Genomic DNA, 60,948 nt, shown 5'->3' with positions numbered 1-60,948 from the left:
TAATGAAGGCCAATTGAAAAGTTGCTTAAAATTAGCCATTCTCTAGCATACAAAAGTGAACTTAAAGGTAACCACCCCTTTAATGTCAATAAAATGGGGCTGAGAATATATATCAGCACATGCAGGGCCGCCATCAGGGGGGGACTAGGGGGACAATTTTTTGGGTCTTAGGGGGGCCCGGCCGCTGTACTCGCTGTGTAGCCTGGCCCCCACTGCTGTCAGGAATCTGTAGAATCGTGTGGGGAGGGCGGAGTTTCTGCTACATGTCTTTCCCCTCCCCAGCTTCTAAACTATTGGTAGTTTCCCGTAGAGCCGCATGGTGATTGGATAAGCCTATCCAATCCCTGTGTAGATCTGCCGGGACTTATAGAAGCTCTGCCCACCCTACCTGATTCTGCAGCTCACTGAGAGCAGTTGGGGGGGGAAAATTTGTATGGAAAACAAACTAAGGTAAGTTCCACTGAGCACCAATGTTTTTGTTTTTTTGTAGTTTATTGAAATGATTTTTTTTATTACATTCTATGGGGCCCCTGACCACCAATGTTGTTGTAAAAATTTTATGGGGGCTCTGTCATCACTGTTTTTTAATTTATGGCAGGGCCCTGACCACTAATGATTTTTTTTAACTTATAGGGGGGGCTGACCACTAATGAATTTTTTTTAACTTATAGGGGGGGCCCTGACCACTAATGATTTTTTTTAAAACTTGTATGGATGGCCCTGCTGCCAAAGGTCTTTTTTTTTTTAATTATAGGGGAGGGCTGACCACCAATGATTTTTTTTAACTTGCAGGGGGGCACTGACCACAAATGTTTTTTTGGGGGGTGGGGCTTGAGGGCAGGGTCTGGGGTGGGCGGGGACCAGGGGGCCCAGAAAATTTTGCCTTACGGGCCCCGTGATTTCTGATGGCAGCCCTGAGTACAGGTATAGGACCTGTTATCTAGAAAGCTCAGGACTTGGGATTTTCTGGATAAGGGGTCTTTCCATAATTTGAATCTTGATAGGTTAAGTCTATTAAACAATCATTTATAAATGAATTAAACCCAATAGGCTGGTTTTCCTTCCAATAAGGATTAATTATATCTTAGTTGGGCTCAAGTTCAATGTAATTTTTTTTATAACAGAGGAATATTTTAACATTTTGTATTGTTCGATTAAAACTGAGTCATTTTTTAAAATTACAATCATTTGATTAAAATGGAGTCTATGGGAGATGTTCTTCCCGTAATTCATAGCTTTCTGGATAAAGGGTTTCCAGATAACGGGTCCCATACCAGTATAAAAAATCCATAGAGAAAAATACAGCACGGATGCAAATAAAATACATACATTTGCAACAAAAATTGGTTTCTTTTAATGAGCCCAATAGCAATAGAATGATCCTGTTACTGTTGCAGTAAGGTATGAATTTATACTCAGTCCCAATCAGTATTCAAGTCTCACTGCCCCTGTCAGCCTCTGGCTGTATTTATTGCACACAGGCTAAGGGCAAACATTCATTTATTTTGATTGAAAAAGCAGAGGAGCGCAGGAAAGAGATTAAACCACCATATTCCTATAATGAACACCAGAAAGGCCCTCTGTGCTTTAGGGCCATTCATAAAATGTAATTTATAAGCCTTCATGCTATGATTTAATACCCGAATACTGTAAACCAGTCATTATATTCTGCACCATGAGAAGCAGAGACAATTGTGCCACAAGGACAGTTGCCCATCCAGATTATATTGTGTTTATGTGTTGTATTTAGGAATCTGACTGGCTTTGTTTTTCTCTTTATTTCTGACGTCTGTGGGTTTTTTTCCCAGGCTTTGAGAATGTGCTCACTAAGTTTTCACAATACACCCTGTGAAAACATGAATATGATCTGCCTCTTTGTTACAGGGCAGGGCAAGAGATGACAAAAGAGAGAGGGGCTTTGCAAAGAGGATGACCGGGAGACCTCTAGGAGCCTGTGCAATAAAATTGTCAATGTTTGATTTGTGCATTTCCCCAGTGTAGTCTCATGTGTTTGCAAACAATGGCCTACTAGTCATTGAAAGTGGGTGTGAATATCATGCAACAGTAACAATGGAACTGGTTGCAGAGACCACCAGAAGGTGCATAACATTTGGGTCAAGCTAACTGTAAGGTCATAATGACCAATAAAAACATCATGCAATAATGTTTCTATCTGTGCCTATGTTAAACTGGCCATAGACGTGCAGATTTTATTCTTTGTACCACGACAAGATCATTTGTTTCAACATAACTATCTACAACTAGTCATTCCGATTAAATAAAGTAGGAATTATGTTTTGGCCATTAACTGATATCGTAAGATAGGCAATACATGCAGAGATATTATCGCTAGTAGACAGAAATCTTCCAAATATGTCTGATCAACTAAACGATTGTTCATCATGGTACGAAAAATGTTGGGAGGTTATTCTGAGGATAATTTTGACTCCACACATGGTCCAAAAATCTTACGAACCTTTGATTCGTTCAACTATATAGTTGCGTCTATGGCCAGCTTCATTTCTCACCTTGTTATGTATGGAGTGGAAGTCTAAACCATACTCTTGGGTTCAGTTATCCTCGGTCACTTTTTATCAGAGATCTAGACAAGTTAATACTAATAGCAGACAAGTTAATACTAATAGAATGCAGTACCTTATGCCCAGCATGGTCCAAACAAGATAACTGAATGTTGTGCAACTTTTACTCTAACCACATCTCTCTGTTCCTAGATGTCTTCTCAACATAAAATGAATTACTTCCAATCATTGATATAAAGGTAAGATTAGAATGAAACCGACAGCTGAATTTGTGGCTGCTATTCTGCGCATGAAGTCTAGTGACTCAGCCTTGTGAAACACACTTTCCATGCCTGCAGAATAAGTTTAATAACACTTTTTTTTGGTTCAAGAGAATAAAAACTGAAGAACATAATTTTTCTCTTTGCACATTCCACTTTCCCTGCTTTGTTTTCTACAGTCACTTCCAGTTACTTACAAGAAATCACAGTGAATGCACGTAATTGTTTCCCCAAGGCAATATCTTTTTATTTGCCCATTATCATTCTTAAAATGGAGATGTTATAAAATAATATTGTATTGTATCCTAAATGCATGAGCGATACCTATAACGCAAATAAGATGAGACACAATTGCTTTTTGTTTAAAGTTTCGGCGTGCCCGGAAATGTTGCTGTTGAATGTGTATAGTACTAGGGAATAGCTACACTGGTACAGGTATGGGATCTGTTATTCAGAAACCCGTTATCCAGAAAGTTTTGAATTACGGTAAGACCATCTCCCATGAACTCCATTTTATTCGAATAATCCAGATTTTTTATAAACTAATAACTCATCCTCGGCTACCAAAACATAACAAGTACCTCGTACTTGATGTAAACTAAGATATAATGAATCATTATTGGAAGCAAAACCAGTCTATTGGGTGTATTTAATGTTTTAATAATGTTCTACTAGACATGAGATATGGAGATCCAAATTATGAAAGAATTCTTTAGGGTAGGTGGCAGAAAATTTAATGCAGGTATGAATTCCGTTATCCGGAAAGCCATTATCCAGAAAGCTCTGAATTAAGTAATGGCCGTCTACCATAGACTCCATTTTATCCAAATAATCCAAATTTTTAAAAATGATACCCTTTTTCTCTGTAATAATAAAACAGTTCATTGTACTTGATCCAAACTTAGATATATTTAATTCTTATTGGAAGCAAAACCAGTCTACTGGGTTTATTTAATGTTTACATGATTTTCTAGTAGACTAATGGTATGAAGATCCAAATTACAGAAAGATCCATTATCCAGACATTCTGGATAACAGGTCCCATACCTGTACTGGGAAAATGGGAACCGATTATAAAAGTAAATGTATTGGGATATACATTCAAATGTAAAAAGAGAACTTGGGGAGCAATACAAGCATGGAAAAAGTCCATATGACCTCTCAAACGATGAGAACAGAATGAAGTAAAGAAGAACTGTGACACAGAATATATAATGCTCGATCCACAAGGATCACAGGATTATCTGTCGAAACAGCCCCCTGATAAAGCCATATATTGTCAGGCTGTATAGTCATAATTGCCCAGATCTAGACATAAATGGCCATCTTAAAACTGTGAGCTGAATGGAGGCAACCTTTAAAGAAGATTTATGAACATAACTAAATGAAAATAAATGTATTCACAATTTCCATTAGCGAACAGAGAAAATGCAAAACAAAGGTATACAGGCCATTTAAAATGAGCATTCACCTTTAGCTCAGCATTCTTCTCCCGTCAGCTACATGAACAAGCAAACTTCCTCTCGTGTCTGCTGATTACATGTCTGGTTACTATAGCAGTTAGAGGGATGAGAGAGAAGTGATTCCCTGAGGATGACAGATGTGTCCCACAAATTTCCCCAATAGGATCCTTAGCAGAGGAATCTGACATTTTTCTTGCAGCTCAAACACACTAATGTCACACTGCTGGTGACAAACAACAGCTGCAGGAATATAACCCGATACAGACTTTCTCATATAACATTTAAGATTTCCAGCTATCTTCAAAATATTAAAGTGCTGAAGTCTGGTCAACTGGACCCTTTCGTCTTCACTTTCTAAATACTGTGGGTTATTTGTGTATTGCAGAAACTAATTTCTGAGCAAAAGTCCCTTTGTCACCACTACATGTTCACCATAGACATAGACATTATGCTGCTTCAAATATTTGGGCTTTTGCTCAAGCCAATGGAACAAAGGAAAGGCACTCATACTATGCATGATCCCTTGTATAGTATCTGACCAATCAGCCGCAGACCACCTGTAGTGTAGAGAACACACGGGGTGTTTTTTTCCCCGGATCTGGTCCTAAGACCTGTCATGGGTCCCAGCATGGATCTGGGGGGAGGGGAAGATGTGTGGCTCCTTCCCCCACCCTCAACCCAGCCCAGACTTGGGTGCAAAAGTTTATCGGACTTCACCGGAGGTCCCTTCTTTCTTCATACCTTTGGAAGCCTTTTGGCTGGAGGTTGGGGGATAAAGGGACCCCTAGCTTTGGGGGGTCTGAAAACACTTGGACGGGGGGGGGTCAGGGATAGGATTGCTACCTTTTCTGGTAAAAAAATACCGGCCACGTGGCAGCCCTAGTTAGGGATAAAGGGGCTCTTTTGGTGGGCTTTTGGCCAGGTGATGTGGAGGATTTTGTGACCGTCTTTTTTAAGATTCACCCTTACTGCACTTTGTGTGATTTTTGGTACTTTGGGTGAAATTGAAGAATTTTTACTTGGGCTTCAATTAAAAAGAAAACATGGGATGTTTTATTGCCCATGAGAAATAATCAGTGTGGCCCACACAAATGTCTGTAAATAACCTTTGTATTACAGTGAATCTGAATCACCAGTAGTAAAACTAAAATGCCTTCTCATGCTTATTTGCGTGGAAATGCTTTCTTCCAACTGTTACAAACCTCCCAGTGTAACCTAGGGAAATAGAATCATTAATGTGCAGCATTTCTGAGTTTCATTCACAGCAAGGTCTGACACAGACTAAAGGAAATGTCACCGGTAATTCAATGGATTACCGGAGTCATATGTCTTTTTTTATTTTGTTTATCGCAAAGAACAGAACAGGCAGTCCAGCTTCTAGCCAGATATTCTCAGCTCTTACACATCCCTTGTGTGGATTTAAACATGTTGCGTCTTTCTGAGTTCCCAGGAGACTGTGTTGGACGCTGTACGTGCCTATAGTCAGGGTCTGTTTTTGATAATCTGAGTTTCTAGATTAGTTAGCAGAAGTGCAATGCTGTATTATCCTTTGGTTTATCTAATACATTTCATACACTAATGCCTCCCTAATGTTCTGAAATGGAAGCTAACTCCCTTGGAAATGTTGTCAAACTGCTCTGCTTAAATCACCCCAAATATCTGAGCTCCTGCTGAGAACGAAAGTAAACAACAACCTGCCGGTGATTTTGATTCTAGCTGGTGGGAAGGCACTTGGAATGCTTCGTTCTCCGAAGTTGTCCGCAGTTTCCTCGTGAGGCAACTTCGGAGCGACTTCGAAAAACAAATCACTCCAACTGCCATCCTGCCAGTGATTTCGATTCTAGCCAGCTGGAAGGTACTCAGAATGCTTTATTCTCCGAAGTCACCCGAAGTTTCCTCATGTGGCATCTTCCGGCGACTTCAGAAAACGAATTGCTCTGGCGATTTAGAATCTAGCTGGCGGGATGGCTTTTTGGGGAGATTGGTCGCCTGAAGAAGAGGAGATTAGTCGACAGGCGACTAAATCTCCACGAACATCAGTTTGTGCCCTTACCCTTAATGGTAGCAAGATCTGAGGTAAAGACTCTGTAGCCCACCATTATTTATATAAAGTAGGGCTTCAATTGGATTTCAACTCCCATGAGTTGGCATCCAAAGTGAAGGGCTACAGGATGGCCAGCACTGAGAGTCCTTCCCAAATATAGTTTCCACTACTTACCAGTGCCACCTAACCCTACTATAGCTCTGGAGCTACTGGCACAACCTAACCATATTCTACCTGCTATCATAAATTGCTATCCAAATGCTAATATTCGCGTTGCTAATCTACCCACAACTTCTCCCTATTATTCATCATATCCATCAGTCACAGTTGCTTCTCAAAGGCTATTATCCCCACTGTTACTATAGGCACCATCTCTCCCTACTATACCTGCTATCCCACAGTCACACTCCCTTCCCAGAGACTATTATCCCACTGTTACTATAGGCACCATCTCTCCCTACTATACCTGTTATCCCACAGTCACACTCCCTTCCCAGAGACTATTATCCACTGTTACTATAGACACCATCTCTCCCTACTATACCTGTTATCCCACAGTCACACTCCCTTCCCATAGACTATTATCCCACTGTTACTATAGGCACCATCTCTCCCTACTATACCTGCTATCCTACAGTCATACTCCCTTCCCAGAGACTATTATGCCACTGTTACTATAGACACCATCTCTCCCTTCTATACATGCTATCCCACAGTCACAGTCCCTTCCCAGAGACTATTATCCACTGTTACTATAGACACCATCTCTCCCTACTATACCTGTTATCCCACAGTCACACTCCCTTCCCAGAGACTATTATCCCACTGTTACTATAGGCACCATCTCTCCCTACTATACCTGCTATCCCACAATCACAGTCCCTTTCCAAAGACTATTATCCCACTGCTACTATAGGCACCATCTCTCCCTACTATACCTGCTATCCCACAGCCACACTCCCTTCCCAGAGACTATTATCCCACTGCTACTATAGGCACCATCTCTCCCTATTATACCTGCTATCCCACTGCTACTATAGGCACCATCTCTCCCTACTAAACCTGCTATCCCACAATCACACTCCCTTCCCAGAGACTATTATCCCACTGTTACTATAGGCACCATCTCTCCCTACTATACCTGCTATCCCACAGTCCCAGTCCCTTCCCAGAGACTATTATCCCACTGCTACTATAGGCACCATCTCTCCCGATTATACCTGCTATCCCACTGCTACTATAGGCACCATCTCTCCCTACTATACCTGCTATCCCACAACCACACTCCCTTCCCAGAGACTATTATCCCACTGTTACTATAGACACCATCTCTACCTTCTATACCTGCTATCCCACAGTCACACTCCCTTCCCAGAGACTATTATCCACTGTTACTATAGGCACCATCTCTCCCTACTATACCTGCTATCCCACAGTCCCTTCCCAGAGACTATTATCCCACTGCTACTATAGGCACCATCTCTCCCTACTATACCTGCTATCCCACAGTCACACTCCCTTCCCAGAGACTATTATCCACTGTTACTATAGGCACCATCTCTCCCTACTATACCTGCTATCCCACAGTCCCTTCCCAGAGACTATTATCCCACTGCTACTATAGGCACCATCTCTCCCTATTATACCTGCTATCCCACTGCTACTATAGGCACCATCTCTCCCTACTAAACCTGCTATCCCACAATCACACTCCCTTCCCAGAGACTATTATCCCACTGTTACTATAGGCACCATCTCTCCCTACTATACCTGCTATCCCACAGTCCCAGTCCCTTCCCAGAGACTATTATCCCACTGCTACTATAGGCACCATCTCTCCCGATTATACCTGTTATCCCACTGCTACTATAGGCACCATCTCTCCCTACTATACCTGCTATCCCACAACCACACTCCCTTCCCAGAGACTATTATCCCACTGTTACTATAGACACCATCTCTACCTTCTATACCTGCTATCCCACAGTCACACTCCCTTCCCAGAGACTATTATCCACTGTTACTATAGGCACCATCTCTCCCTACTATACCTGCTATCCCACAGTCCCTTCCCAGAGACTATTATCCCACTGCTACTATAGGCACCATCTCTCCCTACTATACCTGCTATCCCACAGCCACACTCCCTTCCCAGAGACTATTATCCCACTGCTACTATAGGCACCATCTCTCCCTATTATACCTGCTATCCCACAGTCACACTCCCTTCCCAGAGACTATTATCCACTGTTACTATAGGCACCATCTCTCCCTACTATACCTGCTATCCCACAGTCCCTTCCCAGAGACTATTATCCCACTGCTACTATAGGCACCATCTCTCCCTATTATACCTGCTATCCCACAGTCACACTCCCTTCCCAGAGACTATTATCCCACTGTTACTATAGGCACCATCTCTCCCTACTATACCTGCTATCCCACAGTCACACTCCCTTCCCAGAGACTATTATCCCACTGTTACTATAGACACCATCTCTCCCTACTATACCTGCTATCCCACAGTCACAGTCCCTTCCCAGAGACTATTATCCCACTGTTACTATAGACACCATCTCTCCCTACTATACCTGCTATCCCACAGTCACACTCCCTTCCCAGAGACTATTATGCCCACTGTTACTATAGGCACCATCTCTCCCTACTATACCTGCTATCCCACAGTCACACTCCCTTCCCAGAGACTATTATCCCACTGTTACTATAGACACCATGTCTCCCTACTATACCTGCAATCCCACACTCCCTTCCCAGAGATTATTATCCCACTGTTACTATAGACACCATGTCTCCCTACTATACCTGCTATCCCACAGTCACACTCCCTTCCCAGAGACTATTATCCCACTGCTATTATAGGCACAATCTCTCCCTACTATACCCATTATCCCAAGGTGTAAAGCAGTATTTGTTTACCCCTTTTGGCAGTCTGGTCTGAATCATAAAACAGTATAACAGGAGCCCTTGGATCTTTGATCAGCCAACTTTCAACATTGTTTTCAGGAGTGAGAGCCAGGAGTGCACTGAATGCTTACAGTCAGACAGATACTGCTGCAGTAGCAATTATAATAGTATATGAACAAATATCTTTAAAACCACTGAAAATATTTAATGATTATATTGGAAAGTTGCATAGGATTAAATTGTTTCACTCTTCCTTGCATAAAGGAAGTATAACACATAGCTGTCAAAATTAAATGATGTGTTTTATAATTTCAGACGAGATGGTAGTCAGCTGGGTACTGACTGGAAAAGGACTGGATTGTTGTCGAAAGCTACAAGGGATTTGAGGTTAAAACACATGATTAAAGAGGTGTGTACAAAGAATACACAGAGAAAATGAAATTGAGTGCATGTTAGATCACTGATAGCCAGTAATGGGATGGATATAGACCTAGGGGGTGATTTACCAATGTTCAAATACCAATTTTTTTCTACTAATTTATTTTTTTGAACTAAAACTTGGAAATTCAAAGTATAAACGTGAACAAAATACGTATAATATACGTATACTTTGTATGCAAAACTTCAAAAGTTTATTTAGAAGTCAATGGGAGCAGTCTATGGCAAGCCTAAAGCATTTTTTCAATGCAAGTTATTCAAATTTTTCAACCGTAAAAATTTGAGGTATTCGCATTTTTTAAAAAAAAGTTAATTGAAATAGAAAAACCTCTAACATTACACAAATTCAAATTTTGATAACTAAGCACACAAGTTTCATTGGTACTTGCTTATTTCTGTCTGATATCATGCCAAGGGCAAGGTTTACATGTGGCGTTTTTACATTGCATTTTAAAAAATGTACAGCCGAGTGTAAATGCGCACAAAATGAAGCCCTATTGAAAATAATGGAATGCGCACTATAGCAATTCCCACGGGGCCCTTGCGAGCCAACATCCGCCACAAGACGCCAGTATTTGCGTTTTTTTGCAGAAATGCAAATACGCCAAGGAAATGCCATATTTTTGGGATCTATGGGATCTGCAGGTTTGTGAAATACGCTGCGTATTTTCAACATGGTGGCCAAACTCTTACGAGATGGATTTCACGTATACGTATTTATGGCATTGTATGCTGGTGACGTAATTACGTTACATATTGACAAGCAGTATGGCTACATTCTGCATGTAAATTGTTTTCCACTTGGCTTTTTTACAAATGGAATTTGGAGTGGAATTGTGGGGAACAAGAAAAAACAGAAATACATGTTGGGAAAAGAAAACTACAGGCTGTTAAAGGGATACTGTAATGGGAAAATGTTTTTTCCCCAAAATAAATCAGTTAATAGTGCTGCTCCAGCAAAATTCTGCACTGAAATCCATTTCTCAAAAGAGCAAACAGATTTTTTTATATTCAATTTTGAAATCTGAGATGGGGCTAGACATATTGTCAATTTCCCAGCTGCCACAAGTCATGTGACTTGTGCTCTGATAAACTTCAATCACTCTTTACTGCTGTACTGCAAGTTGGAGTGATATCACCCCTCCCTTCCCCCCCCCCCCAGCAGCCAAACAACAGAACAATGGGAAGGTAACCAGATAACAGCTCCCTAACACAAGATAACAGCTGCCTGGTAGATCTAAGACCAGCACTCAATAGTAAAAACCCATGTCCCACTGAGACACATTCAGTTATATTGAGAAGGAAAAACAGCAGCCTGCCATAAAGCATTTCTCTCCTAAAGTGCAGGCACAAGTCACATGACCTGGGGCACCTGGGAAATTGACAAAATGTCTAGCCCCATGTCAGATTTCAAAATTGGATATAAAAAAATCTGTTTGCTCTTTTGAGAAATGAATTTCAGTGCAGAAGTCTGCTGGAGTAGCACTATTAAACTGATGCGTTTTTTTAAAAAAAAAACATGTTTTCCGATGACAGGATCCCTTTAATTGGCATATTTATGCTCAGCCGCGCATTTTTAAGTAAAAACGCCACGTGACCTTGCCCTAACACCTTAGAGGGGCAATGTTCTCAAGTGAAAAGAATTAAAATCTCGGTGCACAAAAAATGAGTCATTGTTACTGCATTGCACTGCACTGTATGTCCACAAAAATCAAGGAGTTAGGTTAAAGGCAGAGCAGGCTGGATTCCTATTGAAAAATCCTTCTGTGTCTGTAATCTACGGGCCGGTGAAACTCTGGAGACTGGGAGAACTGATATAAACTAACCTTGCTGGAAAGTTCATAAACCCTTAAAAATTCTGCCATTGCTTTTCTACAATTCTAAAAAAAAAAAAAAAAAAAAAGCAGAGTGCTATAATTAACTGTAGAAATGTTGCTGTGTAACCATGTGAGAGATAAATGTTAAACACATTCCCTCTATAAATATGCATGTTTGGGTCCAGCTCACTAGGCAGCTTCTTGAGAGAGCTATGTGAGCGTAACCTTTACTTTAGAATCTCTCAGCATGAAGCAACTCATGGAGCCTCTTTGTTTTACTTTGCTTTTCTTCTGCTCCTTCATTTATAAACTCATCTCTTAAAACTGCACCGAGGGGATTGACTAGAAAAGCTATCAAGACATAATTAGATCATTTTTTAGTATATTAAGATTCATCCCTTCTATAAGTCTGAAATCACTCAGTTGAATATTACTACGATTCCTCTTCTAATTACTGTCTGTAGCACTTCCCATTACCCTCCCAGTTGCCATGTGTTATGGCTCCTGCCATATATATATATAATCATTTTGCCTTCTATCATTAATAGTTCTCTACCGTTTCTACTTTTATAATTGATTCCCACGTTCCCATTATTATATCTGCTGCCAGCTGCACCCTAAACAGTTACAACTTTTAAATAAAATCCCACTTTAAAATATGAAAAAAGGCCAGCTTTTCTTATCATTTTTACAACTTTTTGGGATACACTGATATCACTTAAGATATCACTGACATAAGATTGAGGAGTATGTAACTTCATCTTATCAGTTCGCCAGGTCTAAGCTGGCGAAGGAAACTCTGGCGAAAGGGGTAACGTTATGGAAAATTCTCACTTTAGTCAGCGCCGATTCTAGGGCTGCTGCCGCCTGAGGCAGCAGCCCAGATGCCGCCCCCCTCCTCACCCGCTCCGCGCTTAAAAATTTGCGTCGGAGCGGGTTTCAGGGGGCATTATCGCTAGTGCATTGAACGCAATAGCGCTCTTTGCACTAGCGGAGCCGAATTTCCGGGTTAAAACCCGGAAGTTCGGCTCTTAAAGTTACAAGAGGCGGCTTTTTGCCGCCCCTTGTAACTGGCTGCTCGCTGCCGCCTGAGGCAAGGGTTTCACCTTACCTCATGGCAGAAGCGGCCCTGACTTTAGTTAATTTGCGGAGCAACAATCGATTGATCGAAAATTAGAAAGGGAGCAAAGAATTGTTAGCGATGTAGTCTTTCTCTAGCGAATTGTCCTCTATGTTAGTAAATTGGCGATCTCCTTGCGGATGTTTTAGTCAAATGCTGATCTCGAACTGTTGGGCTGCCCCCCTTGGAGGAATTGGCCAAGGACCATGTAACACTAGGTGTTTTCTCTGCTGGAATATCTACTCTGAGGGAGAAAATATTGATCCTTCTGTCCCAACATCATTGTGCCAAAAATATGCCTTGTCTATGCACTAACAGGCCAATTGTTCTTGTGTGTAGCACGGAGCACCACGTAGAGTCAAATTTAAAAAATCCAATACTTTATCTATCCATTAAAATCAATACAAAAAAAATCGCCTCTAATGCAAAGAACCATTATGAATGACTCGTTTCATAGCCCTCCGGCCACTTTCTCAAAAGCTTTTGAGGTAGGAAGACCACAAATATTTCTAGAGCACTTCTTTTACTGCACCATGAATTCATGGTCCTGGAAGAAGCTGATGTTGTCAGTAGATTACCATGTAATCTGCTCAGAGGGCAGCAAACTTACATTTAATGGGGTAGTTGCAAACCAACGCAAGAAGCATGCAACCCCAGGGGTTCAACTTGCAATGCAATGGCCCAGAAGGCACCAAAGCTGCAGCGTGCATGAACTTCTTGCTACACTTGCATATGCAAAGCAAGATATGAAGGCATGTGATTTCCATAGAGGTGAAAGAAAAACGTATGACATGACTAATTGGAGCATGTGATTGTGTTGCAATCATTCAATTAGACATTGCAGTATGAATGCAGATGTGTACATGGTCTTATTAAAGCATACGAATGAGTAAGGTATATAAATAGGAGTTACCAAAATAGCACTTTTCTATAGTCCTGTATTTTTAGCAATGCGATTAGTTCCTGTTTTACTTAATGGGGTTGCTAAGAATATCTTTCCAAGCAGCAAGAAGAAACCAAACTGAAGCCATTTGGTTTGTGTTACTTCAATATCCTCATACAATCTACATTTTGTGCATGCCTTGGTAAGAGACTTTTTTTTGGTTCCATCAATAATGAAAGTGATTTGAGGACACTGCAGTGATTAAAGACACAACAGATGATCTAATTAGCACTATGTAAATGGGAAAAGCAGCGGTGCTTTGTATGTGTGCATGAATGTTCTCTTGGCCTGTATTGTATTCGGTCTGAGTCATTGCAAAATGGGATTTATTGATATATATATATATTGGTATATATATATATACTGTATATCACAGTGATGTGTGGGCTGACAAAAGGTCAAATAGCACCTGAACCTAACTTGCCCTTTCCCAACCATGAACTGGGGAACTGTTCTTTATATAACTGACCCAACTCATTCTGTTGTTACTGGAAGGAGGTGAGGCAGGCACATGTATATAAAAGAGTGATGGCAGGCGGGTGAAAAAGGACAAGGAGTGCACTGACAATGAGGGTTTAAGTAGTGATTTGATGGCCTGCACATGGCTGCAGAGCTTCAAGTGATACTGACACTAAAAAATATTATTCAAAATATTATGTGCGCTGCTCTGTGCAATGACTGCAACCAACTTTGTGCAAATACTTCCTTTCCATGACTGTTATTAATATAAACATAACCATTTTTAGATCCATTGAACTCCACGTTTTCATGAGCCCAAGAGCTGCTCTGTGTATATTTTAGTCACTGCAGTAATACAAGTTATATGCAGCTTATATATGTGTCATATTGCTATATAATGCTATTATAACATATAAATTAGGGCACTTTAATCTAACAGTGGTGCTGTACCTGCAGGTCTCCAATGAGTGGATGGGGGTGTATCCTAAAGAAAGTCATTTGGGTTACATTTTTATTATTGTTCTGAATTCCCTGGGAACTATAGCAGGGAAACGGTTACTGGAAAATTATAAAAAAAATTAAATGTTGGAGCTTGTTGGGAGGGCTTAAATACAATATGTCTGAAAAAGACCCATTCTGTACTCCAGCAAAGCTTGTATATTGGCACACTGTGAGGCCGTTGGTTGAAAAGAGCCTTCTCACTTTTATATATAATATATTTGTTTCTGTGTGATAATATTTTGTACTGTGGTGGGGTTACCAGGGGGTAAATACCAAATTGACAGCAATTTAGTGGAGCAAGTTTGTTTCTCTGTCTGTACTTGTAAACAGTAAATACCCTTGGGGCAGGGATTGTCATCCTTGATACTGACACACCGTGGGACAGATAGGAGGTATTAAAGGGCCAGTAAAAGATAAACAAAAAGCGATTTTTGCTGTATAAATTTTAAAAACTGTACAAAAAATGCAGCTCAATATAAGGCCCCAGCATTATTTACTTGGGGCCTATTGCTGTCTGGCCAACATCTATAAACATTCTGGGATCTCTGAGCTGCTGCAGGTAATCAGTCAATAGTCACCCTGTATTGGCTGGAGCTAACAGGGCAATGACAGGGCCATATGATATCTGATGGGCCCTGGTCCTTTAGCTGTAGCTGAATAACAACACAATCATTCCAGAGTTGGGATTCTGGCAAGAGGATCTCCAGCCATACAATAGTTACATGGTGCAGTTTATTATAACAGAATTGGCCATGGGTTTGGGACATGCCTGTAATATGGCAAGCCCATAACAATATAATCAAGATAAATCTGGCAATCTGCTATTTATCTTATTAAATTATCTGTGTGAGTGCTTAATAAAATTATCTGTCTGACAAATATATATATACAGTATATATACAATATATAAACATATGTTTCCTGAAACCCCCCCACTAGGTCATAGTGAGCATCTTGGCAGCTTTAAGGACTTAATAGACTGCAGGCTGAATGCTGAATGATATATGACAAGAGCAGGCAGAGTCGGCAAGATCAGCAGAATGGGAAGAGAGCAGGCGGCGTTCACAGAAAAGGCAATGATCTTTTTTTTTCCTAGGAGAAGAAAATCACGACTCTGGATATGAGGTTGAAAGGATATATTTAAAAAAAAGGGACTGTGTAAAAAGGCAAATTATCTTTCACATCATGACATAGCACTTCCAGCAGAGCTTGTTCTGCTGCAGAAAATCATTGGATCTGTGTATCTTCTGGGTGAGCTGGGCTGGAACAAGGGGTTGGCAGTTGAGGCATCTGTCTATGGCACAACTATTTTTGGGGAAGGGGGTGAGCATAATTACAGAAAATGTTTATTACAGTTTTATTGCCCAAATCAAATGAACTGTCAGTTAGCCCAATTGTAGGTATTGGCAGTAACTGGGCAAACACCTTACGGAGCCATAAGAAATTTACAGCATTTCTATTCCTCAGCTCAAGCAGGGAAATATAATAAGGCAGGCAGAAAGAAACATCAAAAGGGATCTGTTTGTGTGCGAGCAAGCAGAACCCCACAACCACCTTCTGTGGGATTCCATGAGAAATAACATTTCAATTGAAATATCCCTTAGAAACATTTGTTTCAATATAAAGTTAAAATAAATAACTTAATATGATAAGGTTTTTAAAGGAGAACTTAACCCTAAGAAGAAATATGGCTACAAATGCTATGTTTTATATACTGAACTTATTGCACCAGGCTAAAGTTTCAGCTTCTCAATAGCAGCAATGGTCCAGGACTTGTCACAGGGGGTCACCATCTTGGAAAGTGTCTGCGACCCTCACATGCTCAGTGGGCTCTGAGCAGCTGTTGAGAAGCTAAACTTAGGGGTCGTTGCAAATTATTAAGAAGAAAATGAGATTGGCCTGTAATATAAGCTGATGCTACAGGGCTGATTATTAAATTCTGATGCTGATTTCTGAGCTGCCATGTAGTAATTATCTGTATTAATTACTAATCAGCTTTATGTTGTGACATATGTTGTGACATTCTATGTGTACTGTATATTGTGAGTTGTTCCCTAAGCTCAGTAAGTGACAGCAGCACAGAGCATGTGCAGTGAATCAGCAGAAATGAGGGGGCACTACGGAGGGTATTGAAAGGGGCTTTTCACATTAGGTAGGTTTAGTTCTCCTTTAAGGGTAATGGCTGTCAGGGAAGTTTTGTTGCACGCGATTAAAAGGCACAACTGCGGGCAACAAATCTCCCGAAAATGTATATCTATTGGAAATAACTTTTTAGAGCTAGCAATTTCAGTTATTTCCAAGTTTGCACTGTGCCTGTCCACAGTTTTCAGTGTAGAGGGTAATTTGACAATATATTACAGGATTTATTGTTTTATATTCAACCATTTAACAAAATCCAAAGTAAGCAGGGTACTTTTATATAGAAATTTATATTTTCATAGGTATATGTATTTTTTAAGACACATATGTATATTATTATGGGTTTAAAGGGACATGCTGTTTTCCTTAAGTCAATTATGACCACAACAGAACAAAATACACATAAAATAACTCAATGCACACCTAAGTAAATTTAGCACCCATGGTATATGCAAAAACAAAAAAATGCTTTAATATGCTTAAAGCAAAGATACTTCAATATATCTATATTACAAACAATAGCATATACAGTACATATACAGCATGCAATAGCATATACATACCACCATTGTTCACAGTGAAATGAGCATGTTAAAGCAGACAAGTTGTGCAAAAAGGGGAGAAACCCCAAAATTTTGGAAAAACTCCTTTCTCAAAGGGATTTCAACCTTTGTCTGATGTGGTCATAAATTTAGGTTATCACCAAACCTAGTGGTAGTAGCAAGAATGTAGCCATCTTACAATTTTTTTATAAGCCGTGTGTACAAACTGTGTGTGCAGACTGAAGGTGGGTTCAGCATTGAAAGATATATACGTCTATAGTTTTTTTTTATGAATTCATTTTTAAAGCACATGCAAGCAGATTATATTGGCACCATATTGTTGGAGGTTCAGAAGGCTAATAAGCACTTCAAAGAATAGACTATAAAGTTGTAGGCTTTGATAAGCCAATACTAAGCCCTCTTTTATCTCTAGTCTGCTCTTTATATGTGCAGTGTTTTAGTAAGCTGCATGCTGATACAGTAAATGCCTGTTACAATAGCATAATGTACAGTATATAGACTACCCGGGCAGCTGTTGGATGCCCCCAAAGAACAATGTAAAGTTACCGGGCCCGACTCATCTGTTGTGTTTTATGAAGGTGAAAGTGTGGGCTGTAGTTACCCAACCTCCAGACTGCCCATTGTGTGGATCATTGTGTTTCCTGTGCAATCTTAACAGGGAATCCACATGATGAGAGAGAGAGAGAGAGAGAGAGATAACATCCCATACGCTAACAACTCATTTTTCTTTGAGTTCTATGTGTACAATAAGGGAGAGTTGAAAGAAGTGGCTTTTATCAAACAAAGGGCTTTGAAGCAGCAGTTTACCCCACATAAATGAACAATGGGTGTCATTAAAAGCCCAGGCAATAGCTTCTTCTGCCTGGTCAGAAGGAAATAGCCTGTCTAATTAATTCCTTCACTAAACAGGTAAGAAATGCCGAAATTAATTCAATACCAGCTCAGTGTTCATGTATTGATCATAGCAAGACCAATCGTCAGTACTGCCAATTAGATCCAGATGCATAGATCAATGATTAAGAATATATTAGAATTCACTGCTGGACTCTCTTCTACCTAATGTAGGAGAACAAGCTTTGTTATTCGGTATTCGGGTGATAAACACAAAAAAGCAAGAGTGGCATAAATGTGATCCCTTTAAATGACTAGCTCTATGGACATATTATATTGCAAGTTTTAAGGATGACATTTTATAAAAGGTACTGGTCATATGCTCTGTATGTACAAAAAAACAATACACTTTTATCATGATTTATACATTGCATAAGATAAAAACAAAGCTTAAGTGTCATAAATTCCAGACCAGTTTCAACTGTAGCATCAAAGTGTTTAGGACTGCTGCTGCATAGATAAGAGGTGTGAAAGGTATGCGGTGGTTTTAATTGTATTGTATTTATTTGTAGAGCACCTCAAATGTATGTAGTGCTTTCAAAGCCATAATTAGAAATCAAACAGAGAGATGAAGATCCTGTTTGGTCATGACTTTTTTGTCATTCAGAATCCCCAGATCTTAATCTGTCTGTAATTTCCTCGTGAGGCAACTTCGGGTGACTTTGGAAAATGAATTGCCATGTGTGCTTTAGCGCCGGAGATTTTTAATTTTAGCCAGCGCAAGAGCGAGGGAAGGCGTTCGGGGAGATTGGTCGCTGCAAAGACAAGGCAATTAGACGTCAGGCGACTAAATCTCCCAGAATCACCCAGTGTGCCCTTACCCTAAGGGTGGTGGCACATGAGGAGATTAGTCGCCAAGCAACAAATCTTCGCTGCTGCGGGCTACTAATCTCTCCAAATGCCTACCCGCCGGCAAGAATGAGAATCACTGGTGGGATGGCATACATATCACTTCGGGAAAGTGATATCTCACATGAAACTTCAGGCGACTTCAGAAAACAAAGTGATACGTATGCCATCCTGCCGGTGATTCACATTCTTGCCGGCGGGAAGGCATTTGAGGAGATTAGTCACCCGCCGTAGAGAAGATCTGGCGACTAATCTCCCCGTGAACCACCACCCTTAAGATAGCCATAGACCAAAAGATACAGCTGTATGAAACAAATATTCATATGATTTTCAAATCGTATGTGCGGTGTCCCATCAATTTTCGTACCATGGCGATCGGTCATTTAATCGATGGGACAGGTTAAAAGATTTATATAGGCTAACAATAACATTTCTGCATGTATTGCATGTATGTTATCTAAGGTTTCCACCTGGGCAGTATTATACCAGCCTGGCCGGTAAAAATTATGTTTGATCCAAATGTTATTAATAGGGAAAAAAGATAAATATATATAAAGGCCGTTATTTTTTTCCAGAAAAGATGGCAACCCTAATGATAGCTGACGATATCAATGCGTGACTGTCAGTATTTGTCAGACATAACTTTCGTATGATCGAGGTTTGTCAATTAATGGCCAGAACATCGTCTGTTCTTTTACCTACTAATTTTAATCAGAATGGTTAATGGTAGATCGTTAGACTAAAAAAAACAGCGTTCCTTGCACAAAGAATGAAATCTGCATGTCTTCGTGTAGCCCCTATGACAGATAGTGGTGTAACTAAAATATCCCCGGTACAGGACATACACCCAGGACCCCCTCCAACAATCGATCGGATCAGCCCGATATCGCACTCCTCAAGGTGGGCATATCAGGTAGAGGTCTGCCTGTTTGGTGACCTCGCCAAATATATATGTATGGCTAGCTTTAGTTTATCGAGTTCTGGATTGTAGATTACTATGTAGATTATTATAATAGGTACCAGTTGTGTTGGTGATGATACCTGTATTGGATGAGATTCTCCCTTGGTATCTTTGTGGAGCTAATAATAATAAGATATTCCTCAGATCTGATGTAGCACTAAGAATCTGACTTTCAGTCACTATGTGATGGTAGGCCTAAGTCGATCTGAGATGCTGCTTGCTGTCTGTAGTATCAGAACCTTATGGTTTGACTGTAGACAATTTTTAATAAGCTGCCCCCTCTAAGATATAGTGGGCAATCTATTGGACACACAGTTTACTGCTTTGTGTCCTTGTGACTTTCAGAAGCCATGTTCTAATAACTTGCTCTGATGAGATCTAACAAGATTGAAACAAGCTGTCTGCAGGTTTGGATTTATGCCTCTGAATGTCAAGGCTGTGTCTGGTGCTTCTGGAGTCATAGTTTCAACAGGATCATAAAGATGTAAATTACTTTCTCTCTGTCTATAAGGGTTAAAACCTCTGGTGTTTGTTTTTTTCGGTTCAGGCAGTGCTTTGTGTGTAGCATGAATTTATATTTTATGAAGGCTTTTACTGCATTTATCAGTTGTTGGTAAGGCTTAATTGCAGTTGAACACAGAAAAATCAAATTATGACATCAGGTTCTAGTAAGGAGAGGTTTGCAAAAATCTAACTTTGCATGCAGAAGTAAATTATATGAAAGCAGGGCCCTAGTATGAGATTCAAAAATTATGTAAATGTCTAAAGCTTTTGGCCTGTGTATGGGAAAGGCCTGCCCAACCAATATTTTTCAGGCACCACCATGGGCCCACAATTAGGGATGTCGTGGACTGTTCGCCCGCGAACTAATTCGCGCGAACATCGACTGTTCGCGTCCGCCGAATGTTCGCGAACGTCGCGCGACGTTCGCCAATTTGGGTTCGCCTTAGCTGGCGCTTATTTTTGACCTCTCACCCCAGACCAGCAGATACATGGCAGCCAATCAGGAAGCTCTCCCTCCTGGACCACCCCCACACCCCCTGGACCACTCCCCTTCCATATATAAACTGAAGCCCTGCAGCGTTTTTTCATTCTGCCTGTGTGTGCTTGGAAGAGCTAGTGTAGGGAGAGAGCTGTTGAGTGATTTGAGGGACAGTTGATAGTAACTTTGCTGGCTAGTAATCTACTTGATACTGCTCTGTATTGTAGGGACAGAACTCTGCAGGGATTTGAGGGACATTTTAGGTTAGGTAGCTTTGCTGGCTAGTAATCTACCTTCTACTGCAGTTCTCTGTATGTAGCTGCTGTGGGCAGCTGTCCTGCTGCTGATCTCTCATCTGCTGACTGCTGCCTGTAACCCAATAGTCCTTGTAAGGACTGCTTTTATTTTCTTTTTTGTTTTTTTTACTTTGCTACTGTAAGAGCCCAGTGCTATTAGTCTAGCTGTGTTGGGGAGTGGGACTGGTGTGCTGCTCCTCCTAGTAGTTCACCACTACCAGCACCAACCAAAATTGTTACAAAGTATCTTATTTGCACCTGTTAGCTGTTCTGAGCTCTCTGCCAAAAGCTAATTAAGTTAGAAACTTTTTTTTCTGGCTGTTCAGTTCAGAGAAAAGAGGGACTGGTGTGCTGCTCCTCCTAGTAGTTCACCACCACCAGCACCAACCAGAGTCAAAATTGTTACAAAGTATCTTATTTACACCTGTTAGCTGTTCTGAGCTCTCTGCCAAAAGCTAATTAAGTTAGAAACTGTTTTTTTTCTGGCTGTTCAGTGCAGAGAAAAGAGGGACTTTCCAGTACAAAAGAGGGACAGGGGGTTGAGTGGTCAAAAGAGGGACAGTTGGGAGTAATGCAAGTGCCACCTAGCTGTGTGAGCTTTTTCACATTCTGTCTAAATAACAATAATAATTCCGTGTCCGTAAACATCACCTGAGTGATGTTTTTACAGCAGCAATAATATATTCCGTATCCACTACTGTATACGTTGCCCTTGCAGGCATTGTTTGCCCAGTCTTTAACCAAGTGCCACCTAGCTGTGTGAGCTTTTTCACATTCCGTGTCCAGAAACATCACCTGAGTGACGTAGTGTGATTTCTGCCCTTTACAGCACAAAACGCAGCGCTGTGTCAACAATGTATTTTTCAGATACATTTTTGCCCTTGATCCCCCTCTGGCATGCCACTGTCCAGGTCTTTGCACCCTTTAAACAACTTTAAAATCATTTTTCTGGCCAGAAATGTCTTTTCTAGCTTTTAAAATTCACCTTCCCATTGAAGTCTATGGGGTTCGCGACGTTCGCGAACCGTTCGCATTTTTGACGCAAGTTTGCGAATATGTTCACTACATCCCTACCCACAATATGATCCAACACTTTTTGTAATTACCATGTGGCTCACGGGTAAAAAAGGTTCACCAAACGCTTTTTTTCAGTTTAGTTATTTTCAATATGTCTGTGAAGATTCTCATTTATCCAGGTCATGATAAACAGTATCTAGTAGAAATAAGTCAAAGGCAACTGGACATTTAGAGTTTCAAGAAAAACTCTAAATGCCTAGCTGTCTTTGACTTATTTCTACTAGATACTGTAGTTGTTTTCCGTTCACCAGAAATAAAGACTTTTTCCATATACTTTCTATTTTTGACCATTTTTCTAATATTGAAGTGGAAAGTTTCATTTTTACCTTCTTATGTCTTTCTAAAGCAGCTCTGGGGAGGTCAACAACTCTGTAAATTGTTCTACATTGATACATTATATGACACATTTCCTATCTGAACAGAATCGCTGGTTTTCATTAAAGGCCTCTGTTATAATTTATACCAGGGATCCCCAAACTTTTTTACTTGTGAGCCACATTTAAATGTAAAAAAGAGTTGGAGAGCAACACAAGCATGAAAAGGTCCATGGGGATGTCAAATAAGGGCTGTGATTGGCTGTTTGGTAGCCCCTATATGGACTGGTAGCCTACAGAAGGCCGTTTTTGCCAGTACACCTATTTATGCACCAAAACTTGCCTCCAAACCAGGAATTCAAAAATAAGCACCTGCTTTGAGGACACTGGGAGCAACATCCAAGGGGATAGTTGCTAGTATTCTACAGATGCTGCTGAGAAATGTATCAACTAATGCAGCAAACTGTAACAGTTCAGAATCTGTGCCTGAATTACTGAGCTGCCAAACTGAAACACCAGACACAGGAACATTAAACTTTAAACTTCAATTCTGGAGAAATGGTAGAAAGTTAAAGATGGAAAGCATTTGAGAAAAGTGTTTATTTCTGTCCAACAATCTGAAAACAACTCAAATGAAAAAAGTATTTGGAAGGTGAACAACCCCTTTGACATGTATTGGGCTGAATGTTTATTTTAGCAAAAGTAACAATGCCATTGAAATACGGAACCATTGAGCAGAATGAGGGCTGTGAAAATCCCTTTGAGGCTTAAGGGCCACATCCAGTCCACACTCCCTACTTGGATAACCATCAACTGGAAAAGAGCAGATGATCATGCACGAACGTTGTTTAGCTACTACTGTATAATACTGGATGTTTATTTAGTTTTTGGGGCAGATGTGTTTTTTTGTGGAAGATAACCACTGTAGGGCTTCTAATTATATTTGCTGATGGGAGTGTTCCAAGTTCATAGTAATAAAGCTCATTATGTGGCACTTTGTATTTTTGTTTCTGTTCTTTGAATGAGAGTGGACACCAGGATAACATAAACCATGGGCTCCATAATATCTGCACTGAGATCTTTGAGGAAAAGAACACTCTCATCTCAACATTTCCTAGCACTGCAACCTGGTATGTGTCAGTTAAGGCACATTGTATTATATCCCTGTCTGTTTATTGGTTTATGGTTTATGGTTTATTTTCTATTCTATTTTCTATTTTTTGCATCGGCATTTAAAAAGGCATTTTTAATTTTTCCTTTCCCAACACACAGAGCTAAACTGGTGATACATGTTTTGGGGTCTTGGGAGATGCAGGGAGGCTTGTGAGCCAATCAAAGTGAAAATAATACTTTATTTAATATTTCACCTGAAGCCATCTAGTTGTTTTTAAAGTACTATTCTCAGGAACCAGAGACAGCCTTAAAGAACAAAGAAAATATATAACTTGGACTAAAAATACTCTATGCCTCTCTTGTCTCTTCCCACTAACCCATATTGAAATTCATATTCATATTGATTTATAAAACCATCCAATATATTGCATTAAAGAGTGTTTATGCACTGGCCTACATTCCAGTTGCTGACATAATTAATTCCAGGTCTTTGTGGGGATTACATACTGAATGACGGAGAATATCCATGCACCCTTAACACAGCAGCATGGAATATGTATTTGTTAGATTATGCACAACATAAATTGACTACAAATCTCTGAGTACCCAGTCGTGTTATATAGTAATAGATCACTGTATACAGACACAAATATATTCCTTTTTGATGACCTGGATTCCACCAAGTCTTGGGGCTTTGGAACCTCAAGCATTACATCCCTGCACATTCTATATATAGTGTAAAGTAGGCAGTTATATTAAAATAACAAATGACCCCAGGCTTGACATCAGCTTCAGCAGCATAAATCAAATGGATGTAATGATGTTTTCCCTCCTATAACTCAGCATCCCAGGCTTCACTTGAATTCTTCCTACATACCTAAGGCTGTGTGTACAGTAGCACAATAATAGACTTGCAGCCATCATTATGACTTTGCACTTACTTTGCCTCACTAACATCAGTTTCTATAAGGATACCCAGTGGTGTCCCGTGTGGTCTCTTCTTCACCCATTTTTAGAAGTTAAATTAACATACATTGTAACATGTCAGATTCTCAACTTATTCCCAAATCTCTATGACCCCTGCCTAAAAGAACAGTATACAGCCCTTTTCAACATGAGTTTAATGAATATGGCTTGTGCTGAAACTACGTTTCGGTTATTGTCTTTGTTTGGTTTTTGGTTTTTCTGGCACTAAATAAGAATATGAAGCCACTTTAACTTTTAGTATGTCCTGTCTCTTCTTTTCCCACAGAGGAGCTGAGAAAACTAATTACCAGTCCACTGAAAAGCCCACTACTATGAGCAGCTCACAGTCTGCTGCCTGGATAAAGGAGAGGTTTGTTTATATAAAAGTAGAACTTTACCCTGTTTATAAAGGAAGTGGGTAAGGCCAGTAAAAACAGTTTAGTGCTTTAGAAAATAATAGGAATATATGGATTATTTTTAAATTAAAACAATAGGCAGAATGTCATTTCAGTCCTATTTATTATGCCCATTTTTAGCAAAGCTGTTGTAGAAAACAGAAAATGGATCAAAGAAGAGTATATTCTTAACTAATCGTAAACATTTCCATCCCTTAGGCCATCTCCCGAAATTCTATTTTTCCAGTTCAAGAACCATGCGCATGTGTAAATAAAACAAAGTCCCAGCTGTAGGTTCCATCTACAGCCATTGTAGGAATGTGAATGTGCATTCTGCTATGGCTTTCCTTCTCCATGGAAAATACTTGAGGATGCTTGTCATATCTGGGTTAAAGGATAATTATGCACCTTTATCACTATGATACAATATTTTCGTTATACTATTTTGTTACTTTTTTATATTTCTTAACCGAACACAAGAAACCTTTATGTTTATCAATATTTTCTGCATTCTTTCAGGAGTAGGAGCATGACTTGCAAACTAAAAGCAACTCTTGCTATTGTGATAAATCTGCTGTGTTAGTTCAGGTGAAGCAGTCAGACAAGCACAGGAACTTCTGGTACATTTATTAGAACATGGCTGGTAGGGCTGACCTGCTCCACACTTGCTCTCTGCTTAGACAGGAATAGGAAACAGGAATATGAATCATAAAGCAATGGCAGGAATGTCCTTAACCAAACTGTTACTACTACAGTTATCTCTCTGCTCAGCTATTCCAATGCTAGCACTTTCCATTGCTCATTTCATAATTTGTCAGCTTTTCTCCCAATGGAATGGGGAAACTCTCCATAGCAGAGACCACTCTGGAGATTTTCTTACAGCTCCTAACATACCATCAGGGAGTGCACCAATTGGCCCAGGTTTAAAAAACACACACATGTGCAATGCTAGGCCTGTTTGCTAGAAATGTTGGTGTGATAAGTAGTAACCTGTCTAAACAGAACATCTGAAGTTCCTCTTAGAAGTGGTAATCAGGGCCGAATTTCCTGGAAGGTGTCCCTAGGCCCCCCTTGTGAGTGCATGCATGTATGCATGCGCTGGAGCGCTGGGGAATTGTGCATCGCGCTGGGGAGTTGTGCATCCCCAGTGCTCCCCTGAAAGCGGCTGGGTGGCATGCTGCCCCTAATATTTTGCCACCCTAAGCCAGGGCCTTTGTGGCCTCGCCTCAAACACGGGCCTGGTGGTAATTGTCAGATTTATAATTCTTATATTTTAAATAAATCACCACTATGATTTTTGTATATTATTTAGGCACGGATCTGTGACTAGGCCACAAAGATCAGGCGCAATTCTTGTGTTAAAGCCGCCTGAGGTGGCATTCACTATGCCGCCCCCCCCTCCCCACCCACACTTACCAAAAAGCCAGCAGGGATCCAGGGAGGAGTGCAATTGCGCTCTCTGCGATAGAAAAAAACAAATTTCCGGTGTAATTACTGGAAATTCAGCTCTTAAAGTTACCAGGAGCAGCTTTTTGCCTTCCATGGTAACTTGTGTTGAAATGCCGCCTGAGGCAAGGTTCTCGCCCAGACAAAGGTACATGTCTAGAGTGGCACATTTTAGAGTGTGGAATGCTGCTTATGTTGTTCAGCTCTTCTAGCTCCAAAAGCTTCATGGACAGGGCACAATAACTAGCTTGTGATCCGCAAGATTCTAGGCAGTGGCTTAATTACTGGGCCCTGCAGCAAATTATTTGTAAGGCCAACATATCCATAGATTGTCCTTCTTTACCAATATATGTTGAATTAGCTTATTAATTAGTACCTCCTTATTAATTAATACCTCCTACCCCCTGCAGCCGCAGGGTCTGCTTCATCTGTATTTACACAGAGGGGTCATTGCTCATGGAAAGAACACTTCTGTATGAGGTGAGGCTGCAATCTGCACCTCGTGCCTGATAAAAAGTTTGTACAGAACACAGTATCAGTGGCCACATGTTATCCTGTTGTAGCATTTATCTGCTGCCGATCCATAACCTGGATACCTGAATAATGCACAAGTTAGGGAACAGATAAAGGGAGGAGAGATGCCTAAGTGCACCCCCATAAATACAACACTCATTTAGCATTGATATTCAGAAAAAATGGCAGACTGATCCAATTTATTTGTACTCTGCACCCTGCCTTACACACTGTACTCCTATATTGCAATGTGTGGGACAACTGTAAGGTGGTACTGGCAGCATATGGTGTGAGTGGTTTGCTAAAGTGAATTTATATTTTAAGCTTGAGTCAAAAAAAGACATGGGAGCTGAAAGGGCTGATAGTGGTCACCCTGTCCAGTTTGGCTCTAAGCAACTGTCCCTTTTCCCAATTTTATAAGCCAGTCTTGGGTACAAAAAAAAAGATGTCTGTGATACCTTTCTTGAAACTGTCTATTTTATCTGTGAGTATAATTGCATTACAACTTTACAAGAAAACCCTATGACCCAAGAAATAACAACAGACAATGGCACACAAGGTGACGTTTCCCAGTAAACAAGTGTAGATATCCAAAAAGAGATTCCTTAAAGAAAATGTCAACAAACTTACAGTCATATGAAAAAGTTTGGGAACCCCTCTCTGCCTGCATAATAATTTACTCCACTTTCAAAAAAAAATACTGGGGTGTTTTGTGCACAAAGATTTTTTAGTGAAGCAGTATTCAGTTGTAGGAAATTAAATCAAATGTGAAAAACTGGCTGTGCAAAAATTTGGGTACCCTTGTAATTTTGCTAATTTGAATGCATGTAACTGCTCAATACCAATTACTGGCAACACCAAATTGGTTGGATTAGCTAATTTAAGATGGCCATAGATGTAAAGATTTTTAAAAGGTCCAATAGTTATCGTGAGACCACATTATCTCAAAATGATCGTTTAAATGTACGATGTGTCCATCAACTAAAAAGACCATTTCAGGCAATATTGCCAGAAAAACTGAAGAGTAGCTGCCTGCTTGGCCCTGCAAACATAGATAGATTGCACTGGGACCGATAAAGATTTTTAAATCTGGCCGATCAATTTTCTGACAGATGTCGGCCAAAAAATCGTAAGATGTACGATCGTTCGAATCCCCCTAACTGCACGATAATTTGACGGATTGGCCGATTCACCAGAGAAGAATCGTCACGGCTATGGGGACCTTAAGTCTTGAACTTCATAGGCAGGTGTGTCCATCCATGAGAAAAGGTATTTAAGGTGGCCCATTGCAAGTTGACTCTCCTCTGAAGAGTGACAGCATGGGATGCTCAAAGCAACTCTCAAAAGATCTGAAAACAAAGATTGTTCAGTATCATGGTTTAGACAGGGAAGGCTATAAAAAGCTAAGAAGTTTAAACTGTCAGTTTCAACTGTAAGGAATGTAAACAGGAAATGGAAGGACACAGGCACAGTTGCTGTAAAACCCAGGTCTGGCAGGCCAAGAAAAATACAGGAGCGGCATATGCAGAGGATCGAGAGAATGGTTACAGACAACCCAAAGATCACTTCCAAAGACCTGCAAGAACATCTTGCTGCAGATGGTGTATCTGTACATAGTTCTACAATTTAGCGTAATTTGCACAAAGAACATCTGTATGGCAGGGTGATGAGAAAGAAGCCCTTTCTGCACTCACGCCACAAACAGTCACTTGTTGTATGCAAAAGCTCATTTAGACAAGCCACAGTCATTTTGGAACAAAGTGCTTTGGACTAATGAGACAAAAATTGAGTCATAGCAAAAAGCGCTTTGCATGGCGGAAGAAGAACACCGCATTCTAAGAAAAACACCTGCTATCTACTGTCAAATTTGGTGGAGGTTCCATCATGCTGTGGGGCTGTGCGGCTAGTTCAGGGACTGGGGCCCAACAAGACTGGGGCCCAACAAGAAAATGACCCTAAACACACTTCAAAATCTACAAAGGCATTTATGCAGAGGGAGAAGTACAATATTCTGGAATGGCCGTCACAGTCCCCGGACTTGAATATCATCAAAAATCTGTGGGATGATTTGAAGCAGACTGTCCATGCTCGGCAGCCATCAAATTTAACTGAACTGGAGAGATTTTGTTTGGTCGAATGGTCAAAATAACCGCCATCCAGAATCCAGACACTCATCAAAGGCTATAGGAGGCATCTAGAGGCTGTTACATTTGCAAAAGGAGGTTCAACGAAGTATTGATGTAATATCTCTGTTGGGCTGCCCAAATATATGCACCTTATGATGCATATTGCATGTTTTCTATTAATCCAATAATCTATATGTCACTGCTGAAATACTACTGTTTCTATAAGGCATGTTATATATTAAAAGGAAGTTGCTACTTTGAAAGCTCAGTCAATTATAAACAAAACTCCAAAGAATTAAGAGGGGTCTCCAAACTTTTTCATATGACTGTATGTGAACAAGTGAGTGTTTATTGAAACATCAAATATTATCCCATTATACTTACAAATGTTTGGGTACAAGAATGTTCTCACACTCTGTGTATATAAACAATAGAGATAGACCATAATGGGCGTGTTTATTAGAAATACTGGAAGAAGATTAGGAATTCCCTTTGGCGTTACACTGTTTACGTTTTGGGCAGTTGGAATACACAGTGGTTTTCTCAAAACGAGATGGATCATGTGGGTGACATAAAAACAGTTTTTGGGTGTTGCCATTGATCTTGGTCTCTGGACTAAAAAGGACTGGGGCACAGACTCCTATCATTCGCTTGGATTCAGTCACCACTATAGGAACTGCTGCTTCAAGCTCTTAACCACTAAAACAAGCTGACCTCAATAAACTTGCTGAAACAAACACAATCCCCTATGTTAATATCACATGTTGTACCATATGTTCTTTTTCAGTCCAGTTTACATTAGTAGTTACTCTTGACTGCATACTCATGTGTAGCACTTTTTGGTATGTGGTTCAGACATGCTTTCAACTGGGATCTTCTATGTAAAAGCAGATGTTTGAATCTCAAAAATAGTCTCTGCTACATTGTACCTAGTGTAATGTACTGCACGGCATTGTATATTGTACAGTATATGTTCTTGCTGCCATTTAGCTTTAGCTCTGACCAAGCCCTAGTGACATAGTGCAACTATACAGAAATGCAAGGATCATGTTTTGCTGTGCTCTTAATGAAGGGATTTCCCATGTCAATAACAGTAGGGAAGTTAGTGGCCATGCAGCTGTGCTTGCGAACATAAAGGTCCCCTAGGTCTTGGTTGTCTGGCCTAGCTGTCAGACACCAATGAGTACCGTATATGGTGACAAAAAAATAGGAAAAGAAAATGAGAACTTGGGCGATATAATATTTATTATATGAAATATCTGTTGTTAACTTGGGAACAGATGGTTTTTAAGCAAACTGAGCTCATGAATGTGTGTGAGAGTACATACAGGTATACATTCCAAACTTTTTTTTTATAAAATTAGGTCTAAAGGTGGCCTTACATTAGGTGGCCATACAAGTGAATCTTTCCCCCAATCTGCCCAACAAAGTTGGACCATATCAGGCTAATCCAATTGTTTGGCCCTAGAGTCAAGCAATCCAATTACAACAACAGGAATAGGGGATATCAGGGCAAGGAGCACAACGAGGACCTCTGTTGTTAATTCAACGTGAAAATCAAATATGCCTGATTATTAGGCAGGTATTGGTCAGGTAGCCTCATTGGAGGACCCCATACACAGCCCTACTTGGTCTAAAGGTGGCCTTACACGGGCCGATAAAAGCTGCTGACAGAGTCCCGACAGGGCCCCCCTACGGGCTTCCCCCGATCAAGATCTGGCCGAAAGTCGGGCAGATCTCGATCGGATGGGACTAAAAATCCTGTCGGATCGCGGTCGCATCTGTTCGTTGATGCGGTCCCACGATCCGACAGCCCGTTCCCAGGGCCCACGATCGGATCAGCCTGATATTGCCCACCTCAAGGTGGGCATATCGGAGAGAGATCCGCTCGTTTGGCGACATCGCCAAACCTGCGGATCTCTCCATGTATGGCCACCTTTAAGGACTCAAATCAGCAGCTGAAATCTGCCTGTTTATGGCAACCTAAAGCTGGTCATAGACGCAAAGATCCGATTTGTATGATTCATCAAACGATCAGACTTCCCCATCTCCCGACCTGCCACTAATCATTCCGATCAAATAAAGTATAAAAGAACAGATCGGCCGATGTTCTGCCCCTGACAGCATTCCCATTCCTGTTATGGGTTAGCTTTTGCATAAAAAGCCTAGTGAATGGGGGGCCGAAAAATTAGATCAGGATCTACCAGTCGACATTTAGCTGATGATCAGAAGATCTCAAGACACTGTCAACAAACAGCTTGACTAAATCACCTTCCTGTTTCATGATTTTCATTCAGATATTTATTATGTTAAGGTTACATAAGAAATTTTTATTAAATATATGGATATAAATGCTCTTTTAAATCAATATAATATTTAAGTAATATTTTCCATGGAACAGAATGCTAACAGTGCTATATGGATGTAGACCATAATGGGACAACATCACTTAAAGTAGAACTCGCATTAAAACAGGATGGGCACTCTTGGCTTAGTGAGTGTCAGGCCATTAAAACTTGTTTTGGATAAAAGCTGAGTTCATGTGACAAAGCGACCTGGTGTGGGAAAAGATTTTTGTCGCCAAACTTGCTGCAGATTCTACAGGTTTCATCCCTCTGTGCACCCATCCTCAGGACAACCATTTGCAGTGGGTTGGGTTCTGGGAGCTGCAGTTTAACAGCTGGACGATTACAGTTTTGACATACCTGATTTTTACAGTATACTAAAAATATCTAGTAATTGTTGGACAAGGGGCCCCTCTGATACTGGGGCAAATGCACTCTCAGCCCTGCCCTGGTCTTTGACTTCAGCCTGCCACTTAGGGTTTTCACCTTTACTGGAAAAATATACCAGTCGCCCAATATTTTTAGCTTTCTTTCCTGTGAATAAGGGAATGAATTAGTTAGACATTAGACAGTGTACACATTTCCTGCGTATGCAGTACAAATGATTTAATTGGTCTGCAAGTTTATAAGAATCCGTTCTGCTTTTCTGTAGCAAATGACAAGGTTAAACAATGGAAATGCAAAGGTATGTGCAACCATTAATCCTATGTTGTTCTTCTTTGAAAACATTGTTACATTTGCACCGCTGCTTATTCATCAACTGAATAGATGAATAAGAACATGTACTAGCATGTAGCACAGGATAGAGTTTGGTTTTTAGTGCCAGTTTTTGGCTAGAGGAGAAGAAACGCCACTTGTCCTAGGCCCTAGCATCAGAGAGGAGCTTGGGGCAGGGTGTAATTTACATTATATTACAAATGTCATAGTGGATCCAAATGCTAGATCACTAAGGGGTGCTTCACTTACAGAACACTTGCATCTTGCACTTTGCAGCATTGGGAGTAAGTTGCAGAATGCAGCACCGTGGAAAGGTCATCACAGGGCTAAATTTCTCCATGCACCTGTTGGCACCAACAGGTGCATGAGGTCCCAGATGTTCTGTATTGCCACCCCCCCACACACACACACACAATTCCATCCTTGTTGGTTCCTTCTATGTTCTGCATGGCCAAGACTGCCCATTCATTCAACATTGACACTTCAGCGCTCATACATATAAATTCAAGGCACCTTGTCGTCCAAAATGTGCATGGGCTTCACTCAAAGCAAGGTAGGTCAGACTTACTGGAAACTATAAGGGTCTGGCCACACGGGCAGATTCAGGGAGATTGGTTGCCAGGCAACGAATCTCCTCTTCTTCGCGGCGACTAATTTCCCTGATCTGCCTTCCACCGGCTAAAATGAAAATCACCTGGGGGCAGGCACACGGATCGCTTCGTTTTCCGAAGTTGCCCGAAGTTTCCTCGTGGCGACTTTGAAAAACGTAGCGCTCCGAGTGCCTCCCCCCTGGCGATTTTCATTTTAGCCGACTGAAGGCAGGGGAAGGCAGATCAGGGAGCTTAGTCACAGCAAAGATGAGGAGATTTGTCGCCTGGCGACTAATCTCCCCGAATCTTAAGGGTGGTGGCACACATGGCTACTGGGAAATGCCTTCCCGCTGGCTAGAATGCAAATCGCCAGCAGGATGGCACTCGGATCTGTTTTTGGAAGTGCCCGAAATTTCCTCGTGAGTGCACTTCATCTGTGATCCACTTTCTTTCTTAGGGTGTTGGCCCATGTGGCTACTTGGGGAGATTAGTCTCGTGTGCCACCACCCTAAGGAAGAAAAGGAATCAAAGAAGACCTGCTTGGAGGATAACAAGAGGTGTATGCTGGCTTATGACTGTTAAAGTGAATATAAAAAGCAGTAAAAGATGTCTCTAAAATAATGGACTCAATTGACCAGTGCTATGTGTTCTTGATTCTGTGTTTTGATACTAGTAAAGGCATCAAGTTCTTCTGGAACTGGGACATGGTCAGTGCTGTGCTCAACAAAAGGGGCTGCTTCGCTGAGCTGAAGGTACAATGTAACTTGATAGTTCATTCAAATAAAGTAAAGCTGGCTGTACACATCAATATCCAATTTATTTGGGGAGGTCACAAATGAGCGGATTGTTTGTAGAGGAGTAGAGGCTTTTAAACTGAGATTAAATCACTTTGTGTAAGAGGACCACGAGCGCTCTGGTTTCTTACTCACCAGCAGATGTTTCTAGGGGTCGCAAGAAGATCACTCATCAATGTTGCACCAACTTAACTTTTTACCCTCCTCCTCATTTGTTACCTATTCACACTTCCACATCCAGGACCCGTTCACGTGCTGTACACATCTTCTGAAATTCTCGTTTCAATTCCTCCATTACATCCGACACTCACAAGGCCATGAGGCTTTCAAACATTCACTTAAAGTCACTGAAGTTTAAAATCCAAGACCTCACCAACTTGCCCACCTTTCATTCAACTCTCACTCGTCTCCCACACTTAATTTAATGATTTACCTGTTTTCACTACACACCTACTGTCAACATCTAGAAATCTCACTTACGTTTAATTTTAGGGGGTTATTTGCTAAAACTCGAATTTAGCTCATATTTTTATTAAACCAAGCTCTACCAAACTCCCATCCACAAATGGAACTTATTTATCAATAAAATAGCTAGAAACAGTCAGATTGGAAAAAATGCAATAATTTCGCGTGAAAACCTGAATCGTACCAATTTTTCAGATTTAACGCCCGAGATGGTAGATTTTTTTTTGGGTTATCAGCCAAACACCCTAAATCTTTCAGAATTATCAGATAAAATCCAGCGCAAATCACAATATCTTCAAATTTTAAAAGGACATCTCCCATTTATACATGACCTCAACAGGTTTGCAATGGCGGATTTTCCGATTCAGACTTTTTGCAGCTTCAAGTTAAAATAAAAATTCAAGGTTTTTTGTCCTCTAAAAATTCACCAGAAAAAAATGAGGTTTAGTAAATAACCCCCTTAGACTTTAAATTCTTTTGAGCAAGGCACTCCATCTACTGTCTTTTTACAGTTCAAGAGACAGTGGCACAATTTGAATAATAAGAATAATAAGAATAACAACAATAATAATGTTTTGTATAAGGTAAAATACAGCATAGGTATAGTCTAGCAAGTGTAAATGTGTATAATAATAAATAAGCACACATAAGCAGTTTTCCTGGCATCACTATGCAAGCCTCTAGCGTTTCCTGCCTTGTTTACGGGATGGATGAGTTCCATGGAGTCCGACCTCTCTGTAGGATGAGGTCTGCATGAGGTGGATCAGAGAGGGAACAGTGTGTATTTTGGGAGGCACATGCCGAGATGTTTACCTCTTGCTTCAGATCTTGCTGCAAAACTATTTTCTCCGTCGTAGAAGAGCAAAGAAAGTTTTCTGCAAAATCTTTAGAAAACACCAGACTTATTCTTCCAACTAATTTCTCTGGATGTGCAAACTGTAAACTTATTTGTGCAAGGCCCAGGATAAATAAGCCTGTTTTACAGTATCCTAAAAATGACATATCCTTGTTCCAGATTTACATGCTCTACATGTGTTGCATATAAAGCAATCAGTTTTTGCAGCCTTATCCTATAAAGTGTAATATTAATAGTACAAGACAGCGGCCATTGTGTCCTCTTGCAGAGGTAATTGGCATTTTAATCAGGACAAGCTTCACATAACATACATAATCATGCCTGTTTTATGCACTTATTTGGTTGATGGTGGGTAATGCTTAAACCCCAATTTTCCAACTAAAGGGCATAGATACAATGCTGCAGAGCAATAGAGAAGTCTAGCTATGGCTTTTTCATCCCATGCTTGTTTTTCCTCCCTCTCCTTGTTCAGTGTTCCTTTTATGTCTCCGATCAAAACAAACAACGTTTTGGGCTTTTACCCAGGCACAACATACAGGGACAGTATTAGGGACCAGAACTAGTCCTCTCCAGCTGAGTGACAGGCAGTATCTCTAAGAGGAACTAGTAAATGCTAGAGAAACTTGAAGACCCTTTAACTGCTGTAGGCCAGAAAGCCCACTGGGAGCATGGAAACACCAAAAAAGTGGAGTGGATTTAGCCATGCAAAATAGTTATTTATATACATATCAATTATTGGTAACCTCAATACCTGATTGCAAGACTCAATGTGGCTGTATACTGTCATCAGCAACAAAGTTTCATAAGAGAGCAAATAATCAGGACAGATATTATTGTGCAATGGATATTGACAGGTTACAACAGGTGCAACAGTCAGGGGTCCCAAAGGGGCCTTTAGCTTGGTCTCTTGCACCACTGTTATGTAGATGGATCTAGTTGTAGTTCTAGATAAACTTGGCTGTAGCAAGAAATGCCAGTCTCCAGCAGAAAGGGCAAACAAGGTTTAGAGCTGTACTAAAAAGGGCAAAAATTACGGGGAGGAGAGGGTCATTTTTTACTGACAAGGCTCCATCTAGTGCAGAAATTGTAAATTTTAGAATTAGAGTGAGTCCAATTTAGGGCAACTAAGCTGATAAAGAATATGTAAATTCTCATTAATATAAAAAAAAGATTGGCCAAATGGGGTTGTTTATAATAAGGCTAATGCCATACGAGGACTGGTCTCAGGCTACGTAAGAAAGCAGGCCAAGAATCAGCCCCTATGCTGGCATCGGGAGCCACTGCATTGGCCTGGGTGCAGGCTAGGTAGTAGGCTGCTGCCAGTTTAGGGGCTGATTCATGGCCTGCATCTTTAAGGACAACATTCAGCCCCATGACAGACGTACCCACTGCAATCTAGTCATAGCAGGAGTGCAGGTTAGGTTTTTGCTGGGTCCCTCACAGTGGCGTAACTAGATATTACTGGGCCCCACAGCAAATTATTTTTCAGGCCCCCAAAATTTTTAGCAGTTGACTTGTTTTACCAATATTTATTGAAACTGTATATGAATTAGGGCCTCGTGGGGTCCCTATACCTCCTGGGCCCCCCTGCAGGCGCAGTATCTGCTTCCTCTATAGTTACGCCCCTGGTCCCTCATCATTTTTTTTTAGCGAAGGGGGGCTGGCATTGAGTTGTTACTTACTACCCTATTTTTTTTTAGTGAAGGCAGTGCCCTAAATCTATTATTAGAGGCTTCCGCTTGTGCCTTACCCAGGATAAGTCTCGGGCTGGAAATCTGTGGATTCTGGCAATTGCCAGAGGGACTGCAGTGAGATGCCATAAACAGTCACTATTTATTGGGACTATGGTGGGTTTGGGCCTCTGTGTACTTGAAATGTCAGGGCCTAATTTGAATCTCAGTCCAGACCTGCCCAGAATCCCCCCATCAGCCTTCTGAGCTGCAGGGAATATCTATAGAGTATATCCTATTGACCCATAAGTGGCTTGTCGGGTCAGTGTAAGTCAATCAAAAGCAGTATGACATACCCACAGGTCCTGTAATTAGTTGAATGGCACTTTTCACTTTATGAAAGCCATGCACCCTTCAAGTACATGCTTGTGTTTCCAATCAGGCCCATTTAAGGGATTTAATAAGTCACTGTCCTTATTTTCCTTTTTGTCCCCTGCTTGCAGAAACAGGATCTGGCCGTTCCCCAATGTAACAGTGAACCTTTTCACTGGGCATCTGCTTTCTCTTACTATTCCTCACCAGTCCCTCCACAAGGCCAGGAAGTTCTTTTGTGTTGCACAATTACCCAAGCACTGTTGTCCAACAATTTCAAGGCTCTTTTAAGGTACAATTCATCTTACTGTGAGGCTGAATACACCATGTTCCTTCAGCAGCACTGAATGTATTAGTGTCTCATTGATTGGAGTCTGCTGAATCCATTTTGGTGTACAGACCTTGCTTCAGCTGTATGACCTGTCTCACCAGACTACATGAGGCTCTGCCTACTGTAGGGCCGATCTCCTAAATAGATGCTGTTCAGAACTGTGTATACTGTAATTACTCATGCAGCAGGGGTCTGATGTGCAGTGTTGTGTATACTTTAAGCACTTATAAAGTGGGGCTTGTCTCTAGATTAGGACTGAATAGATTTCCTAACTTAATCTGATGTACAGTGCTGTGGATATTGTGAGTTCACACAAAGTGTGGTTTATTTAATTTGGTGGTCTGCTGTACAGTACTGTTCTCCCAATAGGATGTATACGCTTAGCTCTGATACAATAGAATATATCTTATTACTAGATCTGATGTCTGATGCCCAGCACTGTATTGCACTGATATACAGTACGATGTAGCATTTAAGCAGTCGTGTTGACTTTGTGGCCACAATTGGGGCTGGGATGGAAGCAAGGGTGCAGCACCCAGGGCAGTGAGCAAGTCTGGGTCAGCAGGCCCACTGGGTTTTTTCCTGGTGTCCCGCTGGCCTAGTCCGACCCTGTTGATAAATCTGGAACAAGTGACATCAGCAGCAATTTTTTAAACAAGGGCAGCTACAGTTGGGGAAAATGCTGCATTATGGGTGAAACCATGAAGAATTGAGCTGGCATATTGAACTTTGCACACAGTGTTTCCTTAGTAAATAGGCTTATTTCTATTTCCACCATTGCTTGGGTTTCCTTCCAGGCTATAAACATACTGGTAGGCTAAAGTTGACAATAGCATGTGTATCTGTTATACAGTCAAATACAAGAGTCCTCTGCACTCAACCCATTATCAATATATTTAAGACAGCGACATTTTGTGCATACTGCTACTAAAAAATGCCTTACCCTTTAAACAAAACAGAGATTGTTTGTCCATATATTGCAATATATTTAAGCTGGCCAACTACATCAAAGTCATCCCATATCTGGCCAGTCCTATGCTCAATTTTATCTGATTCATTAAGAATTCTATTGCTTCATTATACATTTTACAAAAGAACTAGGTTTTACCTGCAACTTACTTGCTGCTTTCAAAGTAAAACTCCCAAACTTGGCTGCCCTTTTATTAGACACCAGTGGGATCACCTGACTATAGCTGGGAAGGGTGGGAGCTACAACATGGAGCTGGTCACTGCTCCTGTATAACTATAACAAACAAGGGAAAGTTGTGCTCACCACTAATTTTTAAAACCATTAGGCGGGGGTAGTTCCCACCCTTCCCAGCTATAGTCAGGTGATCCCACTGGTGTCTAATAAAAGGAAAAAACAGCGTTCAACGGACATTGATTACAGGTAATGCTAGAATGCACATAAAAAATAAAACAAGTTAGGGACCGCCATTAGGGGTTTACCTTGACGTGGTATGGTGGCTTATCAATTTTATGATCATAACTTTGTAACAAAACAACCCCTGTTTTGGGTACATATGCATTAGCATTTATTATACTTATATATATACTTTAAAGCCTTTAGAGTGCTCCCACAACCCCCCTGTTTTGATATTATATATATATATATATATATAGTAAATATAAAATAATAAAGAACAAATGTACTGCACGGGGTGCTACATCAAGCCACAAGGGAATTCTCTACATTGGGAATAAAGATGTTCCTCTAATTGGTTAAAGACAAGAGCTTAATTAATATTTTTTATATATATATATTTAGAGAATTTTCCAAAAATAAAAAGACAGTTTTAGGTTGATGGTTGCAACCATTACGAAATGAGCTAGATATGGCACACTGGCCCATATTTCTAAATCAGTCCTCTGCTCTAACTGATTGCTGCTGATTTAACTGCCTGAGTGGTTTTTCTAGTAAAAATGTTCTCCCGTCCCCACAAGAGCCGTCCTTAAACCGATAAACAGGGGAGAGTTAAGGTGGGACTTTATATCTGCTCTGGCAGAAAAGGCACCGCTGTACCAACTCAAATCTAAAAAGCTTTCCAAACGTGTGCTGGAACTGCCCTTAATCATAGAGCATGTAAAAGTTGTGTTTCTCAAATGTGTTAAACCATTTCCCCTTGAGTGGTTAGTGCTATGCATTTCATTCCTTGCTATCAAATAAATTCAAACCTAAGCTGACACAGTGTGGTTCCTATTTATGGCATGGGTGCAGCCTTTAGACCTGCCGTGAGGACTTGCTACACACTGCCGGGACACTTTGTACCTATCTTATATTGATGAGTATAGAGTATGTTGATATTTTCATGGATTTATTTATGGCAGCTCGAGGTCTTTGGCTGAAGAAAATGCACACAGTCAGCTGAAAATCTCATTTACTATTATTTGGTGGAAAGTTCACAGTGGGAGAAAGCTGTTTAGTGCACATGCTCATGTTGCCTTTTGTCACCCGCCAATGTGCCATTTTGAACTCTGAACAGTGATCTTCTTCTCCTTGATTAGAGGAGTATCTAAAGAATAGAGCAAACTCCTGACTTTTCACCGCTGTTCCCACCTCCGCCTGTTGCTTCCCTGGATGGATCATTGAGCTCATCAAACAGTCCTGTGTCTATGATCTCCTTTTGCCAACTGATGGGTATTGCCCCAGTTGCAAACCTTTTGAAGAACTTAGAGTCTTTGTCATCAAATTCGATTCCTTTGACCTCAGAGAAGTCAGCAATATCTGAGATGTCTTTGGCGTAGACCACAGAAGGGTCTGGTACAAATGGGGGGTCCACCATCCCTGCCTCAAGCCTTTGAAAGTTGATAGATTTGAAGAAGGCATGTTTCCTTGGGTCATCATCATTGGTCCTGTAAGATAGAGGCCACCACAGGTCAGAGTATCACAAACTAATTGGAGAATTCTTTGTGGTGACTTCTCTGGCCTAACCTATAATCAGCTAATTTATTGACTCAGAAGGGCATCATATCAGTCTTATCAACGAACAATAAAGCTAGGCTTATGTGACTTTACACACTCTGAATTGGTCAAGCAGTTTGGTGAATTTACTGAAGAACTACCTGGGCATGTATGACACTTGGGGAGTGGTCTTAATAGATCACCCTACAATATAATTGGATCTATCTGTCAAAAATAAAAATATCAACAATCAGGGAGGCCTATGCCCCTACCTGAGACACCAGTGCTGCCCCTCAGGCCCCTATGCTCCTGTACTCTAATGACTTTGCTCCATGGAACTGCACTTAGGCTGTAGTTGTACCTGTCAGTGCAGCTACATGCAAAACGGTGGTGGTGAGAAACAGAGCTAACTCTTCAGGGTATATTTATCAAAGAGTGAAGTTAGAGATCACACAGCCCACTAGAGTGAAATTCTGCCACTCTCCATTCATTTCTATGGGATTTTTAAGAGTATTTATCAGTGGGTGAAAGTTCATCCTTTGATAAATACGCCTTTCAAAATCCCATAGAAATGAATGGAGAGAGTGGTGGAATTTCATTCTAGTGGACTGTGGTGATCTCTAACTTCAGTCTTTGATAAATATACCCCTTCGTGTGACTTTGGCCTAAGAGAAACAATACATGATAAGAATGCATCTATAACATACTAAAAGGTCATTTAAAGGCGAAAGTCCCCTTTAAACAAATACAGATCTTAATTTTGATAAATGACAGAAGGCCAAAGGGTATTCAGTACTTTACACTTCAGTAGCACAGAAATCAATACTCACAGTACAGCTGTGCCCTTACCTCTGGGCATTATAACTGCATTCTTCCAGGAGCGTTTGTACATTTTATCACATGCAGTTACATAAACAGGAGTTCTAATTTCATTCCCTTTAATGGAGGGGTGGGGACTTGATAGTCCATTCTATGCAGCCTGTATTATATCACCCCCAGAGATGTCAACCTTGCCACTTGATTTTTGTTGATTTCCTGTTCTGTCCAGACCCTCATGCTGTCTGGCTTCATTCATGGTGTCCCTTAACCCAAAGCCTTCTTCACAGTACCCCACTATCTCCCAGGTTAGGGCAGAGACACTGACGCATACTGCCCCCCTTCCACTCAGCCACTACTTTTGGGAATTAAATGCTTATTATTCTCCCAGGAAACATTAAGATCCTGATTTATAGATAAACATGACCTTGTTGGGTCATTCCTGAGAAGGAGGCATAACCCAGATGCACGGGAAGGTGCGGGGCAGAGGAGGGGGAACAACTGTTGTTGTACTATGAGATCACTGAAAGAGAAAGAGTAAGGGGACATCTTAACCAGATTACAAATCCAAAATACAGAGGTTAGAGTAATGTAACCAGACGTTTTGATGAATGCACTAATAGGGATATGAGTCAATTCTCAGGGAAAGTTAAATTGGGTTTGAGAAGAGGGGATCTGTTGAGCTTGCTGTTTAGGAGAGAAGCATTCTTGAATTTTTATCTACACGAATACCACTTGGATTCAATTATGCTTTTGATGTAACCTGCTTTATTAAATAGGAAACTATGCATTTTTATGACTTTAAAAGTAATTTAATTTTCAATCTGAAAATGTTACTATATGTAGCCACTTTGAGATATATAATATGGTTCACTATGTATCACTGATTTTTTATATATGGTTGAATGCACTGTTTTATACACAATTTTTTACTATTTATGATGAATATTTATGATGATTGTAAAATGAAGGCTAAACTACACATTGAATAAGATGGTCACTAATTAATTACTTAATTGATTGACATTGATAGTGAGCACTGAATGGCCGATTCAAGCACATTTGGGTATTTAACACTTGTTGGAATTGAGTTGTATCATCCTTGAGAAAGGTCCTAATGAGGACCGAAACATTGGACCTTGATATAACAAAATAAAAGGTGAAAATTTATACTACTCCCTTTATATATATATAAAAAACAAGGGAAAGTTGTGCTCACCACTAGTTTTTAAAATCATTAGGCGGGGGTGCAATGAGGCTGTGACCACAAAATACATATAGACAAATACAAGATTCCTCTGCACTCAACCCATTATCAATATATTTAAGACAGAGACATTTTGTGCATACTGCTACTAAAAAATGACTTACCCTTTAAACAAAACAGAGATTGTTTGTCCATATATTGCAATATATTTAAGCTGGCCAACTACGTCAAAGTCATCCCATATCTGGCCAGTCCTACGCTCAATTTTCATCTGATTCATTAAGAATTCTATTGCTTCATTATACATTTTACAAAGGGACTAAGTTTTACCTGCAACTTACTAGCTGCTTTCAAAGTAAAACTCCCAAACTTGGCTGCCCTTTTATTAGACACCAGTGGGATCACCTGACTATTTGTCTATATGTATTTTGTGGTCACACCCTCATTGCACCCTCGCCTAATGATTTTAAAAACTAGTGGTGAGCACAACTTTCCCTTGTTTGTTATAGTTTATACAGGAGCAGTGACCAGCTCCATGTTGTAGCTCCCACCCTCTACAACTATAGTCAGGTGGTCCCACTGGTGTCTAATAAAAGGGCAGCCAAGTTTGGGAGTTTTACTTTGAAAGCAGCTAGTAAGTTGCAGGTAAAACATATTCGTCCCTTTTATAAAATGTATAATGAAACCACAGAATTCTTAATGAATCAGATGAAAATTGAGCATAGGACTGGCCAGATATGGGATGACTTTGACGTAGTTGGCCAGTTTAAATATATTGCAATATATGGACAAACAATCCCTGTTTTGTTTAAAGGGTAAGGCATTTTTCAGTAGCAGTATGCACAAAATGTCTCTGTCTTAAATATATTGATAATGGGTTGAGTGCAGAGGAATCTTGTATTTGTGTGTGTATATATATATATACAGACCTGCAGTATGTATAAGTATAATTGTATTGCCCCATGAAGTTGCCCTGATGGGGCACCTGGGAAACTAAGAACATGTCTAGCCCCAAATAAAATTTCAAAATCAAATATATAAAACACATTCCTGTGACAGAATCCCTTTAAGTTTGAATTGATTGTTAGGGGGTTTGGGTTTTTTAAATACCGTGTATACAGTTTTTGAGGCTCCTTACTGCCTATGACTAAGTGCCATGTAGGGATAAAACATGCAAGGCTGTGTGTTTGTATATTTTAAATTATGTTACAATAAATATTTTTGTTATTTTTACATTTTGGAGCATGGCATGGAATTGTATTTTTGCATTATGGAAAACTATTGATACTGGGGCTTTATCTTCGCTCATGTGCTTATTTACTATAGCGCATAATAGCTGTCTCTTTTTTCTAACAATTTGAGAGAGAACAATTGTCCCAGTGGCATGACCAGAAGTTACTTGGAACCACAGCAAACTCTTTTTAGGGCACTGCAAATCTTGTAGGAAGATGATCTGATTGGAAAGCCTATACTGAAATTGTGTATCAGCTACAGTATTTGAGCATTTCTGATTAGAGATAGGTGTGCCTCTCACAGTATAGGGGTAATTTATTAAGTGCAGGTAGGGTAAAAATTATGCTTGATGCCAATGTTATTAATAGGAAAAACCGGCAAGAATAGAGGAAGGCTGGTATTTTTTTTTTCAGAAAATGTGGCAACCCGAAGTGCAGGGCAGGGTGCAAAGTGCAAAAAACTGGGTGCAAATAGCTTTGGTTTTTGCACTTATTGCACTGGACAACAAACGGGAAAAAAATGTAGGGCACACTTCCTCATAAAGTAAGATAAAAATCACGGTTTATTAATACATTAAAAAAACACAGGTGGCTGCTGTGGAATGGACTGCTAACGCATTTCGGAAACACCCTTTAATCATGGGGTCTTATGCCTTGCCCTTTTCTAAATTTTTGCAGGTCTCTGTGCTCTAACAGTTACCTTTTCCATCCCTTAGTGCTCTACATAGGGGGTCACGGTAAACGATCCCTTATATCTGCTTTTTTTCCATAGGAATCTAATGGAGGCAGCGACAGACAAATAGGGGTGTTTTAACTACCACTAATGTGGCTAATGCTAATTAGGGAAAATGAAGATAAGTGATACATCTGTGCTGTATTTACAGACCTAGCCTATGCAAGCCCTCTGCCAATCAAGCAAAATACATCCACAAAATTAGTTTTTTTTTTATTTTTTATTAATATGGCTTTGGCTATGTTAAAAGAATGGCTATATTGAACGAAAGATCACAGTTAACAAAATGCTTACAATGAATTAACCTTAAATAACTATATACAGGTATGGGACCTCAAGGCATACCTTAAGTCTATTATAAAATCATTTAAACATTAAATTAACCCAATAGGCTGGTTTTGCATCCAATTAGGGTTAATTATATTTTAGTTAAGATCAAGTACAAGGTACTGTTTTATTATTACAGAGAAAAAAAAATAATTTTTAAAAATTTGCATTATTTCGGTTAAATGGAGTCTATGGGAGATGGCCATTCCGTAATTCGGAGCTTTGTGGATAATGAGTTTCCGGAAAAAGGATTCCATACCTGTATTTAAATGTGCCAGCTATGATAGTGCAGAACCAGAGGAGCAGGTTATTCAGCTGTTAAGGAGTGATAACTATGATTTTTATATTGTAACCCCATTGGATTCCCATTGCAAAATATAAAATGTGTTAAGACAGATGCAAGGATTGATTCCGTATAAATGGAAGAGTTGCACTAAAAGCAGCTGGAATAAGGAGCTGACGGATGTGCTTTACCAATGCCACTCCAAAGATATAGTCCCTCTGCAAAGAACCAAATGGGATTTTTCTCTGCAGCCTTTATAAACTGCACCATAAGAAAAATTATGTCATGTCGAATCACAACCGGGTTGCACAGTGCCATCTGCTGGAAAGAGTACATCTGCAAATGTTGGTTCAAATGGTTTTGCAGTAGTGGAAATTGAAAAAGATTTCTGCTTAGAATAATCCATACAACCAAACAGAAGCTTGTAAATCCAAATAATATAGGGCTCTTTTTGGCTTTATGGATTATAAAAAAATTGTTACTACTATAAATCCTAACAAAAGTAAATGTGGTATGGCTAAATAAATCAGTTATACACAGGGTCGAACTAGGCCGGCAGGACACCAGGAATAAACCCAGTTTGTTGGCCTCAACAACCCAGGCCCACTTCTCTCTCTGATCGGGATTTTCGGCGCTCTTCCCCCACCCCGAGGCAACTGCAAGTAGAGGTACGCATCGTGTAGTGTAGCTGAGGGGTGGCAGGCCCAGACTAAGAATCTGTGAGTTTTGGCAAATGCCGGAGGGGCTGCTGTAAGATGCCATAGACTGTGGGCTGTTGGGGGACTGGTTGGGCCTCCATGTACATGCCAGGACCTATTTTGACTCCCACTCCAGACCTGAGGGGTAGTTTAGGCTTGCAGTGAGTTTAACAACTGGGGTGTGGACCTGAGGTGACAGAATCTGAACCCTAATTTGCATATGCAAATTAGGGGTGGGAAGGGGAAAACATTTTTTACTTCCTTGTTTTCTGACCAAAACGTGATTTCCCTCCCCTGCCCCTAATTTGCATATGCAAATTAGGATTCGGTTCAGCCGGGCAGAAGGATTCAGGCGAATCCGAATCCCGCTGAAAAAGGTCGAATCCTGGATTCGGTCCATCCCTAGTAATAAAGTTAAAAAGCTAGTTTTTACTTAACATTAATTTAAAAGAATAGGCATACAGACCAACTGGTATTCTGCCTACCAAGGCAGTAAAGCATATCAATCAACCAGCAGTTGATATTCACCAGTCTACATCAGTTAAAATAATGAAAGCAAATTTCTTATTGGTTACTAGAGCTGCTAATGGAGTGGCGCATTCCTAGAAGGGACAAGCATTCCTTAAAAGTGCGACAGAGGAGAACAGATGTAAAAACAGATTGTCACAGTGGGTCAGTGACCCTAGAAACAATAAAGCGAATGAAACCCAAGGCTGGATTAGCATTGTTATTATTATTATTATTGTTATTATTATTATTATTACACTTATCTGTTCAGATACTCTCCTAGTCATCTTTCTATGAGCCAGTCAAGCCACCCCTGATTGCTATGGTCAGTGATACTAAAAAACAGATGACAGTTTAGGGTACAGAACAAAAATTAACAAAAAAAAAAGGAAGAAAAACTGCAAGGGCAAGGTGCTTTATTAAAGCTAAATGCTAATAAAGGCAAAGCAAACCACATTACATTATTGTAAGAGCCTCCGTATGTAAGTATGAGTTGTATGTAAGTCAGGTGTATGTAATTCGAGGACTATCTGTATTTTCAATTGCTTGGGTACAGTTTAACATAGATTTTGGTGGAATGTAAGAAAAGGTGCAATGTTTGCCCAGGAGTTGTCACCCACACCAACCAAAAAAGTCTACTTGCTTATTGGTTGATATAGGCGATCTCTAGAGCACTAGTAAACTTGCCTGCTTTTATATTATGCCTCAGTGTTAGGTCATGGCTGACTGTCTTCTGCCCACCATGTTAGCCTGAGGCCCATTGGTCTGAGATGTGCACAGTAATTCTAGGTTCCATGAAAGGAGGTCATTGAAGAATGAAGAAGTGAAAGAAGATGATGGCTTTGTGGTGCTCGCACAGATGCACCCTAGGCCGTAGTGATGTGCGGGCCGGCTCAAACCTTTTGGGTGGCTTGGGGCTGACTTTGGCACACAGTTTGCGGGTGCCGGTTGAGTTCTTTTTTTCCCCACAACCTAACTGTGCTGGTTTCTGCTTCCCACATCCACTATTTATTGGTGTGATGTCAGCAATGGGCCGGTTGGGGGCGGGTCTATAAATAGAAGTGCCAGTAGTGCTTGGGTCGGTGTGGGTTGGTTTAAAGCCAACTACTACACTGACACAGCTTGTGGCAGGAGTCATCATTCCTCTACCTTATTTGTAATCCCATTCATAATGGCACTGGATTAAACTACACTAAAGTTATTTCTGTTTACTTTAAATTACACATTTAGACACTTTCTGAACCTTGTTGCTCTTCTTCAACTATCACTGCATATTTACTCTACTGTGCTATATAATTCTATAAGGCTACGGCACAAGTCATTTTGATTACCAGTGCATGTAAAACACTAGGAGTCCCTAAAGATTGACACCTACTGATCCCTAACAGAAAACAACCCTTGGTCCGAAATTGTTGGGCCACAAAATCAACTGGGTAGCTGTAGGCAGCAGTTAAAGTACAAGCTGAGAAAATATTTCATGTGCCTACCTAGCACTTTTGATAATTCCATACTACGGTGGTTAATGCAACCAACTGAAAGCCTAGGCCCTAGGCCTTGTTTACACTGGGACATTGGCTCCCGCTGTCTGCATTAAACATCTGGTGCAAGGTCTATAGAGCAATTGACTCAAGGAAGTCCTGTACTGACATAGTATCCCTTGGTGCTTCACAACTTGCATATCTAAGGGACACCCATGTACTGCCCCCGTCCCTCATGAATACATGTTGCCTAATGCAGGCAGAGCTATATTCATGTGAAAGGCACAGGTTTTTGGAAGGTGAGCCAGTAACATCTTCATAGAAGCTTGGGAGGGCAGCTGAATGAATGAAATTAATGAAAATACTGTTACACTGAGATCCTAATATTTGCATTAGGCAAATCCATAGAGGAAAATAAACAAATGAATATGCCGAGGCTCCTTAGTTCAAACTGTATTGAGTTTTATGTTAATTACACTATAAATAAGTGCACCTCTCACCTGCTTCCCAGCCTGTTTTGTGGTTTCTTGGCTAGGAAAAGCCTGCAGATGTCCTTCGCCTCTTCTGTGAAGACCGGGTGCTGGAAGACAACTTCATCTTCTATAGTTTTCCTTTTCACCTCTTCCTTGGAGGTCTTTTCCTTTGGATCTCTGAAGGGGGTGTGGCCTGCAATCATCTCATATATGCTACATCCCATGGCAAACCAGTCTACAGGGTAGGAATAATCCACATCCGTTAGGATTTCAGGAGCCATGTAGCCATTAGTTCCAGCCTGTTTCCCAAGAAAACAAAGAAAACAGCAATGATTGAATCTGACAAAATAAGTTATCTGATGCACCATGCTCTTCTTTTTTGGGTTTGGCCTAATCCCGGGGTTTGGATCTGGGCAAATTAACAAAACTCGAAGTGGAAAAGGCCTATGTGAGCAGAGAACATTATATAAGATACTGTAAGTCCTACTCATTGTATTGTAACTCAATGAGGAGTCGCAGTGGGACTTGGATTTTTACTAATGAGTGCCATTCTCATATGTACCAGAGAGCTGTTATCTGGTTAACTTCCCATTGTTCTGCTGATGGGCTGCTGGGAGGAAAGGGAGAGGGGTGGTATGACTACAACGTGACCTCAAATGACTGAAGGCACCTGGGAAACTAACAACATGTCTAGCCCCACGTCAAAATTAAATATGTTTTCCTGTAAAAGAATCCCTTTAAAATAATGAAGGGAATACATATTACATATTAAAGACATGATTCTTTTTGCTAACTGGATAAAGGTTTCTGATACAGACACTGGTCATGAAATCCTCCTTCCAAGGAAAGGAAAGTATAAAAATAACATTCTCAACAGCTAAATTAGCAAAACTTTTCCAGATGTATTATTCCAAAAAGTATTTTAGAACAGAAACAAGCAAGTCCCATTCCTATATTAGCTTATCCAAAGCCTGGCCTTCCACTCTTAATAACCAGGCTACTGCCTTCAGCTTCAGAATTCAGAAATGTTCCCTATATGACTGATCTTTCATAAAAGGAAAATAATCTCCCTGATGTTTTCTAGATACCTAGGAAAGTCTCCTTAGCCAGAGCCAAAACCATCAGTGCTTTCTACCAAGTCTCCAGCATGAGGAGTCAGAGGGATTGCATATTAACATCCTATAGAAAAAGGAAAGAATACAACAAAACAGAAGAGTTTTAGCTGAAAAAAAAACACTTTCTGGAAGGCCCAGACTGGGGGCACTTTTTGGTGCACATTGCAACTGCATTTGTTCCATTGTCTTTCATAATCCTGACTTGCTTTAGTTTGGAATGGGGGAGAAAGGTCTCTTCCACTCAATTACATATCATTCTTAGGGAAATTCATGAAATTAAAAGTCCAAGAAACTTCAGTTAAAACCCAATTTCCTTGGGTATAGATATTAGTGAATATTAGCTCACATGCTGGAGTCCTCTAGTGACCAAATAGAGATACAACAACAATCAATAAAGAAAAACCTCCCAAAGCATGCTGTAAAGTCATGGGAAAATGATTTTTTTTTCCAAAATGAATCAGTTAATAGTGCTGCTCCAGCAGAATTCTGCACTGAAATCCATTTCTCAAAAGAGCAAAAAGATTTTTTTTATATTCAATTTTGAAATCTGACATGGGGCTAGACATATTGTCAGTTTCCCAGCTGCCCCCAGTCATGTGACTTGTGCTCTGATAAACTTCAATCACTCTTTACTGCTGTACTGCAAGTTGGAGTGTTATCACCTCCTCCCTCCCCCCGCCCAGCAGCCAAACAAAAGAACAATGGGAAGGTAACCAGATAGCAGCTCCCTAACACAAGATAACAGCTGCCTGGTAGATCTAAGAACAACAATCAATAGTAAAAACCCATGTCCCACTGAGACACATTCCGTTACATTGAGATGGAAAAACAGCAGCCTGCCAGAAAGCATTATTCTCCTAAAGTGCAGGCACAAGTCACATGACCAGGGGCAGCTGGGAAATTGACAAAATGTCTAGCCCCATCTCAGATTTCAAAATTGAATGTAAAAAAATCTGTTTGCTTTTTTGAGAAATGGATTTCAGTGCAGAATTCTGCTGGAGTAGCACTATTAACTGATGCGTTTTGAAAAAAACATGTTTTCTGATGACAGGATCCCTTTAAAAAATACAAAGTTTATTACATGTTATAAAATATCAACAAAGTCCCCCATGGAGCCTAAAGAAGAAACTTCAGTTCAGTCAAGAAACTTCAGTTGCCTGAAACCCCTTTTCTGTGACCACCTGTCTGCTTAACCACTAGTTAAGAGCAAAGCCTGTTGTCATTCACTGGAGACAGATACGTTGTGATTTCTTTGCTGTCTAAATGGGTTTGAATTAAGAAGCTCTTCTCTCCTAAATCTAAGCTGTTCCGATCAGAACCTGATGAGTCTGACCATAGTGCATGTGCTGGTTGTGTGAATATGGTATGGAAAGCTCCACGGGGGCAAGGACTGATGTGAATGATGAAAAAAATCTTTGTAAGGAACTGCATAACATGTCTCAGCTCAATCGCAGGAGATTCTGTGTGAGCGATGTTATGCCAAGAAAAGAAGAATGATACCCCTCAACTGCAAACTTCAGATATCTTTAAATATCCAGAATACCTGCTTCTATCCTAATGATCTCAGATAAAGAATCAACAGATCATGATGGATTTTATTTTGGATAAGTATAAAAGAAATGAACACATGAAAATTCTACTTATTAAAACTACCATCAGAGGCCTCCAGATTAATACTTATCCTTAAATAGATACAGGTATGGGATCTGTTATTCAGAAACCCGTTATCCAGAAAGCTCCATATTACAGAAAGGCTGTCTCCCATAGACTCCATTTTATCCAAATAATCCACTTTTTAAAAAAAAAATTTAGCTTGTACTTGATCCCAACTAGGATGCAATTAATCCTTATCGGAAGCAAAACCAGCCTATTGAGTTTATTTAATGTTCACATGATTTTGTGTGAAGATCCAAATTATGGAAATATCTGAAAAACCCCAGGTCCTGAGCATTCTGGATAACAGGTCCCATACCTGTATAACTTTCTTAATTTTAAAATCAAATCAAATTAGATCTTCTGTTTGTGACTTACTATGCAAAAATCTCTATTGGCCAATCATTTGCAGACTCATTTGCTACTAAAAATCACTATCAATTTAGCAGGTTTCCATGATACATTTTGCCCAGTCCCTTGATGAAAAGGTTGGGCTGTGCTGGTATTTTATGCCAATGTGATCACTCAGTGATTCCACAAATTCCTGGAAGTATAAGGCATGAAACCTACACCATGAATAGGGTAACTGGTTAAAATACTAATCACATTCATTACATAAACTCACAGCTTAGTCTTGTCTTCAAATGGTTAATTGGTAAAATCCCCTTACCATCTGTCTTTAAAATTAAATAGCCACATAAGGTCTTTAGCAGATACAAATCCCCAAGATTTAAGACTTCTTTTTATAATGCAAAAAGAAATTACTCTGGCTCCTCTCTACACACAAAGATATGAGCTGCACACACAATGTGGTACCTACCCTCTGGGTTATGGGTTTGCCTTCTTTGACTTTAACTGCCAGCCCCAAGTCAGAAAGCCGACAGTTGCCATTGTCATCCAAGAGAACGTTTTCTGGTTTCATGTCCCTGTAGAGAATCTTCAGCGAGTGAAGGTGCAGAATCCCACAGCAGATCTGAGCGCTGTAGAAAATAACCCTCTTTATCTCAATTCCCTTTTCTCCAATATTGTAGATATGAAACTTGAGGTCTCCTCCATTCATGAGGCTCATTACCAGGCACAAGTGGGTTTTGGTCTCATAGGCATAGGCCAAGCTGACTATGAAAGGGCTGTGGACCTTTTCAAGGATCTCCTTCTCCAGTAAGGCCATTTTTTCTCCATTCTTTTTCTTGAGTCGTTTTTTGTCCAGCTTTTTACACGCATACATTTGACCAGTGTTCTTCACCTGGATGGCGCACACCTATGATCACAAATTGTATTTCATTAAATAGCTTGCATTTGACTTAATCCATTAACCAACAGAATGTTATACTATACATAGCCTGGCACATCATCATAATGAATAGTCTTGGCCATTCACAAATAGACCCACTCATTGGTTGAGGTCCCCAAAGGAGTTTTGGCCAACCAAGTGCTGGGCCACATCAGGATGATCCAACCGACTAGCCCCCAGGTTTATAAAGACCCATTGAGAGAGGACCACATCAACATTCCACTGCAGACCTTGCCCAACAAGATTTCTCAAACAGCAATTATTGCTCCACCTTTAATCTTATCGACCTTTGAACTATATTTCAAAGAGTATATTGGAAAGCCAAATCTCTCCCTTCAGGCCAAGCCCCCATAGGGGGACCAGTCGACAGTTTATGAACAACAGGTGGTATTTCAGGCTCACGAGGAAAACTTTGGGCGACTTCGGAAATCAAAGCGCCGCAAGTGCATTGCCGCAGGTGGATCTTTAATAATCTATAATACTTTGGTGGAGGCCCCACATTAATCTGACTCTGTCACTTGATCCCATAGTCAGTATTATCAATATATCGGTAGGTTGGACATTTGCAGTTGAAAGTGAATAAAAATATCAGTGTAGCCCCCTTGGAATAAATACAACAAGGAGTGAACACATTTTTGCAAATTGGAGTTCCAGCAGAACTTTATTGCTGCTTAGTCTAGACATGATCAAGATAGAAGCAAGGGCAGGAATGACGTGTTCTGAGAAGATCCCTGTTGAACTATTACACAAATACATGGCAGGATTACTTCATAAAAGGGTTTTGCATTTTAGAAGCAGCGTCCAAAAACACATTTATATTGGATATGGCGCTAGAGCATTTTGTATCAGTTCTATTGAGTGCTGTCAGATCTACAGTACAGTAACAGCAGGTAGCACATAAGTGTGCCCTTAGCTGCAGCATCTGGTGGCTTGTAAAGCCTCTTTGGACACGTGCCTACTTATCTGGCCTTCTGTCCTGTACTTGAGTGAGAACCTTTGTGCACTATGCGTAATCTCAAGCATCTTAGCAGGAGCTTTGTCAACTGTCAAGAATAAGAACATCACTTCAGTCTTCTTATCAGTTATTTGACAAGTTTCTATTGCATTATTCTGTAAGGTCAATGACACACAGTGCTATTTGCCACCTGCATTCTTGTTTCCCGCATACCCCCTAAAGGTTTCGGTTGGAAAAGAGTAAGACAATAGTAACTCTGGGATAAAAGAACAGTTGAAGGTTTTCATTTAATGGCATTTGGGTATCTAGTTAGAGCAAAGTTAGGTTTGTCTATAAGATAGTGTTTGTGAGATCATTTATGGATCACACTAGCTTGTAATAATAATATATCTTCCCGTGGCACCAAAATCCACAAATAATCAAACAAAGAAAACCCTTGAACTTGAATATACTGTAACTGTATATATAATAGTTGATATACCTGCTCAGACATTACCCTTTCATAGTGCAAATGAAGTCCACATAAGTCCACATAGCAAAATATATAAATTTGCTTTCATATACTGGTGTCTCTGTGTATTTATCAATTATCTATACAGGTATGGGACCTGTTATCCAGAATGCTGGGATCTAGGGTTATCCAGATAAGGGGTCTTTCTGTAATTTGGAACTTTGTACCTTAAAGGAGACGGAAAGTCTTCTTCCACTTAGGGGTGTCAAATGTTAGGCACCCCCAAGTGATTGTATTGACTTACCCGAAACCCCGGCCGGTGCTCCTATCAGCAGAAAATTGCACCGGCCTGGGGCTATGCCAGTGAGCACCACGGAGCGATCCTCTTCCGTCTTCCTCTTTCTTTGCACAGTAGAGTGAAAAGCCGAACATTAAGTAAAAAGTCGTCTATTTCATTCTACTGCACATGCGTCTGCCCCGGAAAATTATAAGAAAGAAAAAGCCAGTGGTGCTAGCTGGAAGAACCCTGGGCCGGTGCAGTTTTCTGCTGATAGGAGCACCGGCCCGGGGTTTCAGGTAAACAAATACAATCACTTGGGGGTGCCTACAGCGCTGATTCTAATGAAGACGCCGCCTGAGGCGGCTCCTTAAATGCCGCCCCTCCCGTCACAGGAACACTAGTGCGGAGAGCGCAACTGTGCTCTCTCGCACTAGTACAGCCAAATTTCCTGTTTCAAAACCGGAAATTTGTCTCTTTAAAGTGACAGGAGTGGCTTTTTGCCGCCGCTGGAAACTTATCTGGCGCTGCCGCCTGAGGCGAGAGCCTCAGCTTGCCTCATTGGGGGAATGCACCTGGGTGCCTAACATTTGGCACCCCCAAGTGGAAGAAAACTTTCCTTTTCCTTTAAGTCTACTCATAATCATGTAAACATGAAATATATCCAATAGGCTGGTTTTGCCTGTAGTAAGGCTTAATTATATCTTAGTTTGGATCAAGTACAAGGTACTGTTTTATGTATATGTTTTAAAATGTTCAATTATTTGATTAAAATGGAGTCTATGGGAGACAACCTTCCCGTAATTCGGGACTTCTGGATAACTGGTTTCCGAATAATGTATCCAATACCTGTATCTGTCTCTAGCATCCTCTATAATTTGATCGGTTAGCATTTATTTTTGCGTGCCCCAACACAAAAAAGTATTTTACTGTTATATCTCAAAATAGATTCTAGCATGAGGAAGGATTAAAGAGAAGAGTAATGGAAGGGGCTGCATAAAGGAATGTCATGTACTAATAAGCGACAGACATATTCATTGCCCGCATCATATAAAAATAACTGTATGTCCATTTCCCAGTATTACATTAAACTGAGACCCTCCTATACTAATGCCTGTATATGAAAACATTGCCATAACAATGATCCAGCTTTAGTTACATGCAACATTCAGGATAGAAACAGGCATTCACCCCAAATCTTATTTCCAATTAGTCTTCATGCTGGACTTTCTGAAATATTCTAGAACATCGAGTAAGCCTTTGCTCCATAATTTCCCTTAACTGGGCTTCAGATTGGTCTATCTATCTCTATCTATCGATCTATCATGTATCTATCATGTATCTGTCTATCCATTCCTTTTCATTCTAATACTAGAATGTTACTTACTGACTACAAGAAGCACTTCATTAGTTTAGGTGTAAGTATACGGTATATTGTTCTAAAGCTACATTGCCATTCCAATGGAAAAGGACCACTGAAGGCTCAAATACTACAATGTACTAAAATGTGCACATACCTCACCAAATCCACCTTTTCCCAGAATCCTAAACTCATAGAAGTATTTTTGGTTAATTGGCTGTCTCTCAAATGCTTTCCACTGTAGGAAGCGGTCATAAAAGGGGCTATTCTGGAAGTCCTGGAATGGCGCATCCATGAGGAAAGCATTTCCTGCATCTTTAGCAAGCAGAATAAGTTCTGGCATGTCTTTGCTCTGGGCTTGTTGGATACGGCTTGAGAGGTCCTTTCCCAGAAAATTAAGACTTCCTTCAGCAGGCTCCTTGAACCTTCTGCTCACCAGCTTCTCCATGAGCTGCTCCTTGGCAGAGCCTTCTTCTAACTCCCATTCTTTCACTTCTTCCAGAAATTCCTCGGCCAGCTTATACTCTGACACTGTTCCCAGAAAGTCTCTGAAGAGCCTTTGGCCAATGGGCTGCTCCACACAGATACTTTGATAGTCCAAGGTAATTGTCTCTTTAATTTCCTTACGGGAGACATCAGTTGAGGGCAAAGACAAGCTTTTGCGCCTCTTTTGCAGCTCCTTGACATCCCCTTCACTGTTTTTCCTAGCCTGCAAATAGGCTGTGTTGGCTATAAGATTATCTAGTCCTCCCATGTCACACATGGCTGCACCAGGGACTTGGCTGGTGCAGCAAGAAATGTAAGTCTTAACGGACAGAGGTCACAAAACCAGTGACTTTTACCCTCTTGTTGTCTACTAGAGGCTGCCGTCTCTCCTCTCTTCAGGCACAGTGACAGAGAAACCACTTGCAGCTTTAGCATTAAATAGTACAGAGGGATTTTCATTAAGACCCTTCCCATGTACCATTTGCTGAAAGTGACTGGTAAGAGGTTTCTCTGCACTAAGGAGCTTTTGCTTTGCTATCTATAGCTGCCGATTACAAGCACCAGGTACAATGGAGGGAGCCACTAGCATATGGGCAGGTTATCGCAGGGACAGTGTTCCACGGCACTGAAATCTTTGTAAATTTGTTAGAACTTGTAATATACTGACTGTTAATCTGTCAGTTAATTATAGTATAAACACATCAAGTGTGTAAGGGTTAGACTGCCTGGCACCACAGTGTTTGGAGAGAATTACAAAATCAGTTGTATAATAATTGTAAGAATAATTGTTCTAATCCATTGTAGGCTGGGCTGGACATGATGGTTAAATAATGGCACTTCTTAAGTTCATTCACTGGTAGATGCTATATTTGCTTCCTTTCTGGGAATTACAGCTTTGCCTGTGGACTGACATTGGCTGATATAAGAACCCTTATGGATAACAATATAATGTGTCTGATGGTTTGTTCTATACAGCCTCCTCTCCACTCATTAAAGAGCTGACTGGTACACTTTGTTAGGCACAGGCATTCCAACAGCACTGCAATAAATGTTAATGAGACTTTCAGAAAAAGGGACAATTGATCCCACTTTGGCTCTCATCCTGCGGGTAGATCTAATATCCCTGCTATAAAGCAAGGTCCCTATCAGCTTTCTAATGAAACTCTAAATCCACTAAATCCATCATTTTCAGATTAAGATGAATACTGAATCCTTTACAGAAGGTATGGAATGTTTTTCTTGGAAATGTTTATCTGGAATAGCAGGAATTAGGTGGTGGTTCATGGATGACCAAGCACATGAATAGTTGTGGAGTTGAGTATGGCTTAAAACCTAGTGATTGTGGATAGATTATCAGCCCTCTAGTTGCTGTTTATGGGGATATTTAATGGATTTGGTGTCTTTGCAATAGAGTACATTCTTGTGCCTTAAACTGGGTTGAGCTGAAGCTTCTACAAAGACAGAGGAAACCAAACCAATGAAGTTTAAAATGTTATGAAAACCTTATGAAAACTGGATATTTAAAAAAACTAATCCCTAAAAATGAAAATGGCTAGAAATGCCATATTTATATAATTTACTGTACCTGCCTAAAGGTTCAGCATCTCTATAGTAGTTATGATCCAGGCCTTCACAGTTGTGCACAGGAGCTCGCCATCTTGGATTTTGTTAGGAGTGTCTGTGACTCTGCACATGCTCAGTGTTCTCTGGGCAGCTGTTGAGAAGCTGAGCTTAGGGGTTGTCACAAATTTTGAAGCAGTAAATGAGGCCTCTCATAGAAGCTGATGTTACAGGGTTGAATATTCAATTTTGATGGTAATTATGCTGGTTTCAAAGCTGCCATGTACTAATAATCTGAATTAATTACAGGTATGGGGCATGTTATCCAGAATGCTCAGGACAAAGGGTTTTCCACGTAAAAGATATTTTTGTAATTTGGATCTCCATACCTTAAGTCTACTAAAAAAATCATTAAACCCAATAGGCTTGTTTTGGAGTCTATGGGAGACGACCTTCCCTTAATTCAGAGCTTTTTGAATAATTGGTTTCCGCATAACAGCTCCCATACCTGGGACTTCCATCATAACATTTATATAGTGTACATTAAGTATATTGTGAGTGGGTCCCTAAGCTCAGTAAGTGACAGCAGCACAGAGCATGTGAAGTGAATCAGCAGAAAGGAAGATGGGGAGCTACTGGGGCATCTTTGGAGACACAGATCTTTACTGCTAAAGGGCTGTGGTTGCCTTGGGCTGGTACAGAAGCACAAAACGTAATGTACAACATTTCTAGCCTACTTCTTTAGTTATTCTTTAGTTTTCCTTTAAGAAAAAAAAAGTAACATTTATGTCAATATATTATGCCTTTTTTTACAGTATGACTGTAATTTAGATCAGTGCTGTCCTACTTCTGTGGTACCGAGGGATGAAATTTTTCTGGCCTACGTGGAGGAGGGCCAATAATGGAAGTCAGTGTTGACCACTCCCCCTTTTAAACCACACCCACTGTAAACCACACCAACTTTACCACAAGAACTTTTAAGATCATATCCACATTAACGTTGGTAGCACACCAAAAAACCAAATGGTTGGTGCTCACTGCAGGGAAATCCCTCCATCCCTCATATGGGGAAAAATGTAAGTCATGTTAAGACATACCCTTATATCATATGCCTCATCCTCCCCTGTGGATAACACAACCCCCCAACACATGATTAAACACCTTAGGGGCCCCTAACAACAAGTGCTAACAAATGCTAACAAACCCCTAACAGGCTTACATCCCACAGGTAGCATGGGGCAAGCAGAGAATGGCACACACAAGCAGCACTGGGCAAGCAGAGAATGGCACACACAAGCAGCACCGGGCTAGCAGAGAATGGCACACACAAGCAGCATGGGGCAAGCAGAGAATTGCACACCCAAGCAGCACTGGGCAAGCAGAGAATGGCACACAGAAGCAGCACTGGGCAAGCAGAGAATGGCACACACAAGCAGCATGGGGCAAACAGAAAATGGCACAACCAAGCAAGATGGGGCAAGCAGAGAATGGCACATACAAGCAGCACTGGGCCAAGCAGAGAATGGCACACCCAAGCAGCATTGGGCAAGCACTGGCAGACAATGGCACACAGAAGCAGCACTGGGCAAGCAGAGAATGGCACACACAAGCAGCATTGGACAAGCAGAGAATGGCACACACAAGCAGCACTGGGCAAGCAGAGAATGGCACACACAAGCAGCATTGGGCAAGAAGAAAATGGCACACAGAAGAAGCACTGGGCAAGCAGAGTAAGGCACACACAAGCAGCATTGGGCAAGAAGAAAATGGCACACACAAGCAGCACTGGGCAAGCAGAGTATGGCACACACAAGCAGCACTGGGCAAGCAGAGTATGGCACACACAAGCAGCACTGGACAAGCAGCGCATGGCACACACAGGGAGCATAGGGAAGGCAGAACAGAGCAGGAGACAGGGAATCCTATCAGGACCAGTCTATGATGGACAGTTCATACTATGCTACGTACAGTGACACAGTGCTAGTGCCCCTCCAGCAACTTAACTGTGAATAGGTCAACAATGTGGACAGTTTCAGTCTGGGTCTCAGGTGTAAACAGTACAGGGTACTTTAGGATGTGAACAATAGAGGTTACAAATTACAAGTGGGAACAATGGAGACGGGATTACGTATGACCAATACAGAGGATTGCATTTGAGGTTTAAACAATGCAGGGGCCACTTAATCTCTGTAGTGATACCTTTTAAATCTTACACATGGTAAACAGACACAGCAGGTAGACTTTCATGTGGAGGGCCACCAGTTGGACAACCCTAATCTATATACCGGTAATAGAAACAGATTTAGGGGCATATTTATTAACATTGGAGACAAACATTACAGGTGATGTTGCCCATAGTAATCAATCAGTAATTAGATTTGAACAGTCACCTACAAGGTAAAAAAAAAAAAGCACAGATCACAGCCATTTGGTCATCTATGGCAACTCAGATGGGCCTTTCAGGCAAGCCGTCTTCTAATTATCAGGCCAAAGTTGGTCTGTGCAAAATTACAATTTTATTCAAACTAAGCAGTACAATGCTGACGGCCAAATTGCACATCCAGCAATTCCATTCGTGGGGTTGTTCAAGCTGGAGAAGAGGCGCTTAAGGGGTGATATGATAACTATGTATGAATATATAAGGGGATCATATAATAATCTCTTGAATGCTTTATTTTGATTAGAAGAAAAAAGGTTCTGCCTAAATATTCGGAAGAGGTTTTTTACAGTGAGAGCTGTGAAGATGTGGAATTCTCTCCCTGAAGCAGTTGTACAGGCTGATACATTAGATAGCTTTAAGAAGGGGTTGGCTGATACATTAGATAGCTTTAAGAAGGGGTTGGCTGATACATTAGATAGCTTTAAGAAGGGGTTGGCTGATACATTAGATAGCTTTAAGAAGGGGTTGGCTGATACATTAGATAGCTTTAAGAAGGGGTTGGCTGATACATTAGATAGCTTTAAGAAGGGGTTGGCTGATACATTAGATAGCTTTAAGAAGGGGTTGGCTGATACATTAGATAGCTTTAAGAAGGGGTTGGCTGATACATTAGATAGCTTTAAGAAGGGGTTGGCTGATACATTAGATAGCTTTAAGAAGGGGTTGGCTAATACATTAGATAGCTTTAAGAAATTTGCCTCAAGTTTTATGAAGCGTGTCTAATGCATGGCAAGGTTCAGACACAGAGCTGATATCAAATCACAGCTGCAGGGGTCACTCTCTGCCTCTGTATTAAAAGATGATGGGATCACTGACTATCATAGCTGATGCTTTGTCAAATGAGTAACCATCCTTACCCATCAGTATTGACAGTGTAGTGCACTTAGAATAATAAAAGCAAATATTGGGAGCAGCATGGTAGTGCAGTGGGTGGCAATGCTGCATTGCAGTATGAACGTCCTGGAAGCAATTCCAACCAATGTACCACCTGCAGGGAGTTTGTCGGCTCTCACATGGGTTTCCTTCTGAACAGGGCCGGACTGGGAGTAAAAAGCAGCCCTGGCAAAAAAAAATCAAAGCAGCCCACACAGAAATGCATGCTGGTCTTTTATTTACACACGGGCATATTTTTTATTTATATATATATATATATATATATATATACAAACTCCAACGGTTTAAGCACTCCCACGCAGTAGTATCCACCCAGGTGCTACTCCATGCCGTTCATATATAAGTCCTCTTGTATAGGAATGCACACTGGGATTTAAGTAAAATCTTCAATTTTTATTAAATCATAATGGTAAAAGAACACAGGTCAACGTTTCGGTCCCCTGCTTGGACCTTTATCAAGACCCAGATTCAAGTTTAAAATCACTTTAAACTTGAATCTGGGTCTTGATAAAGGTCCAAGCAGGGGACC

General features: G+C 40.6%; 1 protein-coding gene and 1 long non-coding RNA gene across 2 annotated transcripts; one reads left to right on the top strand and one right to left on the bottom strand.

Moving 5' to 3' along the window:
* Nucleotides 1-396: 396 nt before the first annotated feature.
* Nucleotides 397-16,138, top strand: LOC108717136. Its single transcript, XR_001935818.2, has 4 exons — nucleotides 397-450; nucleotides 2,733-2,779; nucleotides 9,548-9,641; nucleotides 15,450-16,138. It is a non-coding gene; the product is annotated as an uncharacterized LOC108717136 (long non-coding RNA).
* A 23,447-nt stretch (nucleotides 16,139-39,585) lies between these two features.
* Nucleotides 39,586-55,958, bottom strand: grk7.L (G protein-coupled receptor kinase 7 L homeolog). The gene is given in 4 exon segments (NM_001137579.1): nucleotides 39,586-40,134; nucleotides 47,965-48,236; nucleotides 51,526-51,963; nucleotides 55,197-55,958. Coding segments are annotated over 4 exon segments (1,656 nt in total). The 5' UTR covers nucleotides 55,803-55,958; the 3' UTR covers nucleotides 39,586-39,794.
* Nucleotides 55,959-60,948: the final 4,990 nt, after the last annotated feature.

This window comes from Xenopus laevis, chromosome 5L (genome assembly GCF_017654675.1).
Source record: "Xenopus laevis strain J_2021 chromosome 5L, Xenopus_laevis_v10.1, whole genome shotgun sequence".
In the NCBI taxonomy this organism is placed as follows: Eukaryota; Metazoa; Chordata; class Amphibia; order Anura; family Pipidae; genus Xenopus; species Xenopus laevis.
This window is presented reverse-complemented; position numbering and strand designations above follow the sequence as displayed.